Source organism: Diadema antillarum, unplaced genomic scaffold (assembly GCF_040938485.1).
Source record: "Diadema antillarum isolate AM-2024a unplaced genomic scaffold, OU_Dant_1.0 seq00000085_RagTag, whole genome shotgun sequence".
Taxonomy (NCBI): Eukaryota; Metazoa; Echinodermata; class Echinoidea; order Diadematoida; family Diadematidae; genus Diadema; species Diadema antillarum.
In genome coordinates this window covers 138,073-210,161 of record NW_027271177.1, presented here as the reverse complement: position 1 = coordinate 210,161, position 72,089 = coordinate 138,073, and the positions used below count along the sequence as shown (strand labels likewise).

The 72,089-nt window shown below is 38.9% G+C and overlaps 2 protein-coding genes and 1 long non-coding RNA gene across 3 annotated transcripts in view; all 3 read left to right on the top strand.

The window, feature by feature from the left end:
* The window catches only part of LOC139726484 (uncharacterized), a 45,624-nt gene extending 23,999 nt beyond the window's left edge, over positions 1 to 21,625 (top strand). The window contains exon 3 of the long non-coding RNA XR_011710706.1: positions 21,534 to 21,625. This is a non-coding gene — a long non-coding RNA (uncharacterized lncRNA). The remainder of the gene's footprint in view (positions 1 to 21,533) is intronic.
* Positions 21,626 to 39,043: 17,418 nt separating this feature from the next.
* On the top strand, positions 39,044 to 59,934 carry LOC139726483 (glutamate receptor 3-like). Its single transcript, XM_071637437.1, has 10 exons — positions 39,044 to 39,375; positions 51,309 to 51,482; positions 52,040 to 52,294; positions 52,539 to 52,714; positions 53,759 to 53,812; positions 54,632 to 54,955; positions 55,462 to 55,569; positions 57,388 to 57,519; positions 57,962 to 58,210; positions 58,735 to 59,934. The coding sequence occupies exons 1-10, from the start codon at positions 39,258 to 39,260 to the stop codon at positions 59,932 to 59,934; spliced, it is 2,790 nt and encodes a 929-aa protein (XP_071493538.1). The 5' UTR covers positions 39,044 to 39,257.
* A 5,005-nt stretch (positions 59,935 to 64,939) lies between these two features.
* LOC139726481 (glutamate receptor 1-like) overlaps positions 64,940 to 72,089 on the top strand; it is a 17,829-nt gene continuing 10,679 nt past the window's right edge. Inside the window, exon 1 of the mRNA XM_071637436.1 lies at positions 64,940 to 65,057. Coding sequence (XP_071493537.1) covers positions 64,940 to 65,057 — 118 coding nt within the window. The remainder of the gene's footprint in view (positions 65,058 to 72,089) is intronic.

The window sequence follows — 72,089 nt, the reverse complement described above, 5'->3', positions numbered from 1 at the left end:
TGTCACCACATGCTGTGAGGTTTCCATTCTATGTAGATGAGGAGATCATGGGTTACTGGCAGTATATCAGCCAGTAGCTGTCTTTAATAATGTAGAAGAGATAATAAATAGATGGATAGATAGATACACGTAGATATACAGAAGATTCATATATTACTGTATATTGATCTTGACCAAACCATAATCTTATGTGTAATCACTCTGATAATTGAAATTACTTTTGACCTGTTTGTATCAAAGAAAGTGAATCTATACGAAGGCACTGCATGAGGTTAGGAGGAAAATTCTCTTTTTTTTTTATTCTCTGGTTAGAGATTATGATGCCATCTGGTGTGGTCAATAGGCCAACATATTTGATTCTCTGATTTCATCTAGGCAGATCAACTCAGAAGTAAATCTTGATCTTATAGAAGGGAAAAGATATCAATGTTGATTTTTCCCCCTAACTGGTAGCTGAAATTAAAACACATACTGTGTGTTTAGATAACTTTATTGGCCAGAACAGATCAGAATTTTCATTAAAATTTTCTCATGAAATAAGGAAATAATGGAATTTTGGAATTTCACATGTTTTTACAAGGCAATTTCATCCTTTTCAACTTTGCCATGCATGTATTATAAAAATATCAAGCAATTTTGTCAATTCAATTTTGTCAATTCAGTTCAATTCAGTTTATTGATTTCATAAAAAGCAATGTAGCCAATATTTTGTACAATAATCAAATGCCGAGGAAAAGGTGAAAAAGCAAGTGGCTTGAAGATTGTGATTCCCAGCTATGGCCATACAATTCTTTCACTGGTGTGATACGTACAAAGATGCCAAAGAAAGTGTGTCTTGGGCATAAATTAGCACCTGCAATCCCTTGCCCTTTGCCACTGCTAAAGTTATCACAACTCTGAAATAATTACATGCAACTTTATTGCACTTTATTGCAAAACAGGAGCTCTTGGGTGATAAAAACAACAACAAAAGATAAGGTGTGCAGGTGACTGTTAGACCTGTGAAGGAATATGATTACCATACATTTCATCTTTCAATACATTATATACCATGTATATGGCATCATTGATATTATCAGTGTTTAGTTGAAATATATGAAATTGTAAAATTCCATAACTTTGTAATATTAAGGCCCCAATCACTTTACAATTTGTTTTCATTTGATATGAAGCGGCTCTTTTAAAGTCATTGTGAACTCGGTGTGACAATTCACTTTAAGATATTTGCTTCTGCTCTGAAAATTGTTTTGATGAATATTGGCATGCTGACACGTTTTCAATTCACTTTAAGATATTTTCTTCCTCTCTGAAACTGTTTTGATGAAAATGGCATGCTTACACGTGCCACGGTTCAAATAGCTTCTAATGACATTATGGTGTTTTGATATTTTTTTCCCAGTTGATGTTTTATTTCTGAAAATGTCTAAGTCCCAGCTGCTTTCATCCAACAACTTTTGTGGAGTTCAAAGCAAGGTGTCAAATGCAATTAGCATCATTTTTCAATCTATTTCTCTCTCTAAATCTCTCTCTCCCTCACTCTGGCTCTCTTTTTTTTTCCACTGGTATTTTTAATCTTTATCTTTTCCATGAAGATGACTTCTCTGTCAAGTTCTTATTCTTCTCTTCTTCTTTTTTTGCCTGATTGTCTGTCTAATATAGGGTTCAGTTATTCTAAACTTTTAAGCCCATGTTTTGTGTTGTCATCTTTTTTCTCGGTCTATCCCTGAGGTATGTTTCTCTTCTTTATCTCAGTTCAGTCTCCCACATTTCTTTTGCTTATAATAAGATGTAAAGTATGTCATTCACTTCAATCTAAATACTTAACATCACTGACATTTTGAAATAAAGGCATCAGTAGTTTTGATACATCAACAGGAGAGAAAAGAGAAATTTGGAAAGCTGACAAACTTCCTCAGACACTCTACGCTAGCTTGGGTATCATATATCCTCCAGTCGAGGCAGTCACATGTGAGGTTGATTCTTGCACTGGGAGTGCATAAACCAGAAGCCCCCTGTCAGATTCGGTGTCATCTCGAGGTCCCCGGGTCAGAGCGAGGGATACAGGGAGTGAGGCGGTAGACTGGAGGAGACACGTGTGTCCCTCTACTCACCCAGTGCCCCGAGCGAATGTGACAAGACAAAGCCCTGGTGGATCACAAGGATTCAAGCCAAACACCCATCTCGCTATACTCGCAATGTTCCCCGGCAAAATCGGAGGATGGCTACAAAGTCCAACTGAATTGTGCCGCCAACTCAGTAGTTGTGGCATGTGATTGATGGTTGATCTCTTATTCAGTGATGTACTAACAGAAAAACATGAACAGGTCCTCTCTTTGAAAGACAATGTGATTTGTTGTTGTTTTTGTGTCATAAATTTCAATCATTGATTGTGCGTTTGTATTGTCAGATATGAAAGAAAATGAAACAGCTTGTCAAGATCTATTATACAGGAACAATCATGGCAAGTCTTCACTGCTGTCAAATCTTACAAATTTTGTATTTGTGACCACAAGATTTGAGATCACCAAAAAAAGTCACCAGAAACCTTTTCTCCATTCTTCTTTCTTTCATTTTTGTATCTGACTGTTCAGCTGTCATATATTCCGTTGTTGGAATATTGAAAACAGAGCTCTGTAGCCCATGCAAAATAACTGATTATGTTGAATGGTCTGCATTAAACTGGTTGGTGATTGGTCATAATTCACTCACATGACTAAGGCAGTGAGGATCAGAATCGCTGTATTGCGAGCAATGTTTTGTCATGTTATACTGTAAAACATGATATATTCGCGGCATGAAATTTTCGCGAATTGGAGCCGACAGCCCTTTTCGTGGCATGAAATTTTCGCAAATTGCCACTGGTGTTCAATGCATGTAGTGTAGACAAAAACTTTCGCGTGCATTTTAATTTCGCGAATTTTGGCGCTCGTGAAATTCGCGAAATTAAAATGCACACGAAAATTTCTCATTTTACAGTATAAGTCCAGAATTTGACTGGCTGCTGAGAGGACTTGAATAAAATTATGCTTTATGTAGACCATTAAAAAAACAATATACAATTGTATTGCTTTGTGTATTGTTGTAATACAGTCAAACCTGCCTTAGTGGCTACCTCTCTATAGCGGCCAACTGTCTATAGCGGTCACTGAAAAATCCTCCGAAAGAAAAGTCGTGTCAAAGACCATGTGTATAGCGACCACCTGTCTAACGCGACCAGCGGCCACAAATTTTGTTTCCCGCAGTAGATTTTAACCTGTCTATAGCGGCCACAGACCCGATGATTCAGCCGAGCCGATAATTCAGCGTGTTTTTCTGCTTAGTAGCCGTGCTAGTCATTCATGGGCAATGTTCAGTGATCGCCACGGCTGCATCCATCACTCATTCAGTCATAATAATGTACTAGTGTTAAAGCTTTCTTCACGACTGTACACATGCTATATATGCAACAATTTCAAAGACAGCGGCATTGTTCATTGCATGAAACACACGTGTGCATACGTATACACGTACATACGTACATACGTACATGTAAGTACTTACAGAAGTATACAACAATGAAACATGTACATGTAGGCAATGCACACAAAGTTGGATAACCTGTCTATATCGGCCACCTGTCTATAACGGCCACTCTTTTCATTTCCCTTGGGTGGCCGCTATAGACAGGTTTGACTGTATAACACTTGACAGGTCTTTGGTAGACTTTATATTTTTCTCCTGGGGACAATATTTCACTTCAGCTCTGCACACTTCAGAGGAATATAAAATCTCTCGTGGAAAATTAACTCCTGCAGAACCATTAAGTGTTGAATTACACTTACATACAAAAGCAATATCAGTACTGCAGTGATTGAACGATGAATGAATGGGGTGAAGAATAGGAAGAATGGGGGATCATGTGGGGCAGGGGTCGTTAAAACATGAGGTATGTCTGAATAGTTATGTTCACACCCAGTTACCAAACTTGAAGTTTAGGTGGAAAACTTAGCTGTCGTTGATTAGCTCCACTCATGAATTCACGACGCAGGTTCACACGCACCCCTAAACTTTAAGTTACAACTTAGGAGCGAGCCCCACTTGATGATTACAACGGAAGTGCAGTCTTTGCTAGATGACCTTGTGCCCATACAAAAAAAGTGCAGCAACGAGAAGCGAGGTTCATGCTAACTCACAAGCTCGTTGATTATTGTGTCCACACAAAGTGAAACTACGAGTGGGGACCCCCCCCGGCTCGTGGAGAGAGCGTAAACCCTAAGATGTCTCGTGGTTCTATTCATCAACTAAACTTCAAGATTGCTAACTTTCAAGTGCGTCCACACAGCGCTAAGCTACAAGCTTATCATAGAGAGTTTCTAAAGGCCGTGTCACACCATAACGCGGGCTTGTGGCGAGGAGGTAGTTTCCAGCACGTAGAAGATTTTCAGCGGGCGAACAAGAATGTTTGCAATTTTCATTCATGCCTTGTCATACCGTACGGGGGAACTTCTGCGGCTTGACTTGCGGGGAAACAAATTTACTCCAAGTAGCTCTCCGCAGTTGGTCCGCACCTGACAGTATCTAGCGCGTAGTTGCCCGGAGGTGCTCACGCAAGTCCGATTTAACCGCAGCCAAGTTTTGAGCATGACCAAAACTTTTTCCGGGTGAGTCGCGGGAATGCCCGTAGAGGTCCACGCAGAACGCCAGTAGGAGACCCTTAGCGACAGTACTTCCCAGGCAATTCCCACGCAGGTACTTCGCAGTCCCGTATGCAGCCAAGATAATGAAATTCTGTGAGATTTCAGCCAGTCCATTAGAGGAATTCCTTCACTAAGTTGTCAGCCCCCATGCGACTGGTACAAAGGTCACACAGTATACTCGCAAGTATAACTCGTCCAGCAAGTAAGACACATGCGCTGACTCGCACAAATCCTTTTCCGCCCTCAGGAATGTCCGGTATGCTAGAAAATCCCTACACGTAACAAGCCCGAGTAGCTTGCCCGGAAAGGTGTGACAGGGCCTAAACACGGTTGCGGGTAAAAAAATATGCATGCGCACCTCCGGGCGACTACTTTCGAGATACATGCTAGGTACTGTCATGTGCGGATATCTACGGGGACCTCCAGGTAGTCAAAATTGTTCTTTGCAAGTCGCACGCAAAGCTGGTGTGACATGGCCTTTAGTTTTCGACCTAAACTTAAAGTTTAGAAACAGCGTGTCAACTGACCGTATGACTGAGTGATAAAGGCATGTGATGAAGAATAGGGTGACTGGGGGATCAGAGGGACAGGGGTCATTAAAACATGATGTTTGAATATAAAGGTGTGCAGGTGTATGAACTGTTTGATTTATCCCCTTGACACCCACTGGTTTTCTTGTATATAATATCCAACTCTAGTGACTGAAGGAAGCAGAGAGTTTCACACTGTTTGACTCAGGTTTAACCCGTTGAGGACGGTTAGATTTTGCTACAACACGCATTTTCCATAGACGCTTGCCTGAGTATACTCGGGACTCATCCTCAATGGGTTAAAGGAGTAGTTCACCCAAGTATACATGAACACTGTATGTGCGGATTGAGACATTGAGTGAATGCAACACTATTAGTAGAGAACACATCAGGAAAAGTCTGAGGAGAATTGGACAATCTGTTCAAAAGAACTTTATGAATTTTTAAAGTTTCTGTTCAGCCGCCACTGGATGACAAAACCACTACAGTGTGTGATGTCATGTATGGACAACAATATAAAGAAAATATAAACAGAATTCAACATATTTTCATATTTCTAGCAAAATGTATTAGCACTTACACCTCTTTCAGAAAGCTAGGGGAAACAATATGTGTCAGTAACGAGTCAAGGAAATGTGTACTTTTCTTAAAAAGTGAAATTTTGTGGAATAGTCTTACTTAAGTCTTTTTATTGTATTGCACTAGTGTTTTGTCCAAGGTGTGTGCATTTGTATGTGTGTGTGTGTGTGTGTGTATGTGTGTGTGTGTGTGTGTGTGTATGTGTGTGTGTGTGTGTATGCTGTCTGTTTGTAAATGGGAGAGAAAAGAAAGATTGATGAACAAAGATGTTAATGACGGCCAAGTAGCGACAGCTGGGATGGATTAAACTTGGCAGCGAGGGATCAATAAATCAGAGAGTTTTCATCATATGAGGTCAAAGGGAGTTCCCCAGGAGGAAATGAAAATATCGGCACTGAGATATTTCTAGACCAGAAAAGTCGGTCTCACATGGAAGCCATTGGAGAAAGTGGCAACAGAAAGATGAAGGGTGTGAAATGGGCTCTGGCACTGTTTCCTCGGTCATAAATGTAGGCTGTGTATAACTGGTATTTTTCTTATCCTGGCTGTGTATCCCCCCTCAGTCACATCTAAATCTAAGGGAATGTTTGTGACAAGATTGGATGCTTTCAGGCATTTTAGAATATTTCTTGAAACTGGCTTACTTTTGCTGATTACTAGTAATCTTTTTGTATTGTTCTGCACACTTTGGCATGTAAAAAGGTATTATATTAACCCATGTAGTACAGAGTACTAACAGGTATTTTCATAGTACACTCACAAGATGTTGTAGGCACCACAGCTTCAGTACATGGCAGATCCAGCACCTGTGATCAATGTGTGGAGAAATGGATGACGAAAGGTTCGATATTATTTCATAACCTTAAGGTAAAGGCAATGTATGGTCAATTACAAGCTCATTAAAAGAAGCGAGTTCAGAGATTATTTTGTGGAGTCAAAATAATACTGTAAAGAAGACAGTCACACCTCTCTGAGATCATACAGGGATGCACATAGCATGGAGCTCAAGGAAGAAAACAGTGAAGTTTGTCAGGATGGAATGTGTTGTGAGCCTCTCTGAAAGCTCTAACAATGTGCCTGTTTGTTTAAAGACATAATTTACCATTTGCATATGAAACAAAAACCCAGCATTTGTGTTTCAAAATAGTTCTAAAATGTGAGTTAGGTATAGAACCAGCCAATGTAGAAATTTGAATCAGTGATGTGAAGTATTGTTAAATATACAAAATGTGAACAATAGTTATAATAAAAATGTTTCCAGACTAAACTGTCTACAGTTATGGTTTAATGAGAAAAATATCTTCTTATATTTCAGGCTTCATTGCAAAATTGTTCTATGGTAGGATGTTTTGTGATACAACTGACCTACACATATTCATGAAATGCGATATCTTGAACATCTTTTGAATCACTGCGCCCAAAGGTAAACTATACCTTTAATAGTAGCGTGCTTACCTAAAGAATATGGAGTCAGCACTTTGAAAACAGTAGGACATTAAAATGGAAACATAAAGCATAGCGCATGAACATATGGATGTAACAACTTCTTGAGAGTGACAGGGGTGCAGCTGACAAACATTTGTTAGTCTCTTGAGCCTCGCCTCGCTCTCTTTCTTTCTTATTCTTCTTCAACATTAATGTGGTGCCACAGAACTTTTGGAGCTTGTTTCTTCTCAGTCTCTCGTTGTCACATTGCATCAGTCGCTATAGTGATGGTGATATTCATAACAAGTTCTGCATTATATACATTTTTATAATGGTGGCAATAGGTTCACATAATGTTCTTTAAGATACATGTAATCTAACTTCTCGGTATACGCCTACTCCCCCCCCCCCCCTTATTCCTACCCCCATGTCTACCAGCCCTATATGCCTCACACACACACACACACACACACACACACACACACACACACATGAAGATATCTATATCCATGTAGTAGTACTTGTATGCGAAGGAAAGTATCAAACATGAATATCATGACTCATATATAAGAATAATTCATTATAATAGTCTTTTTACCTTTTTAGCATCGATGAAAGGACATTCATGTTTGCACAAGCAAGCAAACATTTGCATATCCTACTGTAGTTTACTCTTCCTTTTGATGGTTGTTTTAAGACTTGTTATTTTCTTCCAGGATCGTACAGCACTCAGTCCAAGGTTTTCAGCATCCAGTTCACAATAGCTTGACAAATGAAAATAAAGGGATAATGCCTAGAATACTACCGAGAAAAAAGAGAAGAAAAGATTACAGCAAGGCCATTAGGCTGAAAGCAAAAACATGACAAAGGAATACTTACTGGACGTGGAATTCTAAGCATTATGTGATTGAGCTAAGCAGGACGGGAGTCTGGGAATTAATTTTCTTCTTTTTCACTCTCAGACAAATAAATTATTTGGTGTGGTTGTTGCCAACACATCTAAAATTTTGATTGAATTTTGTAGAAATGATTAATGCTATATTTCTTAGAATTATTATTTTTAAATTCTATAAAATTGTCTTGGATACCCAATATTCCTATGGATTTAATTGCTAGTTTAAAAAAGACTGCTTAAGTATGTAGCCCTGACATGTCATATATTATGTCAAAGAGACATTCATGGAACTGTCTGGCTTATGCATGCTCATCATAAAGTATCTAAATCTTGCCGTCCTGTACAGTATATCTATCACGTTTGAGTATGATTGCACAGACTTTGTGGTGTGAACAGTCATTATTTGTATCATAATTTTTATTTCCTTTTAGATAATGTTAAAGCAGCCATGTTCTATGTGAAACATTGTAATTTCATTACCTGACATGATCTAACGATGGACAGAAAAATATTTTATTTACCATTTGATGGCTGACCAAAAAAAAAAAAGTAATCTTGGAATTGATTCAACACCTACAGTGACATTGTGAATGACCATGCTCTATAGACAAACTACCCCACCTAGAGTCCAGGTAGTGCACAGTCTTTTAAATGCATAGCTGCTGGTTGAGGTAAGCACTGTATTTTCAATAAGTTGCTTAACTTTTATCAAAGCTTGAATGCTTTTTAGTTGTTATTGGATAGTTTCTTTTGTTTGTGTGTTTGTTTTGTTTTTGTGTGTTTGTGTGTGTTTGTTTCTTTTTTGTTGGGGTTGTCTCCCTCTCCTATCCCAAGCTAGTCAAAACAAATTTTTACCTTACACGATGTTTAGCTGGTTTGATTTTTGGAAGGTTCTTGTTTATTCTTCATAAATCTGTATGGTTTACTGCAGAAGTGGAAGTATTCAAGGTATATTTATTTGTGCATGTTTCTCACAACTTGGCTAGCGTGAATTTTGCAATCTGCAAAATTTTCCTCTCAGTTTCTCTGCACAATGTGACCGAGTTGAATCATGTGCTTCGTCAGTGGTGCCTCTGTGTACTATATATGCCGAATATTTCGAGAGGTTTTTATTTTCGCGAATTTCGCGAGTCAGAGGCTATTTGCAAAATTAAAGACACGCGAAAATATTGACTCTGATCCCGATGTGAATGTGAAGTAAGCGTGAACACTTCTCCGTTCAGTACAGGACTCCACCATGAACACGAATTTAACCACTCGCGAAATCATCAGGAATTCCTGATTCGCAAAAATTTAGACTCGCGAAATATATGGCGTATACTTGGTACTTGTGAGTGTGTGTGCACATGCGCTCCCATATGCCCTATTAGTGCTATACTATTCACTGGAGCGCATGTGTGTATACAGTAATTTCTGTGCACACCATAGGCATCACATCCTTTTTCATGCAGGAAAATGTCTATTCAAATTCTGTCTTTCATGTGAATGGGAAGAAAACAGGAGTAGGAGTAGCAAGGATTCAAGAGCCCGTAAATATGTTTTGAGCCACTCAGCACGAAAAATTAATCATGCAAAAATATCAGCATTTACTGTAGTTTAAGGTGGTCTGACTCTTTGTGTGGAAGTTGCAGACAATGCAATGATGGCACAGTTCTGGCTTTGTAGTAAATGTGATGCTCATATATTGTTATCTAGTCATCTCCAATAAGGGTCCTTTTATGATGTTTTGCCAGATGTAAATTAAAAAGGGTAAATTCTTCATTTAAGTTCATATGTGTGTTCTACATGTCTTCTATGGACAAACATAATAAGGCTGTCGGCATGTGACTCCTATACAAAATATTTGCTGCAGGTGATGTTCCAGTTCTTGCAAATATGGCTACATAGCCTGCCCCCAACCCAATTACATCCCCTAGACATCATGTCATGTCACAGATAGCCAATCAAAATGCTTCTCTAGCGATAACCTTTGAATCATGTATCACATGCTTTTCATGGAAGTGATACATTCAAAGCTACATTTCTCTGTTTATCAAGACTATGATTGATGATGCTGAATGCTTTGATGTCAATTTCATGTGTACTTCATCTCAACACAAAAGTACATCCACCTATTCACAGTAACATGTTTTGTTTGTTACTGGCAGAGAGCTGCATGCATGCAAATGTCCAGTTGATAATGTGGGTCTGCTCAACTTACAGAGGAATATAGACTGTCAAATATATCATGCAAAGTAAAGCCAGAGGTAAACCTCCTCTTGTACTCTTTCCGTGGCCCCATGGGAAGCAGTAGGGTGCATGCCTGAGTCTTTCAGAGCATGTTTGTTCTGCTTGGTTTCTGCCATATTGACAGTGTGGGAAAATGCTCACTAGCTTACCAAGGAACAAAGGACAGGGCTTATTCCACTGCATTTCTTCTTCTTCCATTGTGTAAACACCATAAACACCATGACAGTACAACTCTCCTGGTGCAAACTTACAGCATATACCAGTCTTTTTAGAAACTGAGTATTTTTCATCAATACACATGGTTTAAACTGCCTGCCTTGGTGTATCAGCAAGCAGGAAGTTTAAAGGCATAGTTTACCATTTGCAGATGAAACAAAAGCCCAGCATTAGTGCTTTAAGATAGTTTTAAAATGTGATTTAGGGATAGAAGCAACCCACTGTATAAGTTTGAATCAGTAAAATCGATGTTAAGTATTGTTAAATATACAAACTGTGAACAATAGTTATAATAAATATGTTTCCAGACTAAACCGTATACAGTTACGGCTTATTGACAAAAATACTTATATCTCCTGATATTTTAGGCTTTATTGTGAAAATTTTATATGGTAGGATGTTTTGTGGTACAACAGACCTACTCATATGCATCAAATGTGATATCTTGAACATTTTTTTAATCACTGCTTACAAAGGTAAACAGGACCTTTAAGGGGAGATTCAGTCCCAGATCATTTAAAATCAAACAAACAAACAAACAAATCTTCTGAATTTTGGAGGATGTTTTGATCAGTTTTTCTATATAAAACTTGCTACAGCCAAATGAGTTTATGGTCACAAATATGACTGCATGCAACCTGACATGTTGTGACACTGAAGCAGATGATGTTTTTTAGCAGACAGGCATATACAATGTACCCATTATTTCAAGTGGGCTACCACTTTGGCTGGTGGCTCATATCAAGCTCATATCTAAACAGAAAGATGAGTTTATCTTTATATTCTTGTCAGTTAACCCATAAAGGCAAAGCAATTTCCATTATTCAAGAATTTGATAGCATTTTGCTATTGAGGTCAACTTATGAATTGTCACATTAGGAATGTGAAGTAGACTTGAAAACGGTATAATCTCTATATGTCATCAAAATGAATGCCAGTCAAGTGGGGTTTCAGGTACAAGTGACTGTGTACTTAGAAATATTGAAAGAGAAGTAATGTTTACTGAACCTACAAAAGATAAAAGCTGCCCCTTATCTGCATCAATGAAGGAAGTAGTCCCCCAAAAAGTGAGAATCAGATTCACTTCATTCCAAGGAAATCTGTATTTGGTGCTACGCTAGATGTTGAGACTAGTCTTGCCTAATGAGAGGAAGAGAAAAATGTGGAACCTGCTGAGACTAAAAGCTAATGAGTACCTCCCAGTGGAACCTGACCCCATTCATACTACGCAGTAGGAGAGACCATAGCACCATCTGACCAGCTAGAGGGAAATTGTCAACATCAAAGTCATTCAATGAACATACCCAGCCTATAGGAGAGCAGAACATTTCTAGTTGTGAATATGAAGGGAAGAGTTATTTTTTACTACCAACTAGATGTGACATGAACAAAGCTGATGATGATGTCTCTGAGAAAATGAATGAAATATTTTAACAGTCTTGTACTCTTATCTCAAACAACTTTATTTTCAGAAAAAGAAAGTCTGGTTCATTGAATGAGTGAGCACATCAGCTGATAATATGCTTAACTTGTTACAACTGACAGTTTCAAGGATCTTCAATAGAAGACAGTTGGTATTGCCTGCCATGTAGGTCAGCTACTTGAATGTCACTGAAACTCACTCATATAGCAGTACAATAAATGTGACCGTGCACCTCAAAACGAACATAAAGTCGCACACACTGATTTTGAGTGAGGACTGAAAATAAGTGAAATGGGTCAACCAAGCCGAACTTGACTTTTTCATATTTTCTGAAAGAGCAGGTCTTCTTTTACATTATGCTAAAATTTGGTATCATAAAATGGGCAGGATAGTGTGTCTTTTTTAGCAGTTTATCTCGAACATTTTTGGTAGAATAGTGTGATTAGGTGTGTCTTTAGAATCCCTTTTTCATTTCTGAAAAACCTTGTCCACACTCTTCACTTTCAACTCTAATAACTTTTGAAAAGATAGTGCTACTGCTTTGAATGTTTGCATTGATTATGGACAGAATGTGTAAATGAGGCATGCTTAATTTCAGTTAAAGCTGATAATCCCTTCATTGTTGTTACTCTGGTGGTTTACTTTCTGTTTTTTTTTTGTCCCATTCATGGCACAGCCAGCACGGTTTGGTAAAGATTAAGCACTTGAATAGACACTGTACTTCAGAGAGTCTTTTCTCAGTTCACACTTTTCCTGAGTTTGTGCTCTCTTTCCAATATTTAGATAGATTAGGAGAGTCCATTTGATTTGAGTTGTACATCATTTTAAAGCTTAAAGTCTGCTCTTTCAGAATATGCTCTTAACTTAAAATTCATGTTTGGCGACTTTTTGTTTGTTTTGAGGTGCACTGTCACAAATGAGCAGTCTTTACTCAAGATTTGAAGTCAGAGAAATTGATTGTTTTGTTTTTTTTTAAATGGAACACACCCATAAACTGCATATTGTCTGGTGCACTGATGATATGGCCACTGCCCAGAGGTAGAATTTTATGGAGATTGGGTAAATTTGAAGACAATAGTCAACAACTTTAACTTGTTGGGAGAACTCCTTTCCTTTTCAGCCTGGAAATCAAAGTTTTCATGATATCATTCACACTCAGTAACTAAGCTTGATTCCTCTCTGCTGTGTTAAACATGCAAATGATTGCTTCGTTATAGGATGAGTACAAGCCAGTATTTGTCTTTGGGAAATGTGTCCAGTGATAGAGGGAGGAATCTATTCAAGGAAAACGTGTCCTGAGACGCCCGTCTATTATATGAGAGCAAATACAGAGAGCAGTCAAAATATCCAGCGTCAGACATGACGTTCACAAGAGCATATGCTCTTGCCCTTATTTACAGAGTCAATATAGCTTGTGTGCAGAGGCCATTCAGAAGGGAACTCTTCAAATCAAGATGTAGCAATGCCAGAATTTCATTATCTTCATACATTGTAAGATTACGCACTTTCTTTGTTAAGGCAGGTACATGGAGGAGAGAAACATTCCCCCAAAATGTTATCCATGCAAATCCAAACATGTTGCTGTGGTAGCGACCGCAGCCATGCGGGGACCAGAGATGACAGATGAAGAAGAGAAGACGAGGACCCACAATCGATCATTCTTGAAGATGAGGATGAATGGAGGGTGAGAGGAGAAGAAGAAAAAATGAGAACTGTATATTTTGATTTTGCAAACAGTATTCCAGGACTTCTTAACCTCCACAACCTACATGTTTGTTGAGTCAATATGGGGAAGAGATCTGGCAAATATTGAATATCTCGTGCAACCAACACTTCCATCTTCCTTTCTGTCCTTTTCTTCTAAAAGCTCTGAAGCTCATCCAGAAACATTTGCTCAACTTATCCATACAAGTTTTTCCCATATGATACAGCTTATATAGTCTTAAACTTTTGTCTTTGCAACCTGGGCCTGTATATTGTACTAACATTATGATGCAACCACATTCTGCACAAATTGACTGTTGAAACAAACAGACAAAATGAAAGACATGGGGCCGAATGCATAAAACAAGCAATTGCTTGTATGCAATTGCTTCAAGCAAAAGCACAAGCTCGTCTAGCAAAAGGTCTAGCTCAAGCTATTTCTTAAATCCATATATGCATAACCTTTTGCTTGTGCCCATGCCTTTTGCTTGTTCTGCACAAGCAATTGCTTGCGTTTTCTACAAAAGGGACGTCACGCCTGTGCGAACACAAGAACAAAGGCGAGTGTGGCAGCATGTATTTAAAAGGGCTTGTGTGTGTGGAAACATTTCCTGACATAGCAGAAGAGTTATGAAATGGCACTCATAAATGCACACACAGAGCACACACACATCTTCACACACACACACACACACACACACGTACTGGCTGATTCCTATCACTGCTTGATCTCTCAGATCACACGTGGAGAGAGGTCGATCTCCTTGCTCTCCTCCATCGTCAGACATCCTACCAGTTTTTCATCACATTTTTCGTGCTAAACACTGGACATTCCTGTTGTTGAAACGAAAAAGTTTCTTACACTACTTAGTGGTAATTTCTTATAGATTTATACCACTCCTGCTCAAGTGTGGCATTTCTATAATGAATATGAAAATGATAGTTAGAAGGGAACGTCCCATTTAAGCAAAAGCTCAAGCTCATTTTACAGAGCTTGGAAAATCGTAAGCAATTACTAGCAACAACAAGCAAAAGGTATGTTTTATGCATACGTTTCTATTAAAGCAAATGCTTGGTCTTTGAGCAATTGCTTGCGGGCAGCAAGCAATTGCTTGTGCTTGCTAGCAAAAGCTTCTGCTCGCAAGCAATTGCTTGTTTTTATGCATACGGATTCGAGTAAAAGGCTAGCACAAGCAATTGCTAGCGTTTATGCATCCGGCCCATGGTTTCAGCAGATCTATGAATTGTTGTTATGCACGCTGTGCGGTGGATATTTGCCACAAGCTCTCTTGAGATAGAGCCAGGATTTACTTGCCTACTTCAAATAATGCAGCTAAATGGTACTGAATACCTTAGACTAGAGTGTGAGATACTATTCACTTGGAATAATAATGGCTTGTAGATGCCAAGTCAAGATTCTTTGTTAAGGTAGAACTCTGATACAAATTTTGAGTCTTTTCTCTGGATTCAGTCCTAATCTATTGTATTCTCCCAAACTGAGAGTAGTATTAGATTAGGTATTGAACGTGGTATAAGGAGAGGATTCCAAACTGGACAATCCCAGATTGAGCCTAGAATTTTACTCTAGTCAATCCTTCCAACCGTTTGGCATTTTGTCAAAGAAATAAAGCCCTTTTTACACTTGTGTTTATTAACCCCGGACTTTCTCTGACCCAGGACTATCGTTAGTCCCTTACCAATTTTTTCAGCTTTTTACACTCGCCAATTAGTCCCGTACTATCTCTTGTCCGGGGCTAAGGAGAAAACTGACCTTTTTACACTCGTATTTCTTAGCCCCGGACTTTCCAAACCACATGAATATTCATGATTACGCTGTGTACTGTACACGTACACGCACGCACCGGCAGCACTTGATTACCTCGTTTCTGATTGGTCAGTGAGTGTCGGACTTCGTCTCCGTCGCTTAGCCCAGGATTATTTTTTCGTTCTGTTTACACTCACTTGCTTGGCACCGCAATTGGGGTGCTAGCACCGCAATTGCGGTGCCAACCCTGCTATTTTGCAGGGCCAGATAGTACCGGACTATCGGTGGGGCTAGCCCACTTTGGCAAAAAGGAGTGTAAACAGAAAGTGGGCTAAGGATAGTCCCGTACCAACGGTGGGGCTAAGGCCCCCCCCCCCCCCCCCCCCCCCTTAGCCCCACCGTTGGTCCGGGGCTAAGCAAAAATTTACAAGTGTAAAAAGCCCTTAGTAGTAGTCCTCATAGGAGCACACATGCGATTTTTTCATTTTTGTTTTATAGCTTTTGTTTTGATTTGGTTTGTTTTTGTTTGTTTTTTTATTTATGTGGTTTTTCATGGGAATGTTGTTTAAAGATCATGAAAAATGAGATATTTCTGGGGCATTTCTGCAATATTGTCCCCTCAGAGTTCTCTTGTTTTTTTTTTTGTTGTTGTTGTTTTTTTTTTTTCATATTATAGGCCCTACTTGGAATGTTATCAAAATGTTGCATGACAGGAATATACAGTATGTATATGATATGTTTGGTTTATGATAGCTGGAATCCTGCCAAAAGAAAGTCACAGCTGCATGGTATACAGGGGGTCACCATATGATCTTACCCCTGCAGGTATAGGCCTACATCATCCAGACAGAAAATGTGTGTGTGCTTCTCTTTCTGTGTAGTGTTTGTGTGTTTACACAGTTACTGTATGACCCCCTGAAAACTTGCTGGATGTCATGTACTCCTAGTGTATTCAAAAATTTGCTAGTAGGACAAGTGAGAAATCATTAGAAAATATATATCATATATATTGTCCATCAGGTGACAAGACATTGGATCTCAATTGACCCAAAAACCTGCACTCAAATCTACAATGCTGATCAGAGTTTTAGAACACAACAGTTATCAATGTAATCTGAAACAATGTTTCTACATTATTTGACATCAACATTGATGTTACTTTGTGAAAATGTTGCGAAAATTAAAACTTTTTTTTGCTCTCCCAAAAATTTAAGACGTTGAGATATAAGATCTTGTCATCACAGTAACAATATTTCGTACAAAAAGGAAACGAGTCAGTCTATAAAGAAACCAGTAAGTAAACTTTGACATTTCATAAATGATGCCTTCTTTTAGATGTTCGCCAAAGAAAAGTTAAAGCTGGAGTCCCCAACCTTTCCCCCATTGTGATACATAGGAAGATGAGTGCTCATGAAAGAGATATCCCACACCCTTAGTTTAGCACAGTTCGAAAAAGCGCCAGATAGTAACCAATCAATCTCCATCAAGTTTTTTTCAGTCCCCTCACAAAGAAAACAAACTGTCACGAAAAAGGCACCTTCTGTTGACTGTGTTTATTCAGTCAACATCAATTTCTGATGGACTTTTTAATAGAGTGAAATTGAAAACCTGTGCCCTGGAGGTGTTTTTCAGTCTTTTGAGACTGAAACTGACTTGTATGACGATGAGGTGTAGGGAGAAAATGGTTCAAATGAATTGTTTTTTATATTCTGATATCGAATTTGGCACTTCTTAAATTGGGAGTTTAAAGCTGTAAATGGAATTATTTCAGTGTGGATGTGTCCAAGATTGTCATGTTTTACAGAAGAAATGAAGTAAGAACACGCCCATATAATTCGTGACATTTCTAGATACATTCAGTGATACCCTCATCTGAAGAATTTTTGACAACCAAAGTTTGCACACACACAAAAAAAATCGTCCAGCATGAAAATTTCAAGGAGAATTTACCCCAAACAGATACTCATGACTCATGTGAAGACAATAATTGAAGATTTAGGAAATCAGACAGTCTGTTCAGAGGTTTAGAAATAGTGAAGGTAGAGTTTTGACAAGAAGGTTGCAACCATTTGTGATATCACTGAGAATATATAGAGAGAACTACACAAACTCTGATATTTTGTTAAAAGTCCACATTTCCTAGACTTCTTACTAATCTATATGTTAAGAGTAATGTTAGTTGCCTGCCCTTCTTAAGGAGGTAGGTTGAGTGCTCTCATAACAATGCCTGAAAACAAACGGGCTAACAAACAACTGGAATCTCCCATATATAATTCCTTTGTATCATCCCACTATACTGCAACAGCAAGAACTGGTAGAGCTTTATCACCCAGAGATGGTGGCCCATGGGTCTAACAGGAATTTTACAAATTCATAACTTTTATATGGAGAGTCAAAATTTTCTCAAACTCACTCGATCATGGTCTTCTAGTTCTACTGGTTCTACTGATATTTCTGCATTCACTTAATCCACATGTAAAGATAGGATAGATTCCCGATTATATGCCAGGGTCCAAACGCACAGGGTCAGATCCAGGTCTGTAGCCACTAGAGTCAATAGCTCTACCACAGGTCACAGTGAGATACACGACCCACATTCCCTTAACATCATCTTGCTGGTTGGTATGATGATATAACACTATAGAGAACATGATTGTTTGAGGGTTTAAATTTGATTCTCCCCAGATAGCCCTTACCAGGAGATGACTCCAAGGCAAGTACAGTCGATTCCCTCTGGTACAGTAGATCTGTAAATCATGCATCAATAGTCATCGACCTCATCTTGGGGAACGAGCAAAGCATCTCAAATAAACAGGCAAAATGGAGTACAATTTGCTGCAGAATATATTGGTCAATTTTCAAACACACATGTATTTTTTTTTTCAAACTATATGTTTCTATCATTTCCTTCTCTAGAAGAATAGAAAAGGGGAAAATTGTGGAAAAGGATGAAAATACAACCAGTCTGATAGATAAGGAAGATAAGCAGGTATTGGAAAGAGAGAGAGAAAAGCGTTATTTAATTCTGTGTCATGAAAAGTAAAAAGAGATAAGAGTGAAGAAGGAAAAACGCCCAAACATATCATATATACCCGCTGCTACATGTACTTTTATTTCTATTGCTAGTTAAATACAACTACTTCTAGACATTTCTGTATTCATTTTTGTTCTCTTTCATCATTCTAGTGGTATCATATCCACTCTTCTTCTTTTTTTATCTTCTTTTTCTCCCTCTATCTATTTGATTCATTCATTCTGAAGGCAAATATGCCTTCAGATTTTTTTTTTTTCTTTTTCCTTTACTGTGTTCTTTTTTTTTGTTCTCTCTATCTTTCTCTTCACAAGAGAGGTTGCTTGTGTTTGTCTGTCTGTCTGTTTGTTTGTTTGTTTGTTTGTTTGTATAGGTCTGTATGTGTTGTGCACCTTTTATATTATATCTAGTAAATTGCTTCTTTGATGTTATTTAGTCTTTTTGTCCCCGAGGAGACTGCAAAATACAAGCTTAGCTTTTTAGCATGTCTCCTCCATTTCCTGCAACTGTAGATTTAATTCAATTTTCACTTGCTTTTGTGATGCGTGGTATTCTTAACTTCACATATTTTTCTTTGTTACTACATTGTATTGATATTGTGTTATTTTGTGGATGAAAATGTTTCACATTGCTGGAAATGAAATAAACGAAATGAATGAATGAATGAATCTCTACATTATCTACTAACTACATGTATTGCTCTACATAGCTTCCTGAAGTAGAAACAAGAAGAAATGAGGACTGTCCATCCTTCACCTGTTCACTGGAATCTCTGTCCTGTTTCTCACTCTGCAAACTTGTTAACTCTCTGACTGCTATGTTTATTTCCTGTCCTTAGGTGTGTGTGTGTGTGGAATGTGTGCACATTTGACTCACTAGCACAAAAAGGGTTAATTGTAAATCAGAAATATATCATACTGCTAAAAAAGAAATGATCCTTGACCCCCTTCCCCACTTTCTCCACTGGTTTCACAAATCATCTCTTTCCCACTGTGCATTGAAACAATGTGTGAGATATTTTCAGTTCTCGCGTAAGGGTTTTTTACACTTGCAAATTTTTGCTGAGTCCCGTACCAACGGTGGGGCTAAGGGGAGGCCTTAGCCCCACCGTTGGTACCGGACTTTCCTTAGCCCACTTTCTGTTTACACTTGTTTTTGCCAAAGTGGGCTAGCCCCACCGATAATCCCGTACTATCTGGCCCTGGAAAATAGCAGGGTTAGCACCGCAATTGCGGTGCCAAGCAAGTGAGTGTAAACAGAATGAAGAAATAATCCGGGGCTAAGCGACGGAGACGAAGTCCGACCCCCACTGACCAATCAGAAACGAGGTAATCAAGTGTTGCCGGTGCGTGCATGTACTTGTACAGTGCACTGCGTAATCGTGAATATTCATGTTGTTTGGAAAGTACGGGACTAAGAACTACGAGTGTAAAAAGGTCAGTTTTGTCTTTAGCCCAGGACAAGAGCTTAGTACAGGATTTATTGGCGAGTGTAAAGAGCTGAAAAAAATTGGTACGGGATTAACGATAGTCCTGGGTCAGAGAAAGTATGGGGTTAAGAAACACACAAGTGTAAAAAGGGCTTTAGAGATATTTTCAGTTCTTGCTTAGAGATGCTTTCAGTTCTTTACTGAGAATGTAGGTCAGTGAAGTAAACCCAGTGGGCACAGACTGCGTGCCTGTCAGCCATAAACCTTCTGAAATAATTGCAAGAAAACATTTCGTGATTCCTTGCAATCAATGATGGCAGGGTCCAGCTTATCAGGGACTTTTAGAGTGGATGTAAATCATTTGTCTCACTGGGTGATGCAGGCAGGGAGAGTTAGGTGTCAGGTGGTAGAATAAATATTTTCTGCTGTGTTTTTGTTCAATATTCATTCAATATTTTGTGGCTGGCCAATGCACATTTTCCCTGCTAAGTGATTCCAGTGTTAAAGGGTGTGTACAGTTCTGGTCAAGGCGAGGATTTAGCTTTTAACGTTTTGCGAGATATTCAGAAACCACTCTATGAGATGTCAAAGAGCATGCAATTCTAAGGGGCATCAAAAGTTTATTTGATGAAAATAGGTTTTGAAGTGGCCGAGATATCCAAAAACAAGGTGAAACAAAGAGATCCTCATAAAGTTGTGGCCTGTAGTCTTTTATTATTATCATTTTTTTGGATATCTCAGCCATTTAAAAACCAATTTTCATCAAATAAAAGTTGAATCCTTCTTAGAATTACGTGCTCTTTGATATTTCATAAGAGGTTTCTCATTATCTCACTTAGGAATGTAAAAAACATGAATCCCCACCTCAACCAGTACTGTACAGCCCCTTTAACCTAAAAAAAAAAAAAAATGATGCTATTAACAATATAAAGAACAAATACTGCTACCAACAGTGCTCTTGCCAGTAGGTTTGTTTTGATGTCATACCACCAGGTAAAATAGAAAACAATACAGTCAAACCTGTCTGTATAGCAGCCACCCAAGGAAGATAAAAAGAGTACATTTAGCAGGTATAGACATAATATGGCTGCAATACACAGATGGCCGCTATGGGCAGGTTCTCACAAAATAGTTGTGTATTACGTACATGTACATATGTGTGTTATGTCGGTGTATGCAATCATGTGTAAGAACTTACATGTACATGTAATGTGTAAGTATGCATGTGTTGATACCTTGAACAATGTTGTTATTTACATCGTTATTGATCACTAGCTTGCATATAGCAAGCAAGCTTTTCACAAGTGCATTACTGTGCCTGAATGGTTGGTGAATGCAGCAGTGGTGATTACCGAAGTGTTTGCTGTTCGAACTGTAACTAGTTTAATGTAAATTACTGGGATTCAGTAATGAATTAGATAATACAGGAATCTTTGGAATCATATTAATTAATGCTGAATTTGTCATCCTAACTAGATAAATTTTTTGTCATCCATCCATTTTTATGAATATGCACTTTTGTATTGTGGAAGAACACAGGAATTTGGGAATGGCTGATGATGAAAACATTCTACCATATTGTTTATTTTATTATGTTTGTTTTTTTGTTTTTACTTTTTAATATCATGCAGAGTGCAACCAGGAAAGTGGCATCCAAAATCCCAGTAAGATCCGGGTCACAGACCAGAGAGTCCTCTTCACACCATGCAACAGCAGGACCAGCAACAAATGTTGCCATGGCAATGGGGTCATCATCACCAGAGCAGCCAGCAGCCTCAAGGAGCACCGTCTCACCTAGCCAGAGAAACTTTGATGAAGAACCCGGAGGGAGGTCAATCCTCAAGTAAGGACAAGAAGTAAACCATTACAAAGTCACTACAACCATTTGAAGAAAAATATTTTGAACAGTTATAAGAATTGTTGATTCTTTATTGGTTGCAAAGAAGTGTAAAATCCAACCTTATATTCTATTGGAATTACAGCTAAGCGGCTCCATCCATCCACTACCTCTCGTGTCCTTCTATTTTTTTTTTGTCTCTTATCTTCACACCACGCATTAAGCTGCTTTCTCCCCCCCTCTCTCTCATACACACACACACACACTCACACACACACACACACACACACACACACACATACTATTTTGTTTCTCTCCTCTCTTTTCCGGCATGACAGCGACTTAGTGTAGTGTAGGGATTTGTTCAGGGTTTTTGTTTCGGATAAGTTAGGTTATAGGTCTTTTTGTCTTAGTTTCTTTGTTTCATCTATTTTCAATGCTTATCAGTCTATCGATCATATAATTTCTTGTATTACGTGTGGGGGGAATGCAGCCTACAAGCTCAGCTTTTTAGCATTCCTCCCCATTTCCAACATTTTCCTATACCTACAAGTTTTCTGTAAATTTATCCTTTACTTTGTATGATGAAATTTATGCACTGTATTCAATTTTTGTAATATATTTATATGTTTTTGTTGGAAATGAAAAATAAATGAATGAATGAAAATGAATGAATGAAAATAGTCTGCTGTTTGATTTTATATGAGGTATAATACATATACCTTTCACACTAGACCACTTTACCTCAATATATTTGCACTGGTTCTGAATTTTTTTTTTTTTTTTTTTGGGGGGGGGTAAAAAAATCATCCCCAGGTGATATGTCTCATCAGTGTGCAACTCGTCTCCTGCCCAACAACAGGACCCAAGGTTTGCACTTTTGAAAAATCACAAAGTGAATATGATTCCGTCATATGAAGGAGCTTTCAAAATCAGAAACTCGATTTTAGGTCAAAATGTCATGCCAGGGCCCTTCAGCCAGGCAGGCAGTGGATTGCGATCAAGATTTCTTCTGTACCTAATCATGAGCACTACCTTCTTTGTACATGGTGTCTCAGCAAAATCTTTCCCTCTTTGAAGGTTTTGTGTTGATATTTTCAGCCCTCTTTGCTCATAAAATGTAATAAACAGGTCCCAAAGTGATGTAAGTTGACAGCATTTTAAGGTATAAATATATATGTATTGCACCGCATTTTACCAGATTTACAATGTAACATGCTGATATGAGCGTCTTCTATTTCCAATGAAATTTTGATTCTCATCCCATTGACATTTACAAACAAAAGGTAATAAAAAGAGAAAATTCAATCCTTAGCTGTAATTTAAAACTAATCTTCTTTAAAAATTTTACCTCAGGGCAATGACGCATTTGTCACGACTGAAGATGCTTGTCGCCATGGATACATCATCAATTGCCTCGAGAACCCAAGGAGTAGAGCCGGAATCATCATCAGGAACACAATGATGGTTTTTTTTTTTACTGATGCTTGGTGTCTAGTTGATGTGATGAATCATTGGAGTTTGCACAAACAGACAATTTTTATGGCTCTAAGATCCTTCATTCATCAAAGGCTTTGTTCTCCAGGCATTGTTAGCTCAGGTTTAGTAGTTTGTTTGTGCGTTCCTTCCATACACTCTTAATCCCCACAGTGTGATGTTGGAGGAAAATTCCACCTGTGGAAATCCTGACATTCTAGGTCCCTTCGCCAAGGGCCTAAATAAACTACTGCAATTGCTTTTTATCTGTTGTGTATCATCCAGTGTACATCGTGTGTACATCGTGTGTTGTAGTCATCCATTCGTGTGTCATCAGTAAACTACATGTATTTGCATTTTTGTCTTCTCTTGAAACCCATGTTGGAGTTTTGACTATGCGTGACAAGCAGCATTCTTGGATGCAGGACAGGTAGAGTTGTTCAAATGGTTCAGGTGGCCCAATTGGGGCCCTGGAGTAGGACCTATCAGTGTGTAAATTCAAAGAGCTGCTATGTCACTTGAAACAATTACAAATAAAAGAGGGAGATGAAAGACTGTAGTACATAAGTTTTCTTAACAGGAAATTATTAGAATAAGCATTATTTGTTATTTATTTATTGCAAACCTGTATTATGGCCTAAATATTTGATAAGTATAATTTTCTAAGCCCATTAAGTATTTTCAGTGGCCTGTTACAAATATATCGTTGTGAATAGTTAGGATCCAGACAATGAATAGAAATCGTACCAATATCAGACAATAATAGTTGCTTCTTGATTTTCAAATCAAGCCAAAATTCACTTCATTTTTCAACATAGCACAAATTAACAAGGCATAGAATGTGATGATGATACAGTGACATCAATTGCCAACTATTATCCATTTTCTTGCCATAACAGTGAAAGTTAAATCTAATGCATGTTCAGCAAAAATGTTCCTTCACTATCTTTATAACTGTGTACAGCACAAAGAGTCTTTCATAAGTTATACATTTCTTGGAACTTGCAGAAAGGGCATAAGCTCAAATGCCAACCCAAAATTCAGTTCTAAGTCTGATTTGTATTTAGAAGCAGTTTTTAAAGCTTCATGCAAGAAGGTTCCAAGTTCACCCAGAAAGATGTGTAAAAGAGCTGAAACCTTTTGTCAGTGACATCATCTGTGTTCCAAGTTTCTCTTATTGTAATCACTGTAAGACATGGTTCTTTCTCAAGGCAGTTAGGAGTCGCTGAAATAAACACCTTCTTAGCATGTAATGTTTTATATTTATTTATTGTAATCACATCAGCTGTCAGTGCAGCCATGTACTGTAGAAGTTGAGATCTTCACCGTGCTGAAATTTTTGCACATTTTGTGTGACCAGAAGCCAGCGCAAAGATAAAAACCCACAATTATTTTTGCATGCTGTATGTTTCACTAATCCATGTCTTGTTTCCGTGGAATTAGAAACATGGGGAAACTCATCTTACCCAGCCAAGCATGAAAAATTGCTCTCGTGAAACTAAACATGTTTACAGTACTCCAGTGGTCAAGCCACAGTAGACAAACACCTTGAAAGATTTACTTTATAGGTTAAAGGTTTGAAAGTACGAGTATGCATTGAGAACTATAAATGGAGTCAATATAGGTTTGCTGAAACTTTGTAGTAACTTGTGTGGTACTCTGTCTGCAGTGTTTGATCATTATGCTAATTTGAAAAATCAGTTATATCATCATCTTATTGCAACTCAACTCCCAGGTAGTTTTGATTGTAATTCATTATCTCATTCCAGTGATAAGCAGTCAGACCAATGTTCAGACTGAATGCAAATGAGTGCAGATGGCCAAATTTTCTTGAGCATTTAGAAAGGCAGATTAAGATATATTATCCAAATGTGCCTCATTTCGTATTCCTATGCAGATATATGACTTTTGTCTGGGTAGAATATGGCAGTATTGGTATTGTAGGAGAATTAATAATGAGCATTCCAGTGTGCAAAGTCATATTAAAAAATGTTTTACAGAAATGACTATTTTGTGGTCAAACTAAGATTCAAGTTTAAATCAAGTCAAGTGCCTCTAGATGTCATTTTCAACATTCATAATCATTTGTCAGAATCAGCTCATATATCCATATTTTCAGTAACCTTAGCTTGTAACTTCTACACTCAGAGCCAAACTGCAGAAACTTATTAAGAAAAGTTGGAAAGTTGTGCAAGTTGGAAAATAAGAAAGACAGCAGCAAACTAAATGTGTAGTGATCTGAAGATTGATGTACTTCTGTTAAGTTCCTCAGTGAGCCAGCATTGGTACTAGCATGCCTGTAAAAAGTTGTGCCTCTTAGAATACTGAGAAAAAAAGCAGGCTGTTTTCTTTGTTACATTTTATGACCTTCTGTTTTGTGTGAAGAATAATACACTGTATTTTCTTATCAAGAGATGTGAGTGGAAGTTTCCACTGCTGATGTTTATTTAAGATCATTTCCCATGGTGCCAGCCATGTTTTGACCCTCACCCTTCATTTTGAGGAGTATTAATGTATGTGCTCAAATAGTTCGCTACTTTTTGATAGCAATGAATTGGTCCAGTCTTTGGGAGTTTTTGAGAGCTTATGAATGTATTCACGAACACTTATTTGTTTCATTGTATTCTGCAAAAGGAAAACAAATATGTTCAACACTCATATCCATATTGAGAGAAATCTATGTGATTGGATTACAAATCAGTGAACAGGATTAGGAGACAGTACTAATTGCTCTGTGAACGAAAGCACAATATTTCTGCAATTAAAAATATATTTTCTGTCCCAAAGTTGGAATTATTGGCATGTTTTAAGATGCAGCTTCCCTCTCAGCACTTTTCCCATTTTTTATGTACATTATCAATATTTATTTTGTAAATTGATGTTTTATTTGGTAAATACATTTAGTCACGATAAACAAGTCATCTGATTAAAAGCATAGCTGCATTGATATGGAATGCACAGTGTACTCATAATTGATATTCCTCAATTCTCATTACACATAAATAAATACATGTGTACGCACACACACACACACACATACACACACATGAATATTTATGTAATATAAATTATATATGTTAAAATTTGCAACTGCCATAGCAGATGCTGCTGATGTTTAGAAGTTGTCTTTCATTTTCAAATCTGATGATTGCTGTATCTCTGAAATATGATGTATATGTTTTAGAGAAATGTATTAAATTGTAAGAGAGAAAATATTAGGCTATGTTCATAAAGCAAGCTGGAATTCTGCTTAGATAAAATTTAGTCCATTAATGAAATTAGTACTTAGCGTCAATATGTTACACATTTGTATACATGCTTGCGTAGCAGGGCTGCAGAATATTGCATCATGCATTCATGTTTCAAAAGCAAATTAAGTAAGTAAACCAATAAAAAAGAAAAATTTTTGCAACAGAGCAATATCAGGGAAATAGTATTTATTTCAAGTTTCAGACATTGAATCTTGCTCAACCACACAGCAATATCATCTACAAACACTCAAATGCCCCTATGCAAACATACACATCTAAATGCACCTATAGACTCACTGAAATAAATGCAAATACCTGTACTTTTATAAGTTCAATAAGTTTCCCAACACATAATGTACAATTGCAGCATAACATACATTCCGCTAATACCAGATGTAAAATGGATTTATGATACTGTGTGTGATAATAGTTTTGGGATCTTTGTGGGTTTGTGGAAGTACATGTATATCAAATTTCATGTCACTATTTTGCTGTGAATTGGTAAACGGTGTTTCTTGTTGCTGAATTAAAAACGCTGCCACAATTTGCAAATGTGCTGTGTATGGAGTTTGATCTAAAGCTTTGTGGGCAACAACTTGTGCAGGTGCATTTACCTGAACTGCTGCTATCTATGTACAAAGTTTTCATGTGAAGTACTGACAATCTTTCCAGGAGAGAATTAAAAATTGGGGCATAGCAGTCCTACCATTCCAAATAAAATAAAAGGAAATCCCGCATGTGGTCATTATTCTTCAAATTTGTGTGAAAGAGGTCAGATGAAAGCAGTTTATGTTTTTATGTTCTGTCAATGAGTGTGACATTGTGTGAATTGTGATGGTGGTGTTGATTATAGAAGAAGAGCAGATATCTCATAGATACACAGCTTGTGTAACTATGACAGGAAGAGAGAAGATGATAATCGTGGCAGTATTTTTAGACACAGTTCCTCATTGAACAACGAGGAAGCATCCTCGCTTCCTGATATAAGTTGCATTGAAATTAATATATATATATATATATACATCATAATTCCTTGTTACTGCCCTCCTACTCAGGGTGGTGTTAGGATATCTTCTCCCCAATCTCCATCCCTTTAACTTGCTTGAGTTGACAATAAGATTAATACTATTAAGATTAATACTATATAATTACATATATGAGCACTTCTAAATACCTCCACATGATGAGGTCATTTCAGAAACACACCCTGTAAGCTATGGGTCCAGACTTATGTGTAAACATCCTCAAGTGCTGATTGGTGTACATGAGTGATAATCACTGGAAGATTTTATTTAATCTGCTCTGTATTTTTCAATGGAAAAGTGTAATCCCGAAAGCAGAAATGTGGCTTGAATTAAATACAAACTTGTATAATGCTTACTTTTGGTATACCTTTAGAAGTTTCAGGAAGATATAAGAAAGGAATAAAATTTTTCATAGAGCATGAAATAGGCTTATGCACCACTGTATACTTAACAAGCATCATTAATGCCTATATGAAGATGCTAAAAGTAATGATGACAAGGGTAATGTCATTTGCATTAAGTTCATGTTGTTGCTTGTTTTACTGTGCATTTGTTTGAGAAAGAGATAAATGAAAGGTAGTGTGCACAAATTCGAGAGAGTAAATTGCACCCAAAATTTTACATAATTATGAGGCCCATATTTGCCCGTGTTTCATTGGTGAGTGTGCTACAGTTTGCACAAGCTGATGTTACTCAATCTTCCTACCCCCCCCCCCCCTCTCTCTGTCTCTCCATCTATCTATCTGTCGCTGTCTATCTATCTATCTATTTATCTCTCTATCTATCTATCTGTCTATCTATCTATCGATCTATTTATCTCTCTATCTCTCTATCTGTCATCTGTCTGTCTATCTATCTATCTATCGATCTATTTGTCTCTCTATCTATCTGTCTATCTATCTATCTATCTATCTATTTACATGTCTGTATATCTCTCACTCTCGTCCATGTATATGTCTATCTAGCTAGCTTTCTATCTTATCAATTTATCTGTCTATCTATCTATTTACACGTCTGTATATCTCTCGCTTTCGTCTATGTATATGTCTATCTAGCCAGCTTTCTATCTATCTATCTATCTATCTATCTATTTATCTCTCTATCTATTTACATGTCTGTATATCTGTCACTCTCGTCTATGTATATGTCTATCTAGCTTTCTTTCTATCTATCTATCTATCTATCTATCCATCTATCATCTATCATTCTTTCTTTCTTTCTATCTATATCTACCTGATTGTCTTTCTACATATCTCTCTTCCTCACTGTCGTTTTTCATGTTCTGTTCTCAATTTGCGAATGTGAATCATTTTGTGGTAAAGTGCAGAGAAGATTATGCACGTTTTTATATTCCGTGGCGTTTGCATGGATATGTAGCTTCATGGGGCAATCCTGTGATGCGAGTCTGTAGTTCTCCGACGTGTCCTCAAACTTACTGCAGAGCTGGTGAAGAGAAAAAGGCCCACCCTGGCCTTTACTACCGATAGCTTCGAGTAAAGCCGAATATTCAATATTTGCCCCAATCACTTCCAAACACTCTCCGCTTTTCGTTTGGCACAGATGCAAACAAAGTCGAAAGACTACTCCAGTATCCGTCCACTTCACTTTACCACTGTCTATGTGTAACCACTGGTGGTCGAGACGGCTGTAGGAAAGGACAATCTATCACACACCTGCATATAGAGCATGTTAACAATTAATCCAAGGAGTCACTGTTCTAAAACATTTTTTTTTTCAACTTTCATAATTACGAACAACAAATAGTCAGGAAATTTTGCATGCACTTGAGTGCGAGTAGAAGCGTCATCGGGGCAAGCAGAAGAAGAATGGTGCTAATAATCGCAAGGAATGTAATGGGTTCAGTCATGTAATGTATATGAGGCTTCTGTGATTGTACACTATCGGTGTACATGCACCATCCATATATTTCGTAATCCCAGTCTACTGAGAATTATATAATAGTCTGAAGCAGATATGAAATTCCTGGTAACGCTACTGAGGTCATAATAATATGTATCTATGATTGAGCGAAATTCTTGAATAATGATAAGGAAAGGTGTATGTGCGTGGGATGAGGTGCTATTATAGATTTGGAGGCGGGGAAGAATGACATTTTAACACAGTCATGTTCAATGAATTTGTGGTTCTAAAGTGAAACTTGAAGGGCGACTTCTATCGCTAATATTGCACATTATTAATGCAACTTATATAAAAAGTAATTACTGGTGCATGTTAAAGCAACGTCATTTTCATTTACATTGTGCACAGTTACGTTTATTCGCATGAAACTGTTTGCAAGCTCCCATACATTAGGCCTTCATATCACATGTCCTTTATGTTGATCGCAACTTCATCTGCTGTCGCCATATGCAGTGTTTTTGTGCTTGATGGAAAAGACGATTAAGTCGATTCGTATACATTAAAAAAAAGTACAGATCACAATGTACTTGATCATGTCTACAGTTTACACCGTTTACACACGACAGGTTTCTGGTTTTGTTGATGAGTTATTTCTTTTGCTCCAGGTTTGAATTCTTGAATGCTATGCGGAAGTTAATCAGGTCTTTTGAATGAAATTTCAAACACACAATGCCTGATGAAGGAAGTCTCGCAGATGAAATGCGACCGGAGAAAACGATCGCTTGTGCCAATCGTTTCTCTCTATAGAGAGAAAAAATGTACAAATGCCGTAATGCAATCACGCGGAACCTTATTGCTCTTTGGCATAAGGCAATTATTCGCTATGACGACTATTCAGTTGTCTCCCCCCCCCCCCCCCCTCCTCCTTTCCTTTGGTGGGATTTGTTGACCTGTCGTAGTTCTTTTGCCCCTCGGACTGTTCTTTACGCTCAGTCTAGTGAGGTGTAAAGAAAGGGAATGGTGTTTCCGAAAGTTACAAAAGGTAGATATAATGCATGATTGGATATGTAATAATGAAAGGATGTGGTATGAATTCAGAATTCAACAACTTGTTGGTTTGCTAGTCCATCATTGATCTGCCACAGGGGGCTTGTTTCGTGGTGTGTGAGTTTGTTTGTTTGTGTTTTGTTTTTTCTTCTGTTTTTAGGTCCTACTTTCTGGAGTACTCAAACCGAACCGGTATCACGCCTTTTAAAAATGGCGACTATTAGAGCAAGGTTATATGTTCATCGCCACTGTTTAATCTTCGCTCATCTCATGAATGTGTAAAAAACTAGACTTCCAAGAAGTTTACTTGACTGTGGTATCTAGCTGTCCATCTTTATGTGCTTGTTTGTTTGTTTTGTTTTGTTGTTTTGAATTACGTATACTGATAAGGCAATATAAAGTTTGCGTGCCTTGATCATTGTGTATAGATAATCTCCTTTGGTAAAATGGAATGACACAGCCGTTGTCTACTTTGTAATTACAGATAGATAGATAGATAGATAGATATATAGATAGATAGATAGATAGATAGATAGATAGATAGATAGATAGATAGATAGATAGATAGATAGATAGATAGATAGATAGATAGAGCTAGAGATATTTAGATGTAGATATAGATATACATGCATAAAAACATATATATATATTACATACATAACATTTCAATGCGCTTGGGTTGCAATCACTCTGCGTTTGTAACTACAAGGTGTAAAGGGAAATTTATGTTTTTTGTCTATCTCGACCTGCGAAATATTTTCTGGCCAGCATGAGTTTGCTACAATTGATTGAAAATATTTAGGGTGGGTCAGATGACAAACGGGTTGCTCACTGTAGATATTTCCGTCGATTATGCATCTATTTCGCAAATCATCTGAGCATGCGTAAACCTCGTGTCCCGTAAAAGCTGCGTCACAATTCTCAGTGTGACTAATCGTACATGGTAATTCGCAGTTGGTGAATAATCCATGAGAATATGGGGCGGAGCCTAACACATGGGCGGAGCTCCGAATGACCTCCCGGCTTGCTATCGATTGAGTGGTCACGACTAGCAGCTTTTGTGATGTTCAGGAATTTAACGGTCAGGGTACGTGGTTTGTATGCAAATATCTGATGTTACATATTGTTCTTTTCTCGAAGGAAAGCAAGGAGGGGTTGGAAAATCGATAACTTAGCCTTTGTTCATCGCTTCTCGCTCAGGTGGTTACGTAATAGACCGAGACTTTTAGCTTGATTGAGGTTATACCTAATAGCAGTGAATCCTTCGATCAATGGTGCAGATCCCTATACTAGTACTTTCCATGGGACTCTCACACAAATTTGTCCATACTTAAAACAGTATATAGGACTATTAACTGTGGACAGCAAGACATACACACATTTTATATCCATCAAAACAGGCGAATGGAGTTGCACTTCTGTGTGGAGGCTTCCTAGTGTAAAGATTGGAGACAGCGGACAGTCATGAATGTACCTGTTTTACGGTGACTACAGACAAAAGCTTCGCCAATCACCGACCTGATTCCCCCCGTTAACTACGTACAGCATTATTCCTTGCTCACAATAAGCGATGTGGGAATCTTCTTTCCTTTTCTTTGGTCTTATCTATTGTAGCCAACCCAGTATATTTTGAACCCTCCCCCCCCCCCTCCATTACTTTCTTTTTCTCTTTTAACTGGCTTCTTTCTTTCTTTGAAAATAACGAAGAGCTGAAATTCTTCCAGCATTCTCTTCCAAATATTCCACATCCTTGAAGGAATTAAAACGCCTGAAAGAAACACAGAAAGATTTTTTCTTTTTTAACAGATCTCTCTCTCTTTCTCTCTCTATACGCTTATAAACAAAATCACTAGTAAAATGACGACCGTAAAGATACCCTCGATCGTATGTGATCTAATGCGTGAGGGATGTTTACATACTTATCCATATACAGTATATGTAAATATAGATAGATATAGATCTTTATAGAAAGAAATAAAGATAGATAGATAGATAGATAGATAGATAGATAGATAGATAGATAGATAGATAGATGGATGTATGGATAGATAGATAGATAGATAGAGATAGATGGATAGATAGATTATCAGTAAAGTTATAATGGAGAGTCTTCATAAATACACTTTTCTTAGAAATTGTATTAGAAATAGTATATTCTATAGGTGAGACAACGATAAAGACCCCGAAAATGATGATTTGGTGTCAACAAGTTCACTCGTTGCCTTTGCACACAGTTACAAACAAATCATACTTCCCAAGGATGCTCTTTAATTAATTAATTAGTGTTGGGATGAAGAAGACGTGTACATTATGGCAACATTCTGTGGCACACCACAGACAACCCTAATATGACGCAAGGTGCGATACTACATTTTGTGGTCACAGACAGTCAATATATTAGTGACACAAGGTGCGATAGTCACGGCCGCGGAATTTTGCGAATTGTTGTTAGTTGCATCTACCTGTGTGTAGACAACTTAGCATAGTAAACACCTGTACATCCTCCACCACGTCACTCTTGCAAGATGCGCCACTTATTTTCCTGTAGGTATTTCAGCAGCAAAGGTACATGCAAAATTATATCTGTTGACACCAAATAGAAGGACTTAACAGCAACCGTTTCGTGGTGATTTCATGCAGGATGGAATTTATATAGAGTAAGGCCTGTCCGGAAGATTAAACAAAATGTTTGTAACGTAATAAAATCTATACTGCGCATCCATGGAATTGGCAGAAGAGTAATGTTTGTAAGAGCTTGAATTCAGCAAACTGATAAGGTTGTGAATAATCAAGAGCTAATTCATCAATGTCAATTTGAATAAACAAACTCATCGTCAAACAGTAAGATACGCGAACTACAAATCCCCTTGAACAAATTCGAATTATGTATACTGTAAACTGATAAATACAGACTCACTGAAAAAAAAAACAGCACTGTGGATGAGAGAGGGTTATTCTAAACCGTACTGAAATAAAACAAACAAACAAGTAAATGCAGGGAAAAAGTGAGCATGACAGATACAAATAATCATTTACATATAAAATGGAATTAATGTTTAGTACTCTCTTCTCCTGAGGGTCAGAGCGCAAAAGAAATCGCAGAAATAGAAAATGTCAGAACACAATTCAGAAGGATATGAAAACGATTTTGAGCAAGCATCAATCTGTCATACTTTGAACATTACACCGTATTTTCAAGGAACCTAATATGATACATTTACATGGCTTTTTAAAAAGGAGTTTATGGATACATATTGCATCATTGCCAATGGGAAACTATATCATATTTTATTATATAACATAGTATTGTATTGCGTTATGTTATGCATTCATTGTTATATCTCATATTCTATTATATCGTAGTATACTATATGTTCATATTGTATTACAATCATGTTGTATCATAGAATTATTTCATATTATGTTATAATATATCATATTGTTATTTTACATTATTATGCATGTAAATTAGAGGCTTGGTTTGCAACTTGTTCATACTCAATGAAGAAGATTACAATAGTGTAGAATTATGATTCAGTAGCCAAGGTAGGCCCCTATATTGAAAAAAAAAATGTATGTGGAGAGAAATGGATAGATACTAGCAGGTAGATATATAGGTAGATGTAGAAGATATATATAATATATATATATATATATATATATATATATATATATATATATATATATACCATGTTACTGATCAGATTACAGTATGTAATTTGATATTTGTTGTTAGTCTGGGCTCCAGACTCTAAGATAACCCTTGAAACATTTAAAAAGCATCTGAAATAACTGTGTTAACATCTTGGTAGAATATTTTTTGAATTGCTTGCAGGGTATATTTCCATTTCGTTCTTGTTCTTCAACTTTCATTAAAAGATTATGTACAACTATTCAATGTATGTTATTCTCTCGATTATGTCCCTCTGCGCCTCAGAATAGGCCACTAGATCGATAGCGCCTTACAAATGTTGTACTTATTATTAATATCATTATTTTATTATTTACCTCGAAGCGTAATTGATTTGATCAAGAAGGTACGAGAGAAGTTCTCTCGTAGTTCTCTCGTATCTCCTTGATTTGATACATTGAACATGTACAACTAAGAGACTTTGGGAAGCGGGTTTTGTTGTTGCTAGACCATTCCCTCCCAGACCAGTGGTACCCTAATCTCTGACTTGTAACAAAAGATTGAGGTCGGTCAATGTCTGGCCATGGATTTCAGAGGGGTAAGGGATTATCCGATTGTCACTGACTCGCCTTGGCATTGGTGCTATAGGATTAGCATTCTGCGGTTTGTCTAGACGCTGCATGATTACGGCATTCTCATCTTGTGCGGTGGTTTTCACCAAAACGGACAGGGCCGTCTATAAAAAGCTGTTCTAAGTCAATTTCAGAATCAATCTCTAGATTGCTTTTGGCACTGGTTTAGGTGTTGTTTGATTTTAGTGGACACTAGAGCTCGTTTATAAGCAAGTCAGAAAGTAATGATAATGACGCATTGTCAAATGTGAATTACCTTTTCATTACATGTTTTTGTTATGATGTTATACTTCACATGTGCTTCACACTCGTACTGTAAACACGTATTCTTGTAATCTCGTTCGATGCCCCATTTTGTTTTGTTTTATGTATTTGTTGTTTGTTTTGTGCTCTGTTCTAGTATGTTTTCTTCTCCCCATGTTCCTTTGATGATATCGGTAACTTTTATCAATCTAAATTTCGTGTCTGTTTCCATATACTTTATTCTCTCTGTGCTCCCCTATTGTTGGTAACTTCTATCATTTGGTATTTCAATGCTTAAGTTGCAATATGTGTATGATTTGATTTTAAGTGTACATTCTATTTCAACAAGCCTCTGGCTTTCTCTGAACTGTACCTCTTACATTTTGTAAACATTGAATTGAATTGAATTGATTTTCAGGATAACAGCAGAAGCTTAGTTGTGGTGGTATAGTATTAAAGCAGAAGTTGCATTTTTTTTTTAATCTCTCACGGTGAAAATGATTACCCAAAAGGACAAAAAAAGAAACGACACAAAACTAAACACCGATATAGTGAATGCCCAGGATGAGAGACAGGTGATTTTCGTTCTACCTCCGTGGTATGTCTACAGCCTTTCTTGGATAATCATTGTACCTCCAAGGAGGTGAGTATCCCCATGTTGTAACTGCGTTCATCAGATCTGTCTCCCTAAACCACATTTTATTTCTCCCTTGCTCCCAGTTTAGGCATGAAAGTGAGATCCTTCTCTGTTGGTCTGGGAGATGAACTTGGGCGGTACCGGGGTCATTGCACCCTGCCCGCATGCCATCTCGTCGGATACATCACCCACATGTAAACATAATTTTCTTGCTAGACGGAACATTTCGTCGACCGTCTTAGGGAAGGCAAAAAATAGGGGGGGGGGGGGACATAATCTATCGTTCTAGCCATGACTGTCTTTTAAATGTAGGATCTATCTTTCACAAACTGCAAACCACAATGGCAAATAGTTTTTTGAATCGGCTGATAATGTATTTATAGTCATGAATGAAGAGTGATCACAGTCATTATTGAGTTTCGTTTTACAGATTTTAGTTGATTTGCTACAGCGCTGGACCTTTTTTATTATTATCTATTGACTTACATTTGACGACAACTTTCTTAACTTGTATTGCATCGGACTGAGTCCCTAATTGTTTAGTTAACAGTAGAAAGTTTGCCTTTTGTTGCAATTAGTTGTTTGTATATTCACCAACCTATTTTTGATGCTATGGATGAGCGAAGTAAAGACATGAATCGTTATGATCGTTGTATTATTTGTAAAGGTAGCAATTTTAAACAGTAATGTGAAAAGAAAATCACAAGAGCATGGTTGGTGAATTCATTTTATATCTGGAGGGTAGAACAGCAGCTCAATGTCCCTGACCTGACAGTGTCAGTAACTTCTTATCATCACTACGTTTTTGTTTGTTTCTTTTTTTTAACAACGAATATCTCATGCGTCACGAAAGATGCCGAAACATATTTCGCCCGACCTCAGATGAAATGGCTGATGTGACACGTAACATTCCTGACACGAATTCCAACTCGTGCGTGTCGATAGAATGCCTCGAGATATGGAGAGTTGAAGACACTGTCACGTTACGGTGTGACACCCCCTCCCCACGCACAAACACACACACACACACACACACACATTCACACATTTACACACTCACACACCAGCATCACCAGTACTACCCACCACTCTCATTCTATTAACAAGTCAGAACATCATCCTTTGCTCTTTCTAGAGCAAGATGATGCTAGATTGAGAAAAGTATCTACGAATACTGTCTGAATATTATCATACGACAGCTGTAAGAGAAAGTCAAAGTTCAAAGGTGCTTTAAAAAGACCATATCTAAAATATGTCCTGCTTTGTTAAAGGGGGAAATCTAGTCCAAATATAAGTAAGTCTGATCAAAAAGAGTCAAATCTTAAGAGTTCAACGGTAAAATGTTGACTGAAATTGGATGAAAAATAAGGAAGTTATGACATTTTGAAGTTTTGCTAATTTCTGCAAAACGTTTTCTTGTCACCTCCCTCGACTATTATAGCGCATAATAGGACTGATGTCGTTATTATGAACCGAAATTCTGTACCTTATACTATCTGTTTTCGGAGTAGAATTATTCGATTATCTATCTACCTTACACATGTTTGCTTGGAAAAAAAAAGCGAAAAGAAAAACGGCTACAAAGTGTCAAACAGTCATAAAGTAAACAAAAGACGATGGTCGTGGCAAAATATGATTGTCCCCCGCAAAAAAAAAGACTAGAACTGTTTCATAACAGTAGTCAGATTTGGCGTATGAGCGTTCCAGTAGTTATGATAGTAATGATTAAGGCGATGAGGACGATATTTATAACAGTGATGCTATTGTTGAGGGTGATTTTGTTATGATACTCAATGCTTGCACAATCACGGTTTGAATTCATGTTGATACATGGGAATTATCCAACAAATTAATCTATGGATGAGAAAGAAACTCTCGCTTAGCTCGTCATGTCAGACGAACTGTGCTGGATCTATTTACTGAACATAACAAAGAATTTACAGATATAACATCTGCTCCATGTGATGTATTATTTCTCCATCTCAGGCGCAGCAACATTTTTTTTTACAGTAATATAAAATGTACTGAGATATCAAGACTGTAATATGTTTGGTTTCTTTCGTTGTTGTGTGTGTAATCTCTAAGCTTCACTACAGCTTATACAACATAGTATGAGGAAATACCTTACGAATTTTAAAAACTGAGATAGTACAAAGAAAAGCTCTGGTCTATTGCGCACAGGAGTGATATATGCGATTTGTTGTTGTGAGCGGTTAATAGACAGTTGGTCTAGCGTGGCAAAATAAACTGACTTGGTTCTCCTTCAATCAGGGCGGAACCCCAAACTTGGTCATGAAATAAGGACGAACACAAAAGAATCTTTTGTGCCTTCAAATCGCAATAACGTACATGTGTGAATATGCCATCTCAATAGTTTGTGCATGAAGTGACGAACTGTTTATCTTTTTTTTCTCATCAAGATCTGATCGGGACCGCATGAACGTAATATCTTGCCTACCATCTCTTACCTTACCGCCATACACTTATTACAAAGCTTGTACATTTTCCGCAAATTTCAATGGAAAAAACTGGAGCATTTGAGTTATATTTTACTGACGATTCTGATATCTCAATATGTTTAGTCGATTGGCATCCCATCGGAAGAAAGACAGAAAATCGAATACAAAAGGAAGGAATGACAGAAATAAACCTCACTGGCAGTGTCAGGCAAAACTTGCATGACACCTTTGATACAAATCTTTTTGTTTGTTTGTTTGTTTGTTTGTTTGTTTGTTTGTTTGTTTGTTTGTTTGTTTGTGTTTTTTTGTGTGTTTTTGTGAGAGACCATCGTCATTATGCTGTAGTAATCATCATTATTATAATATCTTCCCTATTGTGGTATCACCGTGATTTTACTAAGAGGTATCAGATTTTTGTGCATACTACTCAAACAGGAATTGCCGTTCACGGAAATATATCACTGAACAAAATAATGAGAAAACGTGCACAGTGTGTAATGCGACGAAACATGCGAAGTCAAGTAAGGCCTTTCGTGAAAGCAAACTTCTACCAGCAGGTATGTGTTTGAAGGGTAACTCTTTCCGAGATTCACGGAGAGGAAGCCAGAAGATTTACAGGGTTTTCTCTTTCGTTAGTTTTATACCCACGACCAATCACTTCGCAAGTCGTCTTCAAATATCACAAAGATGGGAGAACAGTTTGAAATTTGAAAGTGATGACTGTATTTCACCACAAGTCACCGACATGCTGACGCGGGACACGCCTCTTGATAATAGCCCCGCCTACGGAGCGAACGAATTTACATTGTAATGAATATGCATGTCGCGCGACGTCTTTTGTTTATAGTTGAGTAGTTTTTGTTTCGTCACGAGCTCATTAATCGCTCCTCGTGTGCGAAACTTTTCGTTCAGCTCGCTCGGAACGTCTTGAAACCCCCTTGAGTGGAAAGTGGTCCGTCCCTGCATTCCAGCTTGGCGGGCGGCTTTGGTTGGATTTTTTTCTCGCTTTTCTGCTATCGGCGATTTTTACATCTCGCTTTCTCGCCGTGGAATCGGACCTGCGTGCAGACGACTGTGCCCAAATTGACGTTGTTTAGTGAAGGTACCTAAATGAGTGGATCCAAATTTGATTTGCAGAGGTGTCTAGAAAATATCATCAAAGATCTGTGATCTACAGTTTCTCCAACACGAGGAGTGTGTTTTGCTTTGGATGACACTTCGTTTGGAGTAAGGAGGTGAATTAGTGTTCGAAAGAAGATGGCGAGATCGCGGAGAAGCAAGAGGAAAGAGGAATCCGGATGTGGAAGGACTTATCAGTTTCTAATTTTCGTTGCCGTTTGCATCTTGGTGACGGAGTCGGCAGATGTAGGAATAAGTAAGAGTGCTTCATGTTTATTTCATTTATGAATGTAAAGTTGGTTTGAAAGTCAAGAATTCATTTGACATCATTTCCCGTTGCTAATTTATGATGGGTAACGTAGTTACCTGACGCCATGTCAACGAAGATGGTTAACTGCACTGTGCGATTGTTTTGTTTTGTCCAGTTGTACATGTATTTAGATCGTAATATGAAGATTTCCTGCACCATTTAATGTCAGATATAGTTGGAGGGATTCCAAATTTACGTTCGAAATTTCAGCTTCCCAGAGCACGCATTCATAACATGGCGTGTATTCGCAGCTCATTACATATTATGCCCAATCGGAACAGCAACAGCACGAGAGGATGACGTCATAATCCTTTGTGATGTTAATGAGAGGGGCGTTCTGTGGTGTCGTTTTCTGGTTTTTCAATATGCAAATAAGATGTACATGCTCTTGTTTGATTCGACCGCGCTCGGCACAGAAGCAGTACAATTTCCAAAACGGCTACTTTAAAATTCAAAATGGCGTAATCAGAGGTGATCAGATGTGTTGATGTGAAGTCATTGTGCATTGCCTTGCAGGTCTCTGGTATGCGTTTAAAACCTGTAAGAATGCATTAACCTTTGTTTCCATCGAAATTCCTTCCTTTGTACCTATTGATGATACCATTCGAATAGACTTGCATGGTTGCGATTATCATTAAGGATTCAATCAAACCAAGATTTTTACATTTCCGTCACGACCATAATGTAAGATGGCGCAAAGGAAAGGTTGAAAGCCTCCTACAAATGTCCTGAAATACTACCACTTCCTCATTTCTTCAAATTTCATCTATTTATCTGTTTGCATCTAAACTCTCGCCTCCCCCTCCTTTTTTTTTTGGGGGGGGGGGGGGGGGGGTTGGGCGCCACCTGCAGATTCGATACGTTTCGTAGTGATTCTGATTCTGATGGTATTTGATACAAAGTGTATCGACAATACTTAATCACCAGATGACACCTGAAGACAGATCCTCCAGATTTGACATCCAATCCCCTAGTTCTGTATTAAACATTCAATGGACATTCTCAACGACAAAAAAAAAAAATCAAGTCTAATACGTATAAGAACCCGCGATTTCCCACCTCTCTGTGTATAACATCAATGGAATCATTTGTCGCTTCATTTAATATTGATGTTTGTAAACAGACGCAGGTAGCTATAATGACGTCGAAATTCCATCTCGTTCATTCCAATTTTTCGATTTGTTCATCTCTTGAACACGGAAAATCTTCTTTGATGTGACCGCGTGTGTCCGGTCGTGGCTCAGTGCTTCTACTGCTGCCTGTAACGACAGGTTGTTTTGTATGAAGGAAAAGATGCGGAGAAAACGGAGGGAGAGGACAAGGAGGGGGGGGGGAGTCCTTAGAGACGGAAGGGGGAAATTATGACCGAGTGCAAACTCACCTTTGCCCTAGTAACCTGTTGGCATGGAGACGGTCTTTACACTTTCGCTGACACGGAGGGTTTTTATCATCTTGAAAAATTACGATATCGATGCGTCTATGTGTGTGTATGTGTGTGTGAGTTTTGTTTAGATAGTTGTCCTTTTGGCATTGCGATACATTGGTTGAACTAAATTCTTTATAGTTGCATTGATACCAGTCCTTTGTGGTTTACATGTAAGAATGTATGATTTTATTAATTCCTTTGTCAAACAAGGACATCAGAGGAACAGATGATGTTTATGGAAAACAAAACAAAACATGTAAACAAACAAACAAACGATCAAATGTGTGGGGATAATGTGTAGGTCTATAGGCCCTATATTGTTGGTATGTGTCAGAGCTGGCCACTATGTTGTATGTATGAGGGGAAACATCTATTAGCAGTGTTGATATTTACACGTACTGTGATGACTAGAAAACATTGCAAATTCCAAATCATGGCGTTGAAGATTGTCATGTGAAGTGTCATTAATGTCGACATAGGCCTATATTATTGCGTTAGCGGCCAATGCACGGGCACCCGACGATATATTAGTGAGAAGTAGGCTATATATCATATTATTCAGGGTTTGTGTTTTCAGAAGGATGGGGAAATAATCTACCCCACCAACACGTGTTCCGCTTCTTTTACATTTGGAATCCCCCTATTGTCACATTGCCATGTATGGGAAGATACTAGTAGTTACGCCACTGGAAACCTTTTCTAAATAAGTTCGCGTCTTCAAGTTGACCGTACTGTTACACAATGCTTCAAAATCTCCATTGTTGATGCTACACGTGATTTAGGGATTTAAGGATTAAGTTATGGCTCCTGAGAGTCCCATGTAACATCCCAGGTACAGTAGATAGGGGGCCTACCTGCTGTGTTGATGAACAATGTGGACCTTTTGCTGTAGAGACCTGGAGAAAGAGCCAATTTGTCGGGATTAGTCCAGCGCCCTTAGGGTAAGGACCTCCTTTTTGAAGTCCAACGAGTTCCAAGGTGTTACCAACACCAGGTAGAAAGAGGACGCAGCTAGAACCAATTTTACACGATTGTGTCAAGAAAGCAGTGGACCATTACGCCCTGTGTGAGGCGTGTGATCCTCACATCCTAAACCGCAGCATGTTGTATACTCTCATTATTTTCTAGCCCTTTTTAACATTTACTCGTAAAACTCATTCATTTTTGGTGGTATTCAGGAAATATGAAACTGAAATTTATCGGCAATGTCGAATTATGATTAAATTTGATAGTAATTGTTTTGTTATCGTATACATGTAAGAGAACCGAAACAAAGAACGTCAAATTTAAAAGGGGGGGGGGCACTACTAGGAAAGACAGAAAGATAGTGGGAGATTTATAAAGCAGTGCTCTTCACCTTCAAGGGAGCGGCTGCGAGCATACAGTGTACATGTGATGTATAAGTAGGTATTTTAATACGCTCGTCGAATTTTCACACGATATTTAATATGTTCACAATGCCCTGCACTTCGAAAAACTGTCAGCTCATTATCGATTATGTTGTGTCACCAGAGCATCTGTTCACCAAACAGGAATTAGTGTCTTCACATGATTCAAAGAGATGTCATGTGGGTTTTTTTTAACATCTATTATGGCCATCATTCGTTTAATCATAATATTGGCTTCATACATTTTTATTTCGACAATGTAGGACTAACGATAATGAATTATCGCCAGTCAAAATTTTCAGAGTAAAAGAATGATGCCAGCAGGTTGCCACTATCATAATAAATATAGTTGTCTTTGTTAGTACATAATGTGTTATCATACTTACGGGAGGAGCTAGAGGATGCCCAAATATCTTGGGCCTACATAGATAAAGATTTGTTTTGGGATGTTACTTTATTTTGGGAGGGGGGTCAGAAGCCATGGGTGTATTCAACCATCTTTCCCATTGTAATTTGATGGAAGAAAACTCATGAAGATACACTAACGTGTACCCCATTGGGGCGAATAGTTCGCATCATGCCAAAGGGAATGCTGGAACGGTTGATGCGAACCGGTTATGGCAGCTAGGGGCCATCCTTATGGTGACCGGTGTCAACCGCAACGTGCCCCGAGAGTTTCCCGTGAGGTCACAGCTAGTTTGACCCTCACACTACTGGCAATGTTTTGTAGTCAACTCGTCCCTGAAGACTTCTAAAAGGCATCACTGGTAGTCATCAATCAAAGCCAAGTCTCATCACAGTCTCCTATAGGATTTGAAGCCGTAAATGCGATTGTCTATGGATATTTTATTGTTTACTACCCTACTCAGTACCCAAACGAGTACAACTGGTAAAGGCATTGGGTTAAATGTACAACAATGTATAGTCGATACCAAGCCAGACAACTCATATCCTAGCGGCATGCTTCATGCCATATGCTATCATTCATATTTCACTGCGCACATTCGGCCGGTGCTAGACACTAATTTGCATATCGATCAAACCGTTTTTGTTTTTTGGGGTTTTTTTTTCGCAAGAGTCAATGGTGGCAAGGATTGAATAGGGCCTACATGTACATGTAGCCCTATCACTATATCTCCGTTTGCACGTTGATATGTGGGTCTGATTATACTAGCTAGTGTGAGTAAGAGATTCGAAAACCTCTGAGAACTTTAATAAAATTTGACTCCATTAATATCACGTATGCATCGTGATAGAAAAACAGAAAGATGGTTTTGAATGTATGCAAGTTTGTTTTATTTTCTTAAAATTCAGTCATATTTCGTTATTAACTGGAACCTGCCTTAACACGATATAAGCGTGGTCACTTATATAGGCCTACATTATTTTGTATGTAAACTGCAGTTTTGGTATTATAATCTTATTTCCGGATGTTTATCGGCAACATGCATTCTATTAAAAGAGAATAAGCTGAGACGTAGAAAGATGTGTATAGAATTTTGGTTGAGATGTCATAGTATTTGGAGTGCACCAGCCAGACATCGTGAGCTTCGATGTTCTCTCTTTCTTGGATTCTTTCTTTCATCCTGGGGAAATTAGGGAATAAGGGGATTTAGGAGTCGAGAGTAAGACCCGAAGACTTCTTCAGGGATTGAGCTGACATCAACCAGGAACTCTTGTGGTTCAACCCTCATTTTTATTTTGATAACATTGCCCAGGTGAAATGTCATTCTCTTCGCCATTTCCTTTCCATCAACCACAGAAAAAGGAAAAAGATACTCTCGAAATGATCTGACATGTGAGCATCCATGAGGCGTTCTATTTTTGTTGAGCTCTGCGATGAGGTGTACTCAAAACCCACAAATTGAATTACACGCTTATTATCCTGATCGAGAAAAGAGCTTAGTGTTATTTAATATAATAATACATTGTATAATAATAATACAAGTATAGGTACTCATTTTCTTCTTCCAATCTGAGTGGTTTACTTTTGGTATTGCGCTAAAGATATGTATAGGCCCTATATCTTTTCGTAGGGAAAGTTACCTCGTTGGTTAGAATGAAAACCAAAAAAGTGAATACATCGACTCGATAAGATGACAGCGAGTTTGATCATCAGTGATGTTTTTGTTTGTTTGTTTTTTCCTGTTGGTACATCGCTCTCTTTGGCAAGACCTGAATCTTGTCGATTCGACCCAAACTGAAACATCGCCCCCTCCTGTTAGTCTTTTGAGATTCACCCCACCCTAAATTCGTACCCCTCCAACCATTTCCTCCTATCTCCGACCCCCCCCCCCCCCCCTTAAAAAAAAGAAAAAAGGCGAGAAGCATACTGTGGTGTTTGACCCAGTCGGAAAAACTGGGTCTATGTGGATGTTACGCCTATCTGAACATGAATAGAGACTGCCACAATAAGCTCCTGGTACGACAAGACCGAGATTCGAACAAAGTCCCAAATTAGCTCTACGATCATCTTGCAACCGAACAAAGCCCACGGGCTACAATGCATCCGTCGAAAATGGATCCCCTACGACGACAGCAATGGGCACAGCAAAGCCTGTGAACTGAGTGTACGTGGTACAGCAATAGCCAACCGTATTATTGTGTGCGCCTGAGCACCATTATGGAGCTACTGTTGCTCCATGGTTGCAAAACGAGTTAGGGAAGACCATCGTTACTCTTTCGTTATACCAGTATACTGATCTTCTTTTGTAGTAAACAAGCCCATCTAACGTCAAAAGATATGCTTTATCTAGTAATGATAAGGCCAAAAATACATGGCGATGTACCTTATTTGATCATGCTTGTTATACTTTGGAAACTATCACTAAGGACTGTGGGAAAATATTGGTACTTCGTGCTTTTGTCTTGTTTGTCAATTGCAATGAATGATGAGAAAAGGAGATTGATAACATAAAGCCCGTAATGATATACCCAAAGTGTCGCAAAAACAATGATTCATTATTAGTACGGACGGATTATTCTGTGGTGACTTTCTCTGATTCAGATGAGTTGTGCTGCTCGAAATAGATTGGTAAACGAAAGTACGGAATTTTACCAACTTGAAGGATGAGTCATCGTTTACTTATTCGTTGCTACTGTGGAAAATGATGCAGCGGTTTATACCATTAATTTGTGTTGTACAATATTGTATTGATACTTCGATTACTACCAGGAATCCTCTAGCATTTTTTTTCTTATGACATTCGATTGTAGTCATTAATTGAATAATGAGTAGGAATAGTTAAGCGTATAACATTTGTTTGTGAGGAAATGCAATTCTTATGTAGGACCAAGGAGGATCGATACTAAGGGAGCTTGCCTTTCGTTCCTCCTTGGTATACTAGTTTATCTCTGTACTTCCTTGGTAGGACCGTGTAAGCCCTATGTTGATACATGCTATAGTCCTGGAAAGGCAACCAACTCCATTACATACATGTACAATGTAGACCCTTCAGTTCTATTGGCTCTCTTAAGTAATATGTCCTCGGCTAACCACATTTCCCTTTAAATTTGACAGAGCTCGTTTGCCTATAAGCCTACGCAATGTTGTGATTAATTAATTTGCTATCACTCGCATTATCACAATTTCTGGGAACATACGTATGCATGTAATACATTGTAGTTTGGGTCTTCAGACGATAAGGTTATATAAATAGCAACTATTAAACGAATACAGCAGGATGAAGGTGATTATGCTATGATATAGAGCGTCACTATCATCATCAAAGAGAAGAATCGACTAAATTATTTTCCCCAAACAATTTTGAACTAGTTTTTCGTTTTAAAGTCAGAGAAAAAAAGAGACACAGCTAAGGAAAACATCTTTGTGTAAAAGTATTAAATAGGATTTTGCCTTAGATATCAGAATAGGGGGGAATGCATTGTGTATGTCTCCCTGGTTTCGCATTGAAATGCGCATATACAAAGAGAGATCACGAATTTAGGACGTGTTTCCCACGAAGTCTGCCCCAATGCCGACTGTGATGTATTGTTCGGTAATCTTCATGGATTCACTATTATGATGTGACCTCCTATGAATACGTGTGTTGAATTCAAGTCATTATTTTGCAAGCAATAATAGCTAGCAATGGTGGTGTTACGGTGCACATTCAATAAACACGATGTAACCGCTGGGTTGGGTTTCTATTCACGTACAATCTGTGCGTTGTGCACATTTCTGGATGCTAGGGCAAGTCGTTTGTATGTAGGCCCTATGTAACTGTAAGGTTTATGTAGTAAAAGTGCTTTACACGTGGATAAGGTGGCTGTATAGTCTTTATACTGTAGGATGGCACTCCTGTTCTAATGACTTTAATTTTCATATGAATGTCAGTTGTAATTTACCCTAAACCCAAACTTAGCTCTACAGGATGTAAAGAAGGTTATTCTATTTGACATAGTTATACAGACTGTACAGTATCTTAGTAATCATTGAGTTTCGAGTCTATTTTTCCTGTTCCTGCGTCCACATAACTTTCTCGAGAAGTTTTAGATTACTATTTCTTCAAGCTTAGAATATAAGGAGTCAAACATGAGGAAGCATATTGCGATCGTCTGCCACAGTTCTGTGTCAAAGGTGACATATTCAAGATGCCAGAAATAACATCCTTTGTCCGAATTTCAAAATGGGTCCGAGAACCGGGCAGGAATGAGGAAAGAGAGCGAGGAGAAAATGTAGATTGTCTCGATTTAAGAGGAAAATGTTTGTTGGGCCAAAGAATAGTCCTTTACGGGGATGGGATCAGAAAAGATGATCAACCCCTCTGCATTAGGCCTTCTTTTGTATCGGTAGACCTGTTTCTTGATGGGCGTTGAAAACTTGAATGCAGAAAAGTCGTGTTGACGGAACAACAAGCATCGCGGAATGTTTGCCTATAATCGGATAAAACTTGGATAAAAGTGTGTCCAGTGGCGTCTCTTTTTTGTCAAAACACTGTGGTATACGCCGTGAAGGACATTATAAGTTGTGTAGAACAACCTACGATATTTCGAGATAATCAACTTTAAAACATTATTATAGGCATAAGTCATTGTAAAGATTCCATCGGATAATATGGCATTGCCATTGAATATTTTGTCTTAACATACCGATATAATTGGAATCTTCTTTCTGGACTTTACTGTCGCTAGTGGGATCACAGTAGAAAAGTGATTGTAATATGTGACATTGCAGACATCGTATGCAAGCACAAAAACAAAGAAGACACGTTTAGTTTTATTTTGCTTATTATATCGTTGTCATTCTCTCAACAAAAACAAAAATCCAAAAGTGATGTCTATCTGCTGCGAAGTCTTTGTTACCTTGATCTTCGTTTAATGGGTTTTATATAATCTTTATGTCTATCTTTCGTACGTCAAATGCTCCATTTTCACTCGTACAACTATCCATAAAAGTTGTAGTTGATTCATTATCGCTTTGTAATGTTCAAAGATGACGTGCTTGCAGCTGTAGTCGAAATAATAAGTTGACATTCACCGTCGTTCTTCGTGATGCTTTCACGAGTGTGATACGCATGAAATTGCATTATATGTATGCAAACGTGCAATGATTATTTGTGTCGAAGAACCATACGGTATCATCCAGTTCACCTTTGTATCTATAGGCCTATATTATACTTGAAATCAGCTATTGTAATGATAACATTTATTTCAGTTACCGATATCACGTCGAAAGTCCAGTTTGTTGATATGGCAAGTTGTGTGGTATCACAGAAATGTCTTACGACTTAAGAACGACTGGTGATCAGTTCTTATGTGCTATATACTTATCAGAATCTCAATGATTCAGCACAAACATTTGAAATAATTCCCATAAATTTCATGAAATGAAATCTGCTCGTAGTAGGTAGGGCATACATGTATTCTACCCTCTTTTCATGACAGCTGGCAATGTTGACAGATATACAGTACAGATTTAAAAAAATTATTCGAACTACTAACTTGTGGTTGACGCCCCGTTACCATAGCAACGTCGTCGACTTAAACATAAAGCTGTTATTTCGGCCCATTCATCAGTCAAACCATTGGCACGATTCTCTAAAGCCGTACTGTACATCGATCCAAATAAATGGCAAAATGGCGGGGGGATAGGAGGGGAGGTGAGGGGGAGGAGGGATGATGACAAAAATCTTTCAGCAAGGAATTGTGAAAATAGAACAGGTACCAAGGTGCTATCTATCACACACATACTTCCTCGATTTTAAGAGAAAGGTGTTTCCCCCTAACTCGCCCATCAGCTACACGTTCTTGTTGATGATTCTGCTATTTGGAAATGGAGTGCATTGGCTCAGAAAGTATGCAGTCAATTTACTCCTTGAGGTGTAAGGTGGAGCTAACGACCGGTAGTTCCGTCTTTCGACATCTTTTTTGACCTTCGTCGATCTCGGATATCACGAGAATCGTCAGAGGGATTTACCCTTAGCTGTAGGTGGCATGAAGAGCGTTACCCCTACAGGTAGAACAGTTTCCCCAATGACCTCATCGAACGGGCTACTTTCACTTCATGACTGAAATATAAAAGTGGATTTCAATTATTATTAAACAGAGGTTGGAGAAAAAGTGCACCGGATGCATGGGACTGTCTGATGTTTTCATTTAACAATGATTGTAAAGACACTATTGACAGTGGTTATGTTATGTTTGTTTGTTGCCTTTTGGTAAGCTATCGTTCGATTTCATTTTCTGCGCGGCAATGGCTCAGAAGCACTGATATCAGATACACCAAGGTGTGCGAATAGCATTCCTTTGCAAGCGATAAACCTGTCACATGCACTATACATTATATTTCTTGGCAGAGAATCCCGTCACGTAGCCATCCTCCGATAGAAGTTCATGGTTCATAACCAAGAGCTTGTGATTGTATTTTTATCTCGGGCAAATCAAAACAATGTACCGGCCGTGCCCTCATCTGTTACCCAGTTTTGACGGCCACATACGGGCGGAGAGTCCCGGTGAGAAAATGTCCTGACGCGCAGTGACGAAGATAAGTGTCATTCCTATCAGAAAAAAAAAATGGCGGCTATCAGATGTCAAAGACGTGTCAGAATCCTAACCAATGGAAACAAAAAAAAATTCTCCTGCACGTTCTTGACATTTTAGAGCCAGTAACTGTCATATCTTTCGCTCTGTAAATGTATACCTTCTTTCTTTTTGTATCAGCATTAATGCCTCACTTTGATGCAGCTATCATTAGCTGATATTAGCGTCCCAAATTTCAATCCTTCATATGTGAAAAATTAGTTTTTGAATAACAGAATGGCTCTGAGAAAAGTTCATCTCCATATTTTACTCAACTCCAGTTGAAGTGATGAGCTGATAGCACTGGCTGGTAGTTCTGTATAGATATCCTGTAGATCCCAAATGAGTAGATCAATGTCATTCTGAATGAATTCAATGTAAAGGGGCTGCTGGAAAACTTGGTATTTTTCTGACATAATGGATTAATTTTAGTGTACAAAATGCACATTGCCAGAGATACTTCAAACATAAATTGTACATGTACGTGTACATGTACATGTAACACCAACGTGGACGTTTTGAGGTACAGGTCTATTACATTAGTGTGAAAATCGAACAGTCTGGATGTATTGGCATGTACACATTTGTACACGTATATGTTGGTGAATGATCATAGGCTCGAGCCGGGTGTCTGCATACGACTGAAATCATGCAAGCTTCTTACCATATGGCATACAATGCATTTTTTTTTTTTGACCTGTTGGTATCGTATAGCAACACGTTACTTCGTATTCATACTTCAAAATGAATGACTTTGACATGCCTGTTGTTGATTAATGATGAAGAGCTGTTTCGTATTCAAATTTGTGGATATTAGTTTTTCCCATGATCCGAAGAACGAGCTTTTCACTTCACATAGTATTCCTTCGAATTACATTTCGATACTTGGAATCCCGTTTTAATGCACTAGTGTTTGCTATATCTGGTTAGCCTTTTGGCAAACTTCTGAGTTATCAGAAATAAGAATCCTTTTAATATATCCACTGAATCATAGATATCATAAAACGTTCAAGCAGGAGTTATCCTCGAGTAGATATGCACGGTGTCCGGTGTGACGATGTAGTACGCTTTTCTACTATTCTGAGTGGGAGTTATGCCTCTTTTTTTTTATTAGCCATTTGACACTTGACCTCTTTGCCATTGGTCATGATGATGAGATTGATGAGCATGTAAATATTAATTGCCCTGACAGTTGTAGGTGCAGTTAGGCGTGCTATAGTCCCTGTCCTGAGATGTGTACCGTAAAAATCGTATATCGTGATGTGATGTTGGCATGCCCATTTAAAAAGCTGTACTGACAACGCCCAATATAGACAGGTGGCTGATACCTACGTGGTTTCAGTGCCATCGATTACATCGCATGTACAGTGTAATTATTTGCCCGACAGAATTGAGTTCGTGCCTTGTACCGCGTTACACTGCATTTTACAAATCCCTTGATTGTAAGTTGATTGCACACGTTCAAAATAACGCGGACGCGCCATTACTAGTTTGATCATTTATTACAGCGATATGTACGGTATTGATGTAATCTTGCCGAACACGCTTTGACACACATGTAATATGGCGTTCGAAGTGTAGCTCTTTTCTGTTCGTGACTATGGATAAATAAACAGAAGTTTAAAAAAATAAGAGGAAAGCATGAATATCTTTATCATTTTTTTTTTACTAAGGATTTGTTTTCATTAGCAAGAGGACCAATGAAAAGGGGATATATATAAATCAAAAGAGTGACAAAGGGCTTTCCTAAGTGTACGTTCAAATATTCTGTTTTTGTTTCATTCAGACCCGTTATGATTGACGGATTTATCCCTGATTAAGATCAACAGTTTGCCGTGTAATTACAAACAACTTTGGTGTAAGACAAAATGGTTGCAACTGTTTTCATTAGAGTTGTAACTTTCTCACTGACGGTGTTGCTGTCTTTCTTTTTATTTCTTTTTTTTTATTCTACTTTTGTACAATGTAGACCTATAAATATACATTCTTCACAATATCACAAGTTCGGGTTATTATTGTGATGTGATTTTTTCATTGTTTTCCAGGTGCGATGTTTGGCCCCGAGACAGCCCGTGATGATGCATATAGGACTATCATCCAAGATGGCGTGAGGTACGTCAACCGAAACACCACTTTCCTCTCGGAGGTACACACTCTGGTCTTCGTCGAAGCCGGCAACGAGAGACCCAGCAACTCCGTCTACGTCGCACTACAAGAAGGTATATTACATTAAATTAGAAAGTTAATTTGCTGTGTTGATGGTCAGAGCAGTTTCGGAAACATTTATGAATGATGTCGCGTAGTTGTCACAACTAAGTATAATAATAATAATAATAATAATGATAATAATAATAATAATAATAATAATAATAATAATAATAATAATAATAATAATGATAACGGGAATTCTCCCTATCTTATGATGATGAATATGATGATGATGATGACGACGAAGACGAGGACGACGACGCTAATGATGATCCCCTGATGCGGGTGACCCATCCAGAAATAAAGAAGAGAGCTCCAGAAGCTTGTGATACTATAGTATAGGGAAGTTTGATGTTGTTGTCATGGAGACTGCTCCAACACATGTCTTTCCCCTGACGTTTGTCATAACGATGGCTCTTCACGAAATGCATGCCTGAATCCAGCAATTACATGATGCAAGAACCGTGGCAACAGATGTGCAAAAAATTGAAACATCATAGTTACATGCAATACTTGACATGTATTTTCCATCTGTTATGCCTGGATTTTTCTTTCTCCTCATCTGTAGGTTGTGATCACGTGGCCACATCTCAGGTTTCAGCGCTCATCATGCCCCGTGATCGATGCTCGGAGAGCGACGACATCGCTGGTGTTCTCAGCCATGCCACCAATCCCGTCTTCTCCATCGACCAGGGCAACTATGGGTCGGGTTCGATAGCCTTTAAGATGCACCCTTCGCCAGAAGACATGACCCATTTCTACATCGACATCCTCACCTACTTTCACTGGATGAACTTCACCCTACTCTACGATGACGGTGGAGGTAAGACGTACTTTGCCGTCTGATGCTTGTCCTGTTATACGATTAGGCTTCCTTTGAAGATTTTTTAATAAAATGGACTGTCAGTGTCTCGAACAAATTTCCAGATTTATGTTGATCCTGAATTCGTCTGTAAGTTGTTTTTCCCGGTGAATTTATGTTTTCCACAAGTAAGCTCTACGATAGTCTGTTCACTATTCTAAACCTATCTTCTCTATTCATCTTTCACAAACTCCATCTCGCCTAGCATTCGCAAACATGGAGGGCGTCATGGAACACGCTACCATGAGCAAGTGGAACATTTCCACCATCGTCATCGACGAGGAGTTCGCGAACATCGTGCCCCTCATCGAAGAACGTGGCTCCAAGAACATCTTTATCTACTGCTCGTCAGAGCTTATGCTCCGCTCAACCATCGATCAGGTAAGAAGTCGTAATTGCGAGAGTGGCGCTAGTTTGGTCTGATGCACATGAATTCGTGTACGGATTGCGGATCCCAGATCGTTCTATCATGATTCATTTTAGTCGAAACATCCAAGTGTTCAAAACAAACGACAATCACCAGACACAAAGCCTCACTATCATTCCATTATCACTTCGTGTGTAAATACAAACAAAATTTCGCAAATTGTTGCACGTACCAGATCTCAAGCAGCAATTTGAAAGAGAATGTGTTAACCCGTTTCAAGGATCTGCCAAAGGGAGCGATTACATGTACAGTTTTAAGCTCGAGTGCAAACCGCTCTGCTCCTTTCACATTTCCAATACAGCATTGTATATACCTGTTCGATTTGTGGATATTTTTTTTCTTTTTCATATGAATATCTATTTCAGTCATTACTGGAGGCGTCAGTATGCCCAATAATTGATTTATGCACTGGCATAGAAATGCGCATCTGACTCATTTCATGTAAAGTCTTCTTTTCTTCCTGGTTTAGGAGTCCCGAAGTTATAACCGACAAAAGTAACAGTGTTTTGCAACCGAACAGGTCTAGAGCATAACATTGGCCAACGGTGATGATAGCAACACCAACCAAAAATCTTTGGTTTCAAGGAAATCTGTCGTGTCCTCTGATAGGTTGCTAGACTAGCAAGCTGTAGATCTACGACGCGAACGCTAAGACGACGCTTCCTCCCGGATTGAACAATGGAAACAGCTGTCTCGCGCATGTGCAGAACACCATTTTTGTTTTTCTGGCTGTTTAGCGTCGTCTTAGCGTTCGCGGCGCAGATCTAAAGCTCGCTATTGAAGAGTTTCGAGCATGGATTTCATGAGATACCAGCTTGTGACCTGTTATATGTCTCTCCCCCCCCCCCCCCCCCCATATTCGCACATTTGACTAAGGATTTATATTGCTATTACTTGTATTACTATGATTGTCTGTTTTGCCGCGCCCACCAGTCTTCATTCCAGCACATTTCCTATGACCACTTGAATGTGTTTTTTTTTCCTTTATATCCATGTAGGCCCTTCTGCTTGGTATCATTGGTCCTGAATACACGTGGATGATTGGTAACTTGGTAAGTAGTGCTGTTCACCTGTGATTGCCCTGGGAATTTCTTGCACTATTTTTTGGTTAGAGCCTTGTAATTACTATTACCTCAGCATGTGTCGGTTAAGGCGTTACCGCTGTGAGCTGGACTCGAACTTGGGGTTCCTTGAGAGTCCGGGGCACTCTCATAAACCACGCGCCACCGCGGATTCTATATACGTAGTAAACAGCAGACTGAATAACATGGAGTTTATCAAGGAATATGACGGATTCTGTGAAGTCTGTGTAGTAACGTGTGAGAATGAAAAGCATTTATTTAACAAACTTAAAAGAAGTAGAGAACAGTTCCTTGTAAAGATGCCTGACGTTCAATTCATATTGAGGAAGTCAAATGTGTAAACAGTACTGCTTGACTGTATTATTCAAACTTAGTAGGCCCTGTATTGGGAGTGATTTGGCGGTATAAATTACATCTCGCTGGATGCATCTTATCACTGATAATGCCTATGATATAAAAATCATAGATATATCTGGATTCTAATCGGTTTGTTTTGTGAGGTGTTCGTGGTTTGTTCAACTTGAATCAAAAAGGTAATTGCATACTATTGTTGCTATATCGACAGCCCCAAAACAACGATTCACCCGAGTACGTAAGGCACATCGGTATCATTACTATTGCTATCACTATTAATTATCAAACTCAGAAATATTTCAAACGTCTACATTTCCTGAAAGGAACAGACGATCGAGGAATCTTAGGGAAGGTTAAAGGTTATGATAATACATGCTTAACCTTTTCATACAACGACCACAGTTTAATCAGTAAAGGGTCTGTGTATTCATATAGGATATGGCGATGGACCGGGCATTTATGGAAATTTTGGAAGATAGCAACGCCTACATCACCCGCTTCAACATGAACTACACTCGGGAGCACCAGTACGCGTTACCGACCGCAAGGAACGTGCCAACCGGTGAATGGCATTTCAGAGAACGGAATGCCTTCGATGCCGTCATTGCAGTTGGTCACGGGCTCATGCTGTATCGGCAGGAGCGAATTCGTAGGGGGGCCACCGGAAGCTCCGTCCTTCCCGGCGACACCCCGATGCCCGCCTGCCCGACATCCGCCTCGACGGTAGCAGAAAACGAACTCTCCATGTATCTGAGAGAGGTATCAAGAACCTATGTGACTTAAGTCCATTTTTACCTCTTTGATTTATAACTATTATGTTCCCTCTTCCTTGATGTCTCTTTCTTACTTTTTAAAGCAAATATATTTGTTTTAAATGTTAGTAATTTCAGCTCTTCGATATCATTTATATTTCTATACCTGTTTACCAAATACTGCACTTTTATTATATTTCTTGAATATCTTTGTAAATGAGTCTCCTTCTACTGATATTGCTCAGTGTGCTGTCTGAAGGAATTAGTATTATGTCGTGTGTTTGTATGTAGAGTTTGGAGATTGCTAACAAATAATGCAAGTAATTTATAGAATGCTTAGTTCGTACCGAACTGTTCGCTGCATCGCATGTAACCTGATGAATTATAGTTTAAAAATCCTGTATGCAAGTTGTAAATGTATGCAAGTTGTAAAAGTATGCATGAAATGGGAAACTTTGGTGTCATGATTTTCTGATTCCAGTTCCTGCAATTTTCACTTTGGTTTTGTCACAGATTAGTTTTGAAGGTATCACCGGAAACGTGGCTTTCGACGAGTATGGCAACCGAGTCAACTACACGATTACCATTAGGAGCGGCCAGGGCGAGACCATCGACCAAATCGTACGTGTCCTTCGTCAACGCATTTGTTTAGAGTCGTACAAGACGATTGTATTTAAGTAATAAAAAGAGAAGATTCATAGAGTAAACTATTGACACTTTCCCGAGACAATCCATTTGATCCCGTAGATGTAGGTATGATTTCCTTATTTTGGTAGGGGTTTTCTTCATACAGTATGTCCCCCAAAAAATTACAACCAAATTTTTGCATTGATAACACCCAAGCAAGATAATTTAACTGTCCAACTTCTACTTCAGGGTCTTAAAATATAACATCTTAACTCTATTTTGCAGAAAACCCCATTCAATTTGGTTAAGCGGTCACAGAGAAATGTGAAAAGTTGTAAAGCATGTCATGAGTCTGATTCTTCCAAGTTTAGCACTTCGATGCTCTTGTGTGTGAATACAATAGAGAGAACTTGGAGGGAAGAGATTCTTGACATCCTCTACAAAATTCCACATTTCTCTTTGACCACTGAAGCAAATCGAACGGGGTTTTCTGTAAGATGTGGGCAATGAGTTATAGTTTCATACCCTGTATTTGTATTTGGATTGATTCACTATTTTTAAAGATATCATTGTGGAGGGTCCCGTTGTAATTTTTTTTTGACGTACGGTATTGTTTATTAAAATTTCTATTTTCTATTGGAAGAGCTGCTATTTCTATATCAGCTCTCCCAATGTGTATGTACAAGTGTATTTGATTAATTTTGAAATTTTGCTCATCAGGTGTCATCTTTTTTTATAATGATTGTGTAGTTTTACATTTCAATGGAAAAATGATTGTATGATTATGTATGTTATTATACAATGAAAGTGTACAAAATTCTGCAATTAAGCCACCTCCATGGCTGCAAATGATTTTTTATTTATATATAGAAACCATTACCATTACCAAAACTGTATTTGCAAGGTACTTTGATAGATAGATGACAGCCTTCTTTTCAGGATTTTAGTTAGCTGAACACATAGTAGCATGAATGAAAGAATAGCTTGTTACTTCAAAATCTTGTACATGCGGAAGCCGTCCGAAGTCATAAACAATGTACGCGATTTCAATACCCATAATGTTATTTTTTGTCGATGTAAAGATCGATAGCCTGAAGCTGTTATTCTGATCAGTCTCCAAACGGGGCAAGCCGCATTATGTGCGATGTGTATTCAATTGGGCTTGTCCAACATATCCGTAGGTTATGACGTCATGTGAGATATAATAACGGGTGAATATGTAATCAACATGTGGAAGCACTGTGGCATAGTATATAAGACTCTTGACTTAAAGTCGGAGATCCCGAGTTTGGATCCAGTGCCTACTTACTTCTAGTATATCTTTGGACAAGATGATTTTTATCTACAATGTCTGTCTCGACCCAGGTGTATAAATGGGTATACTGGTAAAGCAATGGTATTGATAAAGACAGGGTCTCTTTCTAACGGAGCAGGGGAAACAATGAAGGGGCTACCCAGGATGAAGAAAACTGTATCTGATTTTGATGCTTCATTTGTCGGAGACAACATAATCTCCTCCGCCATTTGTACCGACCATATTGCATCCATTGTCTGTCAAGCATTAGATGAAATAATGGCTCAATATTGTCCAGTGGCATCCCCATAAGGCCGGTCAATATTCTGAAAATATTGACTGCCCACCACTAACCAGTCAATTTTCTGAAAATATTCACTGCCCACCAATTATCGGTCAATATTCGGAGAACATTGACTGCCCACCACTTACCTCGAGATGCACTTGCAGCTCGCATTCATTGTAATGTGACGTTCTCACATCACTGATATTTCTTTTCTCTTCCTCCGTGGCTACAGAGGGGCGACTGGACACAGAACGTTGACTACTGGGAGGACAGATGGGATAGAAAGTGGGAGAATGAGGGTCGTCTCAACGTCACAACCTTTAACTACGGCAATGACCGCAAAATCAAAGTTGTCTCGATTGAGGTCAGTATTAACCCCTAACATACCGAAAATCGTATAAGTAAAACGTTGATATCCAGCCCCAATAATTGAGTTCTACAAGTTCTACAAGGGACAATTTGGTTTGAAATTATTCAAAGGGTCGATTAGAAAATGATCTTCAGAAATTAATAGGATGGCATTATTTCGCCTTACATGTGCCTCTCTAACCCAGCTTTATAGTCGTTTGTTGACATGTACGATGCTGTCCGGATTTCGGATTCTTTGGAATACAATGGTTCTGTGTGTTTTAGATGTTACGCGATAATTTCTTTGCAGGAGAAAGGCATATCGAGATAGGTAAAATTAGTGTGGACGGGCTTTCCTCTATCCTTTGTTTTTTCCATATGAATCTCACTTGCTGTTTCAAACACACGAGAACGCACGAAAGTATCGTAATGTCTTTGCCTGCCTTTGATGATTTTAGGCCGAACCGTTCCTCTTTTTGCGAGAGAAACGCGCCGCCGAGCTCGCCCGCCTCAACTACCGCCAGAGCACTTACACGGGCAACGACCGCTACGAGGGTTACATCATGGACCTCCTTAGTAGGATCAAGTCCAACATGCGCGGTATTGACTTCGATTACGAAGTAGAGCTCGTGCCCGACGGCAAATACGGTAACAAAGACGTCTTCAGCCAAGAGTGGGACGGAATGATCGGCGAGGTGGTTCGCAGGGTAAGATTGGTTCCATTTCCCCCTTTTTTTTCTTACTCATAAAGAGGGTGTGAACACAGTCATAGTTTTTGAAGGAACAGGAACGGTACTTGGTGTGCACAGACCACCTCGACTGAACAGAAAGAAAGGGAATGACGTGTGTTTTATTGCCCCAAGCCGTGGCATCTCGATCAAATTAAAAAGTTTCTAGTGCCAAGTAATTGTCGTAGAAAAAGTGATCTTCTCCATATTATGTAATTCAGAGTAGAATTTGGTGTGGCATATTGGTTATCCATGAAATCCTGCGTTATTCTAGCTCTGATTATCAACATTGACGAAACTGAGCAGGTTTTAAAGGTTGGGAGAATTATACTCCTTGTTGTAAAACAAAAAAAAATTATATGCTAAAGATGTAGATAGCAGCAAAATATTTTGGTGTTTCAAGATGGCAATGCCTAAAACCCGAAATTTCCTCTAAACGTAACGAAATTCTTTGCCAGATCATAGATGTGACAGAAATGCCTCTTTCATCTTCCCAACTGCAGAAAGCCGACATCGCCGCAGGCCCATTGACCGTGACCGACGAGCGTGAAGAGGATGTCGATTTCACCTATTCTTTCATGAGCGGAGGTGTGAAGCTCCTACTCAAGAATCCATACACTGTCAACCACTACGTGTTCCGTCTCATGTACCCTTACGGTATCGAGGTCTGGTTCATCAATTTCATCGTTTTCTGCCTCGTCGCGCTTCTCCTTTTCCTCTTCAACTACTTTGACCCCTACGAATGGCAGGCCGCCGCGGAGCGTGGTGAGACCTTCGAGGAGAACGGCAAGAACTTCAACCTCAAGAATTCGTTCTGGTTCTGCGCAACCACCATGTTCATGCAGAGCTACGACAACTCACCCCGCTCCAACGCCGGGCGCACCTTGACAGCCTTCTGGTGGGTTTTCGCCCTGGTCATGGTGTTTCTCTACCTCTTCAACCTCACCTACTTCATCAACACCAACAAGCGTCTGGTGTACGTCCGGACACCAAATGATCTCCTTAATCAACATGATACCGACTTCGGTACCGTCGACGATGGCTCTATCTATTGGTATCTCTACAAGTCGAGCATTCCCGAGTACAACCGCATCTGGCAGCGCATGTATTCTTCCAATCCTTCTGTGTTCGTAAGTAACGTCACTGAGGGTGTTGAGCGTGTCCGCGACAGCAATGGCATGTACGCCTTTTTGGGAGAGGCTGGCGAACTCGACTACCACGCCAGCAAGCCTCCTTGCAACCTGATCGTAAGCGGCGGCTACCTGGTGCGTACGACCTATGCCCTGGCCGTTCAGACGAACTCGCCGCTTCGCGATCAGCTATCGTACGCCATCGAGACGCTGCGTGACTCCGGAGTTCTGGAAGACCTGCAGCGCGAGTGGTGGGAGATGGATGTACCTCGACGCCGCTGCGCCAACTTGACCACGTGGGAGCGACAGGGGGTGTTCTCGTTCACCGTTAATGACCTGCAGGGCGTCTATTTCATGCTGCTTCTTGGGTTCCTCATTTGCTTCTTAGTCTTCATCATCGAGATCATCGTCTTTGCCGTCTGTGGAGGGAAAAGTTCCGGTGGGAGTGGGAACAGAGGAGGCGGGAAGAAGGCTGGTCGCACAGGAGGCGGCTCCAGCGGTCCTGTCGGTGGAGGACAACCTATTTCTGGCGGAACATCGGGAGGAGATGGGAAAGAAAAGATGTGGATATAGCCGGAACAATGAGAACAAATATCTATATGTCTGATTTTCTTTTCTTAAGATCTTTAAAACATGTGACACTCCTAAATACACAGAGCTGTTTGGGTTAGCAGCGGGGACATTCTGCCAAGTCTTTGTGGTTTAGACTACCGCGGATTGGTGCTAATCAATGTAAATTGGATATTGATCACTCAGTGTCGCCACTGGAGTATTTCCTTGAAATCTTTTTTTTTCAGCAGATATTACTGGTCATTATCATTGGCAATTCCAACATCTCAATGACACGCAAATAACTCCTCTCCGAAGAAATCAGCCATTTCCAAGTTTTGGAACTTTCACTGGTAGGTTGGTAAGTGCGAATGACTTCTTGTATTTTCTTACTGAGACAATGATATCTGTGGTCTCGCCTTGACAGAAAATAACCGTAATATTCGCTGAAAACGCAGGTGGGAAGCACTGCAAAATGGCACAGTTTTTTGTGTTATTTGGTAGTGCATGAATAATTCTTTGAATTCTCAAATTTCCTAAAGTTTAAAGAATTAGGAGTTTTCTCAATAGTATTATGATGATGGACATCACAATTTCAAACCACAAAGTATGTTGTATGTTTTCTCTGAAAAGTCTTTGTTTTCTGTCGATGACTTAGAAACGTTCAAATCTCTGATAAGGTGAAAAAATGTCCTAGTTTGCAATGAAATCTCTTGTCCCACGGTAAACCGTGCCGTAGCGATGATAATTATTTTTATTCCTTTCACTTTATATGCAGATATTGCTAGATTTTATGTTAACGTCTTGTCTCATTATTTTGAGGGATTTAGAGGTGGTTTGAATCTTCTGAAGTGTGTATTCTGTCAGTACTAATTCATTGTGACATGCTGAATTGATACTATGTAGAATTCGTTTCCAGCGTTACTCTTCTGTAGAATGCCCGATAAAGATTAGCCCTGAAGTAGATCATGCAATGAAAATGAAATGCCATACTTAATACAGTGTATGTATCATATGTATGCTTATACTTACATCTTTGTTCTTTTTATTGAGCGAAAATGTAATATTGCACATTTTTTTTTTCACTGAGATGTAAATAATCGACAAATTCATAGATAATGGACAAAATGTGTGTATATATTTTTCGTACTTTTTCAATATCTTATGTAGAAAAGTGACATTATGTTGAGGTTTTCTTAAACTTTTCTCTCAATATACATTGAGTAAACGTGTAGGGCTGTCAAAACACAAGCTTGTATGATCCGAGCTTACACTCTTGTCAAAAACACCACATCACCTTAGCTTCACTTCATCGCTTTTCATTGATAATGGCACCACTCTAAATCTTCCAATGCACTTTCAATCGATTGCTTTCTCTCCTCAAAGTTATCTCTCCATCCACTGAAACACAAAGAACGCGAAGTTTGCCAAAGAAAACACACGCTTTGAAGTGGTCAAGAAATAGTTGCTATATTAGTGCCCTGTCGCTGTCATATCATGTTTTTTGCATTGACTGCATCATGGATTGTTTAAACAATGAGGAAAGAATGATAAAAAAGAAAGATGCAGATATAGTGAAAGAACACAGCTGTGTAGGGTAAAGTCAGACAACATCTCATCCTCAACAAGCACAGAACACGTTTCTGTTTCATTCAAACGTAATATACTTGCCAGTGTCATATTTCTGAGTACATTGTAATAGAAATATAAATGCATTCGGAAGTATATCTCGTTTTCTTAGCAGGCATCCAATCCCTTCATTAGAGAAAATATAAATGCAACAGTTGTGATTTTGGTGATTTCGACAAATCGAAAATAATGTTGTTGCTGCTTATAATTACTTCTGATGTTCTCATTATATGTGTGTGTTTTGTATGTATATGTAATTCATATACGATTCTACTCAAGAATGTACAAACTTCTCTTTGTGTTATTTGTAGTAACGGAGTAAATAACAGATTTTTAAACTGTGATTCCAAACGTCTTTTAGTGTGCTTATTTACATAGATTGTTGCAGTGCATGCCCCTTTCTATTCAGTATAATGTACAAAGTGTAGAGCGCCGACGTATGCCCGCTGGTCGATCTCATTGACGGGTAAACGGAAACGCTGGCAATGAGTGAACGCCATACACAGCGATGAAGCCAATTGGTGCTTTCATTGCGTAATAACGTGTATGAAAGTAGGACCAGTAGCTACCAGTGCATGCACACAGACAGGTACACTATCCATAATACAATCTAATTCATATACACACACAAACACCCACGCACACACACATACAATGGAGTGTCATGTAAGCCCTGTGCAGATAGCTGTTATAAGCAATTCATCTTTTATGCCAATGATGTCTCTTGTCACATGAATGTTCTTGTTTAACGTGTATTTTTATTGTTGTCAATTCAGTGTGTGTGTGTGTGTGTGTGTGTGTGTGTGTGTGTGTGCATGCATTTGTTTTTGGTGTGTCGTTGTTTTGTTCGTTTTTGCGGCGGAGGGGCGATGTATCAATTATGATCATGCATTAATTTTGAATTATAAAACGCATTCACATCCTTTCATTCAATGAGAAGCAATAATGAAGGTTAGATGTTTTGTCGGGGTCATAGTCAAACTTCTGGAGAACAGATCCGCATTTGACATGAGATAAATGCATGTACGCTGTACATTGTACTGCATACAGTCAGTTTGTAGGTTCACCCGGCTGTACATCGGGATTCATTGCGCTGTACAAGGTTTTGTCCTTTGTCAGTGGTGTGATGCGTTCAAGCGTACAACCACCAGTTCGCTTCTCTGAATAGGAACTACATTATCTCTCAGATTTGAAGTGGTTTTTGCAAACAGGGGGTGCTTCGGTTTGCGCACACTCTTGTCAAAAGGGACTAAATTTCTGAACGCGTATGAGTTTTTATCAAAGCCAATTATGGATGTGGCACGGTTCTTTTCATTCTTTCTGTGACCCCGACGCTAGCCTTTTGACAAGCCCCTGCAGCTTTTTAGCACCCTGCCCAGCAGGCACACAGAGACAATCAACAGAAGTTCCCCAGTCTCACAGTCACGAATGTGTCCTAAGATTACGTGCTTCTCACACAACACCCAGTCCCACCGTGCCTGGGTCTTCATAACATTTAAGCGTCTTAGATTTGTATTTCAGTGTGAAGACTTTCGGTCCGAAATAAACCATCTGTATTCTTGTGTGTGTGTGTGTGTGTGTGTGTGTGTGTGTGTGTGTGTGTGTGTGTGTGTGTTCCACAGTGTTAGTGAAGATCAGTGTTTGTATGACTCCCATTACGTATACGTTGTTGACGCGTGTTGCCATGTATGTCAGGAAAAGTATCTAAACAAGACACGAACAATAATTGGGAATTGAATATCGTAGTCCTTGTAGAGTACAAAAAGTCCAATCGCTGAAATACTACGCGTATTAAAGTTATATATATATTTACACACATATATATGAGAGAGACAGAGAAAGATATACCTGTATAAATGCATAAACGAGATTATGTAATACAGCTGTACCACCAATTAGAGGCATCTTTGGAAATGTATACCTGCGAAGACCTTTTAAAATGCCGATTCCAGCACGGATTAACCTTAATGAATGACAGAAATAAATGAGTCAAAACAAATACTGATAGTAAATGACCCATTTGAACGTATTGGAAATGCGTTATGGAGTACATTCTTTTTATCAATTTGTTATTAACTAAACGAAGAAAGAAACACCTGTAGGACGTTTTCCCGATGGCCTACGTGGAAATACGAAAAATGAAAACGAACATGTCACTATACAGTGTTGACATACAGTGGCCGTTAACTAAAACAAGATGATTAAAGGTGTAGACAGCGCCTTATGATAATAGTCAAGATTGCGAAATAGAATGAACACTCAAAAGGATTTCATCTTTTATGCCTGCTCACAGGAATGTCATATCTGTTTGATTCGTTATTGGGAAATACGATTCATTAAAGAGGGTAAGACGCATTCCGTGTTGTCAAACTTCGAACACTATACCTGCTTAAAATTTAGATTTGATTCCATTTAGCAAATGTAAGCATGAGGTTTGACCCGCGTATAATACTGGACAACGTAGAACCTACAACACAGTCGGTTATGAACATTTTATTCGCTTTTAGAGTGGCCATACGATGTTCCAAGCGTTCCCTCACAACGGAGTGACCCCCTCTAACCCCTTTCTGAAATGCAGCTGTCCCCTTCTGTCATCTGATGAATAGAATCATAGAGTATTTAAAACCAAATTCATACGCCGCACTATTTTTCGTCCAATGCTTTATAAAATCGATGGCAATATTAGTTATCCTGGGCTTTCTAACTTTACAAATCAATATCAATATTTGTGCTGATTACAGTTTAGGAAACTGTTATTGTGATCATAAAAGAAATGCATATTAAGATTTCTTTCGACGGTCACGAAGGCGGTGATTTGCCCTGTGAATGGATGTGTCGATGGTGACAAAGTCCTGCTGTTGAACCAGAGCCTCTTTCAAGTCTCCGATCCATAGAAAATATTTCCCAATCACACAAGATTCAAACAGTATTTGATTACTTATCATTAGCTTTGCCATTATATAGAGTGACTCGCTGAAAAGCGATAAAAGAATAAAAAGGGACAGGGGAGAACACGAAAGCAAGATTATGTTTTTCAGTCACGTCCTCCGGGTGAGACTACGTTGATCCACCTGAGTGGGTTATGCTTTTTTCTCCCTTTCTTTTTCTTTGCAAATAACTGCGCGGCACTGCGCTCCGAAGGTTCGGTGCGAAACTCACTCAAATCGCGCTTCAGTCAAGTGGAGTGTGAGGAACTCCTGGATAAGCCAGTTTTCGCGGTTTCATTATTTCCAAGCATTCTCCAAAAGCATTCCAAAACTGTGAAAAGAAAGAAAAGGCATTTTGGATAATTTGTTTTAGTGGAAGGTGGTAATTAACTCTTCAAGATACTTGTGCAAAGGAGGGTATACACAGAAGAAAACCAGAGTGAAGAAACTCGTTGATTGAACAGCTGGAGAAGATGGCAGTTCGGCGGAGGAACCGTCGGGAGACGCCATCAAAAATCCCTGGAATTGTGCAATTTTTGGCAATCATCTGGCTCGGCTCGTTGGCTTGCGATGCAGCGACCGTCGGGATAAGTAAGTAACCCTTGTGTCTTTATCTTTTATGCCATCACATCTTTGTCAAATGAATAGTTTAGTAGGCTACAGTTTTTGACAGTCAGACAGTGTAGCAGCTCGTCCGTAGGGCATGTGTTTCATTGATTGGCACATTACAAAGACAAAAATTGTAAACTCATCGAAATTTATATAAAATCTAGGTTGCAGGCAACACGATATTGTATATATTATATGATATAATCATATACAAAGACAAAAGAGACGGCTCATTGTCAACCTAAGTATAAATCATGTGTTGTCACCGGAACTTTTACAAACAAAGGTTCGTCTTGATTCGGTAGTTAAAGATGTAATTCAATTTGCGTGGGGGGAGGGGATAGTAAATGTCATCATGACAACGGCTAAAACTCACATTCATCTTATTTCTTGATACTTAATGGCTAGTGTTGGCGATGAACGTCGATTATGACTGCAGATTGGTATAACTTTACTTGAATGAACTTTGGCAAACAATTTGGGATATGTCTAGATTATGTGTGTTTGAGAGAGAAAAAGTGTACTCGTTGACCTGGCAAGGAGAAGTGGACTGTCAGAAATAAAATAGATCTCAGGATAAATTGGCGGCGCCATCGCAGTTGACGTGTCATTAGGATATATCGTCTAGAACCAATGAGAAATGGGCAGACTGAGAGATATAAAGACGAAAGAACAGAAGAAAAGAGAAAGAAACATAGAGGGAGAGAAGGGGAGGTGAACGGGGAATAGAAAAATGACAAGATAAGGCAATATGATAGTGCCGGTTCATCTTTGTATTAAATCCGTATATCATATATGTTGGTCTAACTATAACAATTTGTAAGGCTGATTACGCCTTTGAGTCAGTGCACATTGTCTCAGTCATTCTGTCTGCCTGTCTGTCTGTCCGTCTCTTTAGTTAATCTGTACTGTAACACGCGAGGATGTGTTCATGCATCCATTCAAGGTAGAATTGAAGATTGCAACAACGCTCCACTCCAGGGATTCCATTCACTTTGTTCCTCCAATCGTTAAGTTCTCAGTCTCCCAGAAAAGGAGCCCGTGTAACAAAAGAAACTTGAAACTCAAAATGCACTTGTACGCTGTGATGTTGAAAGTGGACCAGTCAATAAGCAAATATCTTTGTCTTTAAATAGTATACGAATAATTTATGAGTTGTGAGTGCATAGGGCACGAATATCGCACGAGGCGCGAGATAAGCCACTACTGGTCTATTCAACAAGGCGCGTAGCGCCGCGTTGAATAGACCAGTGGCGAATCTCGCGCCGAGTGCGGTATTACGTGCCCCAATGCACGAACAAAATCATAAATTATTCGTTTTATACAACACCTTGTCCACAATCACAGTACTATTAGTGACCGCTAACTCAGGAAGGCCCAAAAATAAATGTAACAATTAGGCCGAGAATTGTAAACCACCCTGTGTACTGCTTTCAAACACTCGTCATGATTCGACCACACAGTCACAGGAATCACAAACTCCGCAGGGTCTATACCCATTCTACGCTAACGTTAGATCGAGTTTAATAGGCCTGACTGTTAAGCCTACCTGAGATGTCGGTAGATCTAGCAGTAGTAGGTCTAGACTTTCTCTATTTCCGAAAATGATTTTGTATACAAACACAGAAAAATAATCAAATTACGGTTTCTCAACTTGAAATGAAGTCTTGATTTTGGGATCACTGTGGTCCACGTAGCAGATCAGAGTCAAAACTAAAAACACAGCAGTAGGTAGGCCGCAATACATGCAACTAGCTAGGTAAAGTAGCTGCGCGTACACGTTAACGTTGCAGTACTCCGCCGCGACTGGTCTGTTTACCGGCAGCGCATCGCAGCGCAGCCGGCCAGCACGTACAATGTAGTTTGCTGGCGCTTTGCTGCTGTGAGCCACAGAACTCTGTGAGCGGCCATGCATTAGTAGCCCCCCGCGAAGCCGTGCTATAGTACCTTCGAGCCGTGCAATAGGCCCATGCCAGGGGCCTATTGTATGGCTGTCACTCTCAATGAGTTTGGTAGGTATTTTCTATTGAATGTCATGTGACATGTTCTTGGCCAATCACAATTCGACATCATTCTGAAGTGTTGTATAATTTGTCTTATTGTCAATGCATTCATTCTTCATATCCTCTATATGCATAATAAATTATAATATTGCACTGATGATGACTTCCAGAATTCCAAACAGGTGTCATGTGTGCGCACGGCAAATGCACATTTAATCAAAGTGGAGAACGGCGCTATAGAAATTGTATGTATTATTATTATTATTATTATTATTATTATTATTATTGTTAGGCGCGGATTGCACGTAGAAAGAGGGATGATACATTCTTCAAGATAAAGAGATTTAAAAAGCATTAACAAGCCACAGAGAGATCTACCAAACTAGTAGACCTAATTCATCTGACCAAATATTGATGATTTTTACATGTTACATTCTCTATGGTATTGGAGTATCCAAGGCAACCAAGGCATCGAGTTAAGGTACTTCACAGGTGAACAACAGCACACTATTGCGCTCTACACGGTCATCGACGGAACAACCGTAAACATATTTTGGTAGCTTGTTGATTTTTTTTTTCTCCTGTTATCCCTTATGGAATTTGTTTTGATATACCTTGGCTGAACTTCGTATCAAAACTATATGAAGCCGATGGAGAGAATTCCGGATGACTCTTAGAAATTTGTCAGCCATCCATCAAGCCACCATCAGTTGGTATGACCCACCCCTCGGGGCCTTTCGCATCCCTACTCCCTCTCCATCTGTCTCTCTTTCTTTCTCTCTTTTTCTTTCTCTCTCTTCCACTCTCTTTCACCCCCCCCCCCTCTCTCTCTCCTCTCTAAATTATGAGGAACTTGGGATTTAGTTGAGGTTAAGTCTTACCCCAAAACTAAAGTGGTCATGATGGTTTCTAAAACCATGGAGCTAGTACACCCTTTCTTCAAATTCTTGTCTTACAGAATGAGCAGAGCGAACCAGGCGGATTACACCCACATGTTAATCCTGCGTAACGGATCGTTTAGATTAATGGGAAGAAAGTGAGGCCAGGAAGGCGTAGGGACTGATCAATAGTTGAGGACTAACAGATTAATAGATAAATAGAGAGTTAGATACATGGATAGATAGTTAGATAGAAAGATAGTCAGATACACGGATAGATAGACAGACAGACAGATAGATAGATAGATAGATAGATAGATAGATAGATAGATAGGTAGATAGATAGATAGATAGAGATAGAAAGATATATAGATAGATAAATGGATGGATGATAGATTGTCTGTAAAGTTACAATGGAGAGAGTCTTCATAAGTACACTTTTCCTACCCGCTAAAGTATAGACAAATTATAGATGTGGATAAACATGTGTATAGGTCCTATACTGAAATGGATATAGATAGATGAAGATATAGACATAGATAGAGAGCATTAGGAACAGTTAGTTGTTCAAAAGTCTCCTCGCAGAACCATATCGATTTAATTCCAGGAACCATTATTCATGATAGAGGAATGGAAAAATAAGAGGGAATTATGGCGTGCAGGGTCAAAATCATCACGAAGTCTGAAACGCAGTTGCGTACCCTGGTAGCTCTTGAATTTCAGATTTATGATCGAGTGGTCAATGCTGGCAACGGATAATTCAAGAACGGAAATGAAATAGCCGTGTGCGCCTCGCCTGATACCAGTGACCCTCACCAGAATGTCAAGCTTTGGGTCAAGGACCAACCTACTCGGGCAATATGTCGGGGCTTAAATTCGAGGCGATGTAAAATGTAGCAGGCACAATGTTGGTGACGAAAGCTTTTTTATTCCATTCTTTCAGACGATCTCGTGTAAAGATTTATCAACAACGCAAAATTATTATTCGTCGTCGAACGCCAGGGGGAGGGGTAAGGAGTTGTACTCCAGGCACAAGGGCACCTATTATAGGATGTCGTGGTGGTTGACGTAGTCATTACTCATTGAATTCTGCATGGTGCTCACTGTGGTGTTTCTCACATGAGTCCTATGGCTGTATTCCAGAAGATCTGCAGGCACAAAAGGATGAGTTGGCCCCCGGCGAACAATGGCGGGAGGAAGTGAATAGACCTACTGAGCCATGTCCTCCAGCCTTACGCGAATGCCCAAATCTTGGAGGAATGTACACAAAATAACAGCAAACCTCCTCAGCGAGATGATTGGTAGTCAGAGTCAACGACAATGTGATTACCATGACCGGGCTAACCGTCCCGCTTGATGAGTTTGAGGAAAACAATAACGAGACGAACTTGAGTTCAACTCTTCTGTACCAGGCTGCGAGCAACGGAAACGTTACTTTGTTGTTGTTGTTGCCTTTGTGTTTGTTTGTTTTTGATAGTGTTTAATTTTTGTCAACGTTCAATTGTTAATTTTCTCCCTCTTTTTCTCCATCTCCCCTCCCACTCCCTCTATTTCTGTCGAAATCTTTTAATTTATCATGTGAACATTCACATTCACATTTAAGTCACTAGCTCTCCTGTACTTCCTTGATCCCACACCCACTTTACCACTTCACTCTTGTAAAGCAGCAATGCAAGCAGAGAAAACATAATATTATGAAAAGCCACTTAACAACCCAACGTATTCGTTACAATTAGATGTATGAAAAGGGTCATTTGAGAAATTAAAGTAAAGTTTATCTCTTGCTATCACATGATTTCTCTGTAACATTACAACATGTAAAACAAAAAACAAACAAAAAACACTTCTGCATATTATGTAGTTCAGTAGGTGGTCTGGAGACATCAAATACCCCCTCGTCAATACTGCTCTTTGGTGCAAACCAGGAGTTTATGCCGCCTACAATAGATTTTTCGTGTACCAGCAACATAACTGCACACCCATATTAAAGTGTATATCCGTAAAGATATAGCGAGTCAGATATAGTACCTCTGCTTGCGTTTTTGGAGTGACCCAAAAGTTTGCAAAGTCCGTGGTAAAACCACTGCGAGCGGATGACGAACTCAAAACCGACAAAAGAAGCTTAACACGAGGCTTTCAAGAGTGACCATTCATCAATAAGATAGCAGAAGATGTTGACAGACATGTTATTACAATTGTGTTTTATATGCACCGATCCTCAATCAATCACTGAAGCGCTGACAACTCCTTTAAACATTCCAAATGCAGATAGCTCCCTTCTAAACATCTTCGAGCCTGCGGAAAACGTTCTTGTTTTTACAGTTGGAAAGAAATGGGGCACGCAGTTGTTTAACTTTCCCTCGAAAAAGACTGCGATACTCGGACCATCTCTCTAAATGTGAAACAAAATAAACAAGACGGACAAGCACAAAAAGTTTCCCAAAAAGACTTCGGAATCAACAGAGAGAGAAAGTAGCTAGCAGCAAACAAACATAAGTACAATGTAATGTCATGTCCGAGAAGACGCTGTTGCCCAAAACATACATCTCGCCACCAAGTTTGAACTGTACATCATTGTGAGAACGTTTCATATCGTCACCTCGTTGTAAGCTCTACCTGTAGATGACTTTTATGTCAAAAAAGCAGCTGTCAAACCTTGCCTCAAATGCCTCCTGCTGTGGCGCTGAAATTTGAAGATTTCAATCCATTCCTTTCCATCAACGTTTAAATGGATGTATAACATCAGTCACTTTCATGAGATAATGGTATTTTGGCTTGATAAAATTTTTGTAGGCCGGGTTCATGAAAGAATCGTGATACGAGGATGCGTGTTTCTGTCTCAATACTACTGTTTTATCACTGACATTGTAAATATGTAGTACTATAGATGTTGCTGGTAGAGTCAGGGTTGGACACCAATCAGCCGTGTCTGTGACTGGGAGTCATCACCAAACGAAAAGGGAATGAATGTGAAGGTCCTAAATCGCATTACAAGGAAACTCCACAAAGTGTTTCGACATCGTTTTTATTAAAAACGGCAAAGTCAAACAAGCCGAGGAATGTACAATTTCATTCATCGACCAAAACTCCCTGAAATAGATTTAAAACATTTAAAGTTTCGTGTGTTCACGAAATTGTAATATTGGTCATTATCACCAATGTAGATTAGTTGCACCGTTTACGTCGATGTCTCACAATTGACCCATTGTAATACTGGTCAGAAATTATGAAGAGCATCCTTAGAATAATGTATACCGGCTATATAAGACCTATTCATCTCGGAGTAATGGTATCATTGCTTAGTCATTGCAAGGGAGACGAGTTTAAAATTATTCATTTTGAGAGGTAGAAGGAGGACAGGTAATGCATTTATGTCTTTAGGTTGGCATATGCGATGACATCATTATCTCATTGACTTCTAACATATTAATGTCACCAAAATTACCCTTTTCAGCTCCGATGCTGATAATGTCCGTAACGTTCTTAATAATTCACGCGCGATTAGCGAAATTTTCGTGGTTCTTTCGTTTATACTGGTTTGTTTATTTGATTCGGTGTTCATTTTATTTTACTCAAGTCACCCTGAATGCCAAATCACGCAATGAATGTTTGTGATATCAAAAAGGAAACACATTCAAGAGAACACATTAGAGGAAGGGAGCGGAAATGAACTGGTAGCCCTGAGGTGTGAGGCAGCACTGCTCCTGATAGCTCAAAGCGCGACAGGATGCCTGAACCGACGGGCTCCCTCCGGCCGCCTTACCCCATCGTGCCGGTGACCGAAGTCGGGCACAGGCGCGCGATGACGCTAATTGGAAATATTATCTGAAATCCCGACACTTGAAGCGACCTCAATTTCAACGCTTCTGACCTCTCCTTTCCATAGAATTTGCATTGGGTTTTAAAGATGACTTATTTTGCAAAAATGGGCGGGGGAGTGGAAATATGAGAAGGAAAAGTTAGAGAGAAAATATTACTGGGGCAAGATATTTTGTGTAGTTGTCGGGGGAGAGGTGTGAAACACAGCAAGAAGTACTGTCGCCCTTTATACCACCTCCCAGATTACATCGTTGATTTATATTATTATTTTTTGCCCATCAATAGATACGAATATGAACAGAATTATATTTCAT

Coding starts and splice junctions, on each gene's coding strand:
- LOC139726483 (XM_071637437.1), top strand. CDS start 39,258: ATGGCGAGATCGCGGAGAAGCAAGAGGAAAGAGGAATCCGGATGTGGA. Junction 51,483..52,039: donor CTACGTCGCACTACAAGAAG/GTATATTACATT, acceptor CCTCATCTGTAG/GTTGTGATCACGTGGCCACA. Junction 53,813..54,631: donor CGTGGATGATTGGTAACTTG/GTAAGTAGTGCT, acceptor GTATTCATATAG/GATATGGCGATGGACCGGGC.